This window comes from Chanodichthys erythropterus, chromosome 12 (genome assembly GCF_024489055.1).
Source record: "Chanodichthys erythropterus isolate Z2021 chromosome 12, ASM2448905v1, whole genome shotgun sequence".
Classification (NCBI taxonomy): domain Eukaryota; kingdom Metazoa; phylum Chordata; class Actinopteri; order Cypriniformes; family Xenocyprididae; genus Chanodichthys; species Chanodichthys erythropterus.
In genome coordinates, this window is record NC_090232.1 from 15,586,424 (window position 1) to 15,658,512 (window position 72,089).

Here is a 72,089-nt window from a genome sequence, read left to right on the forward strand (position 1 = left end):
AGAGAATGACAAAATAATTACAACTGAAACTTTTATTATGCAACCACATATACATTTATACAAGTTATCTTCTCAAACGAACTCAAATAAAATCCAAACAGTTACAAATAAACTCGATGGCTGTTTGCTCATTTCCATAATCACTACTAAATTATATCTCAGGTCACGACACAATGTAACCTACAAACTATTGAGCATACATAAACAGTTATTAATAAAAAAGAATCTTAACTTCATTCGATGCGGAAACACAATCACGTTACAGAAAACAGTTCTGTGATCCAAGGACAATCCACTAAAATTTTCAATGTCCATACTATCCATCCTAAATAGTATGCGAGATTAAAATAAGTGTGTCCCAAAGCATAGTATGTTGAAAAGAGTATGCCAGGATGGTCCCCGGATGGTCTACTATTTCCGGTAGATTTTTGAAGTGTGGATCCGTGCACACTATAAAGGCTAATATTGCCCACAACCCATTGCGCATTGGACGAGGATTCAGTTCAGAACTACAAACACGAGTAAAAAGTGTTAAACTACAAAACATGGCGTATACGCGCGATCGACGCTGAGAGATTTGAGTGACTAATAATCAGTTTAACCTGATAGAAAATATATATTTAATGTTACCAGTGTTATTTTTCATCTGCAAATACCAATGTGGACTTTTATAAAGATCCGAATGGCCATTAACTTTTAAATGCATCATTATGCATTAATATGAGGAGAGTTCTCCTCATGAAAGACCCGCGACTGCAGATCAACGTCCTGTATTTCTCTCCGATACGGTAGGAAATTAACTAAATGAAATGTGGAGGATGTAAGATGATTGACAGGGCAGTTTACGGTGACTGGATGCGACAGAGAGAATATACCTTTTTCACAAGAATCGGAAATCACGTGACGCAGGATAAAGTTAGTTCCGCTATGCGTCTACGGCTATTACGTTGATATGCTCTTTTCTCAAATATCGCTTACCTTCTGTTTTGTCTGTTTTCCAAATAGCTTTTGTATAATCTACAAATAAATTATTTTCTACTTGTTTGTAGCTTATACAGCCACTCAGACCGTTGATCGAATTTACCGGAAGATGGATTTATATCACCAGTTGTCATACAGCAAAGGCTACGCAGCTACGCATTCAGCAATTTCCCAGATCGTATTACGTACTACGAACATTTATATAATTTATTAATTAAAAAAATTTACTCCCAATATATACTTTAATGTGGGATATAAAGTCGTGAGATACATAATATTGTCGTGAGTTTAATAGTTTTAAAAAAATATATAGCATGTCTCATATGGCATCACATCCCACATTCAAGCATATGTTATCATTAATCCTGATCGATTAAAATGATTAAGACATAATTTCCAAAACCACACTGTACACAACTATCAGTCTTTGCATGTTGCAATAGCACAACAATGCTGCGCATAATACACACTTTAAGATGATGATGACAGGAAAATGAGTGAGAGATGACTGAAGTGTTTATATCCAGAAATATCATGGTGCGAGCAGTCCTGCTTCACGAATCAGAGGATCAGGCTTGTGTGATAAGGGATCTACCAGTCGATCATTTCCCCAGCACGTCGCTAAAAACACTCTATACATCTCATTATGTGCATACTATCCACCCTAAATAGTACTGAATATTAATAATGTCACATAGTATGCACGTTTAGACACAGACACTGTCTTTACAGCACATGGAGCGCGATAATGCACAGCCGCGCCAAACATACACGAAGAATATAACCAGTTTAACCGCCATCACTTCAAATTATTTATTAAATTTAGCTCTTAATGCGAGCTCTGTAGTCTCACCAATAATTCACCAAGGCCGTTCAAACATTTTCAAGACATTTAATTCGTAAAACGACTTTGATTCCCGAACTGGTTCTGATCGAGGCTATCTATCACTGTAACCGGAAAATCTTTTACACTGCGTGGCTCATTCCGGAAGCCAAAAACCCGGAAGTGTGAAAAAGGTCTATTGACGCGATTGTATGACGTGTTAGTATGTCCCAAAGCTTGTCTACTCTTTTGCTACACACTCAATAGTAAGTACTTTTTGTTCACAGAAAGAGTACATACTTTTAGGGCGTAGTATAAGTAGGCGAATTGGAACGCAGCATCAGACACCAAATATTTCATAACACCGGTGTTACAATATATTCCGTTCCTGAAATATTCTGTTCCACTGGGTGGCGCTTACGCGAATATTCATGATGTCCTCCTTTTGTGGGCGTGTCCTTGAGACAACGCGCAAGCGAATGGAACTGAAAATATTAGTAGACGTTTCTCAAATCGCATCGGTTTAATGGGTTATTTCGAAGGTAAAAAAATATTCCTTTGGAATATACCTTTGGAACTTAGTTTTGATGACAGTCTTCATGCCAGCAGCTACTTAAAGAATGTTATTTTTGTTCAAAATATTATAATTATGATAGGAAATTATAGTTTAGCTTCATTATATTTAAAGTTTGACAAGGCAGGATATTGCAATACAAAACCCTGAAATGTGTCAAATATGACACATAAGCTACTCAAACAACCTTATGTAGGCCTACTTGATTTAAAACAATTTAAAAAGCAGTCAAATAAAATAATTCTGATAATAATAATAATATATATATATATATATTTTTTTTTTCTGTGAGGTAATACAGCACAAATGAACAGAAAAAAATAAACAATTGGGTAGCTCTGGCAGTGTGTGATCTAGACATAATGAAGGCTGTTCCCGAGTTTTAATATTTACCTCAGTACCTCACATTTAGCATTTCCTCTTTTCACACATTGTTTTGAATGTCTTTTCAATTTGAGTTACATCAATTACTACTGTACTTGTTATAACATTTAATGTAATTAGTATTTATATGATTTGTTAAAAAAAAAAAAAACACCAAAAAAGAAAAGTCATTTTTCAGGATAATATTTTAAAGATAATTTTGTACAATCCAAATGAGCTTTACAGATCTTTAGAAAGGGTTTTAACAATGTCTGTCATGTTTTTCAATTATTGCACATGCACCTATAGGTCAATCAAGGTCAGTTACAATAACTTAGGACACTAAAGAGTCCTTTCTACTTACTCTGAAAAACACCAGAATAAAGAAGCCCAGGGTCTCTGATCACCTGTGTGAACGTGCCTTATTCCTGCTGCAGGAGACAAGAGGACTGCAGATGTGAACAGAGCAATAAACTGCAATGTCCGTAATGTAAGATGCCTGCAGACAGTGGTAAAGGGAGACAGAATGACAGCTGATTGCCCTTCCAGTGCCAAACCACATGTAACCATAAGCACCCCAGACATGTTTGAGAATGTGAAATGCCTTGGTGGAAGATTGGAGTAACATCTCACAGCAAGAGCTGCAAATCTGGTGCTGAGGAAGAGATGCTCTAAAGCAGCTGGTGCCACTTCAGACTTTCAAATACTCTGTTCATCGAATGTCTGTGAAATTTGTTCAGTTTGTCTCAGTTGTTGAATATTTTTGTTTGTACAAATACTTTAAGAAATTTGCTGGGGGAAAAAAAAATGCTGAAAGTGAAAAACTCAAATTTTTCGAAAAATTTTGTTGTTGCTTTGCAACAAAAATATGTGACAAATAACATCAAGTATTACTTGTTTGACTTTGTCATGATATCCAGTAAAATATGAGAAAACGGGAAATATTTGTAGTTTAGAGTTGATAAGGGTAGCCTTACTGTGGTGATAAACACTGAAAATATCCAAATAGTCAAGAAATTAAGGATGACAAAGTATATTCACACCAGGCTATAGCTTATACACTTTTTATTAGGTCACAGATACATTTGTAGAGGTTTATTTCAAGTTGTCAACACTATGCAGTAGATAGTCACAAAATGAAAACGAAGGAAGCAAACTATCAAACTATTCAAAAACTTTTTAAAGCCTCACGAATAAAAACGCTACACAGAAAACACATCGGTGTACAAGGTTATTCGCTCATGTTTGCTCTGCTGTATCCTTCTGTTTATCTGAATGCCTGTACTCAATCAGGCAAAATAGCTCAGATGATCATATTAAACAAACTGCATTGCTTTGAACATGTGAACTGTTGATTAACACTGAATATGTTATTACCTTTTCGAAATAATCCATTAAACCGATGCGATTTGAGGAGCGTGTACTAATATTTTCAGTTCCGTTGTCTCAAGGACACGCCCACAATAGGAGGCTATCATGAATATTCGCGTAAGCGCCACCCAGTGGAACAGAATATTTCAGGAACCGAATATAGCCAATTGTAACACCGGCAGAGCACAGCAGCTCATTTGCATTTAAAGGGACCACACTGAAATGGCTCGCTTTTGCTCAACCACTAAAAGTGGCAATTTTAACATGCTGTAAAAAATTATCTGAGGTATTTTGAGCTAAAACTTAACATACACACTCTGGGGACATCAGAGACTTATTTTACATCTTGTAAAATGGGGCATAATAGGTCCTTTTTAAAAGATTTTCTCAATTAAACTCTGAATGCTGTGTAACCTTTTTTTTTTAAGGGAGAGGGGAAGAAAAGGAAGAAAGCAACCTCATGTAGCATGTTTCAGCATAAGATTGATGTAAAAAAAAGTATACATCACACACTATGCACGATTTGTAAATTTACGCACCTCGTGATCATTTTTTTTCAACCATTTCCAAATACACCAGCACAAACTAGAGGACATATCCCTTGATGCACATTCAAAGGAAACAACATCTTCATGTACAGAGACCCATAGTGGATCCAGCAGCTGCAGGGTGAAGGCACAGCGCCTTTGTTGCCTAATTGACTGCATGTGGCGGAAATAGACATGAATGGGGTGTCAGACCGGAGCCAGAATGGAACATTTGGATGCGGAACTAAAGAAGCTGCCTTATCGGTGAACACATACACACAGACCGTTCGCTTTTACAAAGAGATAGAGGAGACATGCACACATACACACAGCCATGAAAAGACTGAATCCAGTGTCCTGTGACACTCTGATAACATTGGAGCAGTTTGAAATGTTTTCAAGAATGGTTTTTACTGCATCTCGAGACCCATCAGGACAATAAAACATTTTGGTTGAGTGTACAAATTTAGATTTATAGTGCTGTGCTTCTTTTGAACAAAATAAAAGGCTGATAAAACTTTGAACAGGCAAGATGGAAACCTACAAGATGGTAGAAATAGTGATTTATTTGTTCTTGTACGGTGCACATTAGATTGGAAAGATGTGCACACTATAGGGGGAATTGTGTCTGCTGATAACATTGTTTATATTGTTTTAGCATCTAAATTTTGGAAATTAGGAAATGGATCAATAAATTCATTTATTTTTTACAGAAATACATGCAAGAGTGGTACAACCGTTCAGTGAATTGGTGCCTTTGTGTACCAGCAAGCATATTGTTCATTAATGGAGCTTATCCATTCATTTTATGCTTTTCCTGCAAACCACTTTTGTGCTTTTCTTTCAGTCTAATGACATGCAGCTTGCAAAAGCAAAAGCAATTTCTGCTTATTCCCGTTTCCTCTCTTTATTGTAGCACATGATTGCAATAAACATTGTTACAGGACATTTTGCAAGAAAATATGTATTTCCAGGGGCTCGTCGAATTACCATGTGTATGGTTCATTAATTTTGTCCTACAGCCCCTGAGCTGCAAGCCACAATCCTTGAATTCCTTTCAGAAACCTCAATTATGCTAACGAGATCAAGGCATTTAGTCCTATTAAACCTGTTAAAGTTTGCTGCATATCGTTCTGGCTTGCTAACTTCAGAGAGGGAAAGTGAGAGAGAGAGAGAGAGAGAGAGAGAGAGAGAGAATGCATAAAAAATTAGTAAAACATACAAGCAAAATTGCATTAATGCGATTAAGAGATTACTGAGAGCTGCACACCTTTGCAACTGTTTTTAGCATGCATTATAAAGTCACCGGGTACTCATTATAATTGTCACAAGGGTAGCTCTTTGAAGAAGAGCGTTAACAACTGAATACATTATAAAACTGAAAGCTCTACAGACTCACTGCTTTTCTTAGAGACGTATGGTCCCCCTGGCTTAAAACACTCAAGTTCTTTATGACAAGGCCCAATAGAGACAAAAGCCCATTTCAATCCCATTATGTTTAATTTTAGTCTACTTAGACATACTCTGTGCTATGATTATACAAGATTGTTGCATATTAGATGACTATAAACGTCAAGAGTCCTTGTTTTTACCATTCCGTAGGTTATGATGACAAATATAGATACAAAAGTATGCCTGCCATGTGTTTGTTTGTTTCTATGTTGACTTGAATGTGTCCTTTTACATTTTTTTTAATCATTAGTGGTCTTGGCAAGCATCACTATTATTATTGCTCATACTTGCAGAAATGAACTCCATACTGCAAATAGAGTGACTCTGGAAACCGTACAATAATTCTGTGGGCTCAAAATCTTGTTTGAAAACATCCAAGTCTCTTTAAAAACATGGTATGTATTTGACATAATGGAACTGTAAAGTGCTGATCTGCTGCAAACTAATGAAATATTACCACAGATATTGATGTTCCAGGCCTTCAAGCAACATGTACGAGAGCCTGTCAAGGATAATATAACATGTTGTTATTCAGTAGTATTTTGTATCGTCTAACACGATTCTGCCCGTTGGAACATATCAACTGCACATTTTGAAAAATGACTTTGCTGGGTGAAAGTAATTATTGGTTGTAAGTGTGTCACCACAGGGCATGAACTGGACTCAGTTGAAAAATTCTCTTTGTGGAATTGGATTAGCAGTTGGATGCTCTCTGTGTTTCCTTCACTCTCTCATTTTCACCCTTACTTGCCTCTGGGTAGAAAAAGTGAGTGAATGCTTTCAGCTCTTTCTGGATCGGATTAGTTCAGGTTAGTCAGAGGATGTGCGTCACCTTTCTTGCCCCCTTCATTGCCATGTGTGCACTGTGATGTCAGGTTTTGGTTGTGAAAGAAACATTCTGCCAGGAATCATAAACAGGTACAAATCTAAATCTCATTTCTGCCACTATGGTTAAGCTGCCTAGAATCCACATTCTTTGATACGTGAATATCCACAACACAACAAATATGCATAATGTCTCTGCTTGGAGTAATAATAAGATGTATTTAAAAAAGAAAACCAGCTTGCATACACTAAAATAAAGGTCCTTCACTGGCATCTATGGTTCCATAAAGAACCTTCAACATCCATGGAACCTTTCCATTGCAAAAAAAGGCTCTTTATAGTGGAAAAACATCACATTATTAAAATGTTCTTTACCCTACGAATAAAATAATGGTTCGTTTAAAAGTTCTTTTGGGAACCTAAAATGGATCTTTCATTGTGAAAAAATGAACCTTTTAGAACCTTTAATTTTTAGAAGGGTCATGACATGGATTTTTATTTGAATATGATGTGATGTAAAATGATTTGTCTATGTCTTGCTGTAGATGTCGTTATATGCATATGTATTTGCCAGTTTTCCTCAGATTTGGAGCTTATTTAACCAAGCTCCAAAAACAGTAAAAGAAAAAAAAAAAATGTTTTTAATGAGTAAAATGTTTTAAGCTATCAAACAGACCTCCTATACGAGGTCAAGGAAAATTTAAAGGTCCCGTTCTTCGTGATCCCATGTTTCAAACTTTAGTTAGTGTGTAATGTTGTTGTTAGAGTATAAATAAAATCTGTAAGATTTTAAAGCTCAAAGTTCAATGCCAAGCGAGATATTTTATTTAACAGAAGTCGCCTACATCGAACGGCCAGTTTGGACTACATCCCTCTACTTCCTTCTTTAATGACGTCACTAAAACAGTTTCTTGACTAACCTCCGCCCACAGGAATACACAAAAAAGGGGGCGTGGTCTTGTTGCGCTCCCACGGAGAAGAGCAAGAGTTGCGTTTGTAGAGTGTGTTTGTCGCCATGTCGTCGAAACGCTGTTATTTTCATCCCACAGTCCAATCACCTTTGTTTGGCCTTCCCAGGGACGCTGTACTTAGAGATCAATGGTTACAATTTATGTTTCACTCGGTTCCCTGAAAATGATAATTGTGGTATCCTTACTGCAATAGTTAATGTTGGACTGCAGTGCACATAATGGCCACAAGAGGGGACTATGTTTATGTATATGGCTGTTTTCCGTATGAGGTACTCTTCTGAGTGAGTGCTAACGTTGTACATTTTCTGTAGCTGCTTGTGGAGATTAAAGAGTTCAGTCTCTCAGGAATTTTTGTCTTTTGTGTTCATTCGGCACAACACCACAATAATCCACATGTAAAACTATGTGCAGCACACGTTATGGTTAGAGGCGTGACCTTTCCGGGCAAGATGCGCTAAACTGCTGTCGAATCACAACACAGGAACCGCTGGCACAATCAGAACTCGTTACGTATTTCTGAAGGAGGGACTTCATAGAACAAGGAAGTCATCAGCCTGTTTTTATGACAGTGGAAACAGCGGTATACAGATAAGTAAATTATGTGAAAAATACTGTGTTTTTTCACACGCGAAACATGAACACATGTTATATTGCACACTATAAACACAATCAAAGCTTCAAAAAACCTCGAAAAACAGGACCTTTAATTTCTCCTGTCATGACCCCTTTAAGAGTGTACAATTGAAGATATGCAATTTTTTAGAAGAGTAGTACAATAAAGCTCTGCTGTGTTTTGTTTTAAATGTGATGTAAGTGAATATATATATATATATATATATATATATATATATATATATATATATATATATATATAAGCATACAGAAAAAGGTCCCTACAACCTGACAGATATCACTGAAATAGGTGTCATGAGATATCAGACCTGTCACTGTGCCAGCCCTAGGCTCTGTAAACAGCATAGAAGAATCTATTGTTTAACAACCCATTGTTTATCAGAAGTTCTGTCAGTCATTTTGAGACTTCTGTCTGTCAGTCTTAAGGGTCTTTGGTAAGGGCTTGCTGATATCAGGGCTCCTGATATGAGGCTTGTGTTTCCACACATTTAAGGGTGGACAGCAAGCTATTATACTACCAAAGGGCATTGAATTTCTTTTGTAACTCATTGGAACATGGAAATGTAAAACCTTGTTTGAAGTTAAATGATCATGGTCGCTCTTAGTGGCTGAAATCAGTGTTCATATAGCCGTGCTCATTATCATACAAATGAGCTTGGATCTAATTAAGGCCATCCTAAATCAAACAGAAATTACAAAATGACTTGAATCCAATCAAGCATATTTGCTGTTCCCTTCTCAGAGACGTGGAAACATGTCTATGTAATTTTTTCTCCCATCAAAACCTTTCACTCTTTAAAAAACTTTTTTAAAATCAAAACTCAAATTATGCTAAATGTCGACCTGTTGTGAGAATAGACTGCATACTTATAGTTAACAAATGATTTTAACAAGCATGTGTTTTAGGATGTTCAAAAACCCATACTACCATGTTACTGACATTATTTCTGCAGTATGCATAGTGTGCACACTCACAGTGAGCAAAGGTTCTGTATGCATGGGCTATCCAACCGGAATACTACATTTGTCAATGATTTGTGAACAATACAGTGCAATTGACCCTTCGCCGGGAGTTTGATTGACAATCAATTTTCTCACCTGGGCTGGTCAATTCAACTTGACCTTCCATTTCCTTTTTCACTCATGATTTGATTGGAAAGACATATGTACACAAAATTAAATAATAAAAAGAATGGATAGTTCACCAAAAAAGGAAAATTTAGTGATCATTTACATATAGCCTCATGTTGTCTCAACCATTTGACTTACTTTCTTCTGTAGAACGCATTTTGAAGATCATCTGGGGTCCAAACAACATCGGACCTCAATGACGGCTTCTTTATTTTTCATATCTTCTTTTGTGTTACACAGACGAAAAAAAGTCATACAGGTTTGAAATTACATGAGCATGAATAAATAATGACTAAATTTTCATTTTGGGTGACTTATTCCTTTAAAACAGGGGGTGTCCAAACTCGGTCCTGGAGGGCCACTGTCCTGCAGAGTTTAGCTCCAACTTGCCTTGACACACCTGCCTAGAAGTTTCTGGCCTACAGTAGGACCATGATAGCTGATTCAGGTGTTTAATTAGGGTTGGAGCTAAACTCTGCAGGACAGTGGCCCTCCAGGAGCAGGATTGGACACCCCTGCTTTAAGATTACAAGAGAGAGAGAGAGAGATTACAATTGGACCCCTGCTGGTAGATCCCATAATTACACCATTTCGTGAACTCCAGTGACAGCTTCATTATATTACAGTAGATGCTTTACCAGTGCCCAATTTTTCTGGAGTGTGAAATGGGTTTAGCTCTTTGCAGCCTTTGATGTCCCAGCTAGGTTTGCTTCAGTTGATTTTAAGGAAAATAAGGGTTACTCATCATTTTTTAATATTCCTTATGCTATTTGAGATTAAATAAACCATCAGTGGCAACTAACACGCTACTCATTGCCAGTGGAAAATCAGGTGGGTGACATTCCATGAATTCAGTTACCAATACAACCCCCTATACTGCAGTTAATAATAATGACTGTTATTCCACCTGTTCCTCAGGTCTGCGTCTAAGAGAGACACTATAAATGAATATAACTATAAAAGAATAATCAAACACTCATCTGATGATACACACAGAAATATATGCAAAAGAAATAAAGGCAAACTATCATTGATTGCAAACCTCAACTTCACTAATAGCAGCCAGCATATATCAAAAACCCAACAGACAGTTTAAAAGTCAGAATGTGTGTGTCTTACCAACTAACCAACTCCTGTATCTAACAAGCCCTGTCAAAAGTCTCCTGAAAGCATCGTCTCAATGGAAGACTTTGAACTAGGACACTTTTAGGAAACTATTCATTAACACTTCATATCTGACTTGGTTTACTTATAGTGAATCATAAGCAGTGTTGGGTAAAGTTACTTTTAAAAGTAATGCATTACAATATTGCGTTATTCCTTAAAAAATAATAAATTGCGTTACTTAGTTACCTGGGCTGGTCTTGCTTGTTTGTTTTATAATAACAACAAAAAAGTTCTATTTTTGGCAAATATTAAGGCCTTTTTACAACAAAAGTGAAATGAATAAGCCTCAAGATGAAGGAAATGCATATTTATGCCTGTATAGTAGAGGGCACAGCTCGGAAAAATCTTTCAGCTGTGCCGCCTGCCAATCTGGATTAAAGAAGAATACGATACAGGAGAAGAAAGTTCAACACTCTTATTTCTAAACCTAATCTAAAGTAATTTTTTTGCTTATTAGTATGGTTGAATTAGATCATTGAAAGTCAGCATGCAAATATATTGTTTAATAAAGTGAGATGAAATACATAAAGTATATTTGTGTAATTTAATATAGTTAATTATTACAGGTTTGCGTAAAATTCTGAGAGTGCATTTCACTGTCCTACTACAAGAGTTCAGGAAATGCTTCATAATGGATTTCCTGCCCAGTTCTCTCAATGGTCTATGAAATAGTGATCTTTTAATAGATGCTCTAATTTTGTCAATTAAGGCTCAACATGGCTGAACAATGGGTATTAGAATATCAAGAATATCGATCTTGACATTTCACAAAGCTAAGACATGATAATTTGATAAATTGCACCTAATATTTTATCATAGGAGGTGGTCAGTCCCACTTTCTCTATCTTACCATATATTTGCCTTTATACCGAGTTGAGGAACATTAGCACTGCTCTCTATTGGCTGCTCAAAGAGTAAGCTGCTAAACGTCTTTCAAAATGAAATGCACTGTTAAATCCGATGGACTGTCACAGACTTTACTGTTGGGGGTGGGGGTGGGGTGGTGAGATATTTGTTCTTTCTCATCCTCTCGCCCTCTTTCTCTCCTTTCATTGAAAAATAAACGTCAGTCTAGAGCCAGACAGTGTGAATAATGAAATTCTTGGGCAGGGACGTCTGGGCAAAGAGGAACTACACATTCACACAACACAGTATAAATAATGGGTATAAACACAATCTCTCTCTCTCTCTCTCTTACTTATTAGCTGTCTCAACATAAACAGAGAAATGCCATGTAACTTACAATTACTGCACACAATTGACTCAGTGTTTAGCTTACAGCAACTGACATTAATCCACGTGTTGTTGTTTTTTATCCTGCTAAAATGACACTGTTGCTATCACATAAAGGTTATTAGCCCACGCATGTAAATAAACAGACCTTATCTATCATTTAATGTAATATTATATAGAAAAATTTTTTATAAATAAGAGTAAATTCTCATTTTTTAAAATTCAGAAAGTCTGGCCAGGGGTCATGGTCAGCACATCCTGCAGACAGTCTCTGCCCTGCCAAGCAGACGACCACTTTGGATCAAAGCATGGCACTGTCAATCTGCCAGCCACATGCTGTTGCTTCCAAATGTCTTCAGAGCCAAGATGGAGACCTTGCGGTCAGACAGCAAATGCTTGTTTCCACTGTAGGTGTGGTCGACCTACCAAGAAGCTCTGAAATTCTAGCGGATGTGAACATGCAGTAAAACCAGACGACTGTTTGTGTTTTATTTCCAACTCAAAAGTGAAGTCATAGATCTCTCAGAGGAAGAGAACATCACCCACTGATAGACATCATACAGGAATAAACCGAGATCAAATGGACACATTTGCTTAAATCTCAACTCAGAACACAAATGAGAATTCCCCAGCAGTTTCCAATCTCTTCTTCAGTTTCAGAAGAGATCTAAACATTTTCTCAATCTGTACACAAATTTACTAAGAACAAAGTCTCTAATCAAAAATCACACTCTGAGTTACACTATCCAAATTCATTTTACAGCTCTATAATCTTACTATGTGTTAACAACTGCCTCATTTGGGCCTACTTTTATTTGTCCTTTTTAGGAGAAGTTTACTTTATTATAATTAATGAAGTCTCAGGAGCAATAAAGAGCAACCTCTTGAGGAAATTTTCCTTTGGGCTTTTATGTCAGAAATATTTATATCATTGAATGAATGATATCATAACCATATAGAATGCAGTTGTTATTAAACCAAAACTGCAGTTTTGCAAGCCGCATATCATGGAATTAAATTAATGCCAAATGTTTTTGAAATAAAAAGCTTGTTGAATTGCACTAATTGAAAAAAAAAAATGCATTACATTAGCTGTGCTTGCATTTAGATGCATTGTATTTTTAAGGCTTGCGTTTTTAGGGGCTGAAATTCAACGTCGATCTCCATCTGCTGTTGGTCGTCCTCACCAACAGGTGCCGCTAGCGGCTGTTTACGAAGACCAGAGCAATGGCTAGTAAGTCATCCTTCATTCATAAAAACGGATTTGCAGAAATAGAGCAAGCGGTAAGTGAATGTGTGATGATTATCAGGGCCAGTATAAATGCAGAAAAAAAAAAGCTGCATTTATGTTTAATTCAGTGTCTTTCCCTGTTTAAGCTACATGTAAGCAGCTTTCTCTCCAGTGAACGAGATTATAACGGTGTTGCCCGATGCTGGTGTACAGATCAAACGTTAAATCTGAGGTAGACATATATTTCTCTCTGTTGTTTAGGTTCCTTAAAGGATTAATTCACTTTCTAAATAAAATTTCCTGATAATTTACTCACCCCCATGTCATCCATGATGTTCATGTCTTTCTTTCTTCAGTCGAAAAGAAATTAAGGTTTTTGATGAAAACATTCCAGGATTTTTCTCCATATAGTGGATTTCAATGGAGCCCAAACGGTTGAAGGTCAAAATTACAGTTTACAGCGATCCCAGACAAGAAATAAGGGTTTTATCTAGAGAAACCATCGCTAATTTTCTAAAAAAAATATATTAAAATTTTATACGTTTTAACCATAAATGCTCATCTTGAACTAGCTCTCTTCTTTATTCTCTTCCTTATTCCTCGTCTGGGATCATGTAGAACGCTTTGAAGCTGCAATGAAACTTTGCACTTCTTGGCCACACCAATAGATGTGTATTACTTCTGTATTTTTACTGTTTTTTTTTTTTCTTTTACATTCAAGAAATATAGTTGAGAATGTCTATTTCATAAATATGTTTATTTGCACTACCGTTCACTTGCACTACTGTCATTGTAACTTATTTGCACTACCGTTAGCATTGTATACTGTGAGGGAGTGAATTTGCACGTTCACTCTGTGAAATGCCAGTGAAAATCGCTTGGGTATGAACACAAAAAACGCCTCGAAAAACGCAGGCAATAGCGCTTCAGGAAGCATCGTTGCATTATGAATCAGCGTATTGATTCAGCTGTTCGGAGCAAAGTCACGTGATTTCAGCAGTTTGCCCTGAGTTTGCCGGTTCATAACGCTCTGATGCTTCCTGAAGCAGTGCTTTGAAATCGGCCATCACTATATAAGTCATTATTTTTGTGCACAAAAAATATTCTCGTTGCTTTATAATATTAATATTGAACCACTGTACTTACATGAACTGATTTAAATATGTTTTTAGTACATTAATGGATCCTGAGAGAGGAAATGTCATTGCTCCCTATCCGGCCTCACGGAGCCATCGGAGTTCAACTAAAATATCTTAATTTGTGTTCCAAAGATTAACGAGGGTGTTATGGGTGTGGAACGGTATGAGGGTAAGTAATAAATGACAGAATTTTCATTTTTGGGTGAACTAACCCTTTAACAACAGAGAGAAATATATGTCTACCTCAGATTTAACATTTGATCTGTACACCAGCATCGGGCAATAACGTTATAATCTCGTTCACTGGAGAGAAAGCTGCTTACATGTAGCCTAAACAGGGAAAGTAACCATAAAGACACTGAATTAAACATAAATGCAGCTTTTTTTTGTCTTTATCAGCTTTTCTGCATTTATTCTGGCCCTGATAATCATCACACATTCACTTACCGCTTGCTCTATTTCTGCAAATCCGTTTTTATGACTGAAGAATGACTTACTAGCCATTGCTCTGGTCTTCGTAAACAGCCGCTAGCGGCACCTGCTGGTGAAGCAGACTAACAGCAGATGGAGATCATGCATCGGCACTCTACTGCTTTTCCTGCAGTTCATGGATGTAAAATGTTGAATTTTCTGCCGAATTTGAACCACTGAATTTGTGGAAGCGAATTTGTAAAGCGACTGAAAATTGTCAGTCGAATTTTATAGGTTGTATTTTTGAACAGAATGAAAATTTTGGAAGTGAAATCTGAAAGGTTAATATAAATTATTGAAGTTTTAAAAATGAAAATGTGTGTGAAATGTTTTGAATTGAAATATTCATAGCTTAAGTATACGACGTTGAATTTCAGCATGTTGAATTTCAGCCCATAAAAATGCAAGCCTTAAAAATACATTGCATCTAAATGCAAGCACAGTTAATGTAATGCATTTTTTTTTTTTCAATTAGTGCAATTCAACAAGCTTTGGCATTTAATTACTTCCATACATATATTATGCCTTTGAATGACTCTTAATTTTACAACCGCAAACTCAGAGGTCTCTTTTTGCAGCAGAAAGCTTGGATTTTGTGATGCAGTTCAGAGCAAACTATTATTTGTTTTACTCTCTAACACACAGATGGATTCACAGTTCAAAGATGGACACACAACGAAATTGGAAAATGTTTACATGCACTCACGCAGCTGAACGCACAGAGAGCAATGCTCATGGACACTGAAATGTCTTCCAAGAGATGCCTTTTACTGCTCCATTTAAAATCAATTTAAGATAAAAAAAAAAAGAAAGAAAAAAACATTTTACGCCTTTTTACAACATAAAACGTACTCTTTCAGATGGGACTAATGCTTGAGAGGAAGACAACAACTTTCTAACCACTGACTTCTCTTAAAAGCCCAACATAAGAGGCAATGTCCTTGACAGCCTTTTAGCATGCGCCGAGCACATCTGAGGAGGCTTGTAGAGGTTAGTTCACAAATAAGTAACAGTATAGTTCACATTAAATTAAATGTGTTGTCCATACAAGAAAAGGAGAAAAAAACAACAACTGAAGACTTGTGTGTCATTTCAAACAGTTTAATACTGTTTTGCTGCCTGACTTCCTCTATTGTGTTTGGGTTATAATCTGTATTATAAACTCAGCATAGATAATATAAATAAAAACATTTATCACAGGCTCCTCGTTGTCTGGTGCTGGTCCAAAAGTTATACATACCTCCGTTACTAAAACGTAATGTTATACCAAGCTATGCCGGCTTGTGCCATTTCAGATAAGATACTGGAATTGGCACAGAGCACTGTTTTCATTTTGTTTTTTACACAACTGTTAAATAAACAAGATGTAAATATTTAGTCATTTACATTTTTGACAAAATATTTGAAGTTTGTTTTTGCCCCTCCAAAAAAAAAAAAAAAAAATTCAAACAAAACCACAGCAGGTTTTTAAGTTACAGTTTTTTATTAATATTAAAGTAATATTAAACAGTAATTTATTAATATTAAATCACAATATTTCTGTCACAGTCTGTGTGTTTAGCTTCATTTTCAAGTACTTTTAAGACAAGTTTACACTACAGGACTTTAAACGTCGGCAGATCGCTGTGCTGTTCAGACTACGTGACTTGCTGTGGAGTCTTGAAGTCGTTGTGGTGTTCACACTACGTAACACAACCTACAGGAGGTTACACACTACACGAGCTGACGACAACTGTCACCCAACGACTTTATTTGAAAATGGATGTTGGGAGGAAATTAGATGAAATTTGAATTAATTTTAATTAAAATGAAACCCTTTCAAACATAAGTTTAAAACATTCTGGCAGAGTAAAGGCGGCTGTTATTTTAGAACGTTTCCTTTAATGTTTCCATGACGACGTGTTTGTCACATGACACGCCACAACCAGCTGGCCACACTGTATGACAGATGTATTGCTTTTCTCACCATGTCATCAACTATCTGATATTCCAATTCTCAAGTATGTGCAAGTGAGTGTTTTGTCATTTAAAACCTATATAATGACCTTGATCTTAATATATAAAGTGAATTCATCCATTTGTCCTGAAATACATGTGGCCAGTGAACTGGGAGAACAATAGAGTGAGTGAGCTTTATAGTTACTTACACAATGTGTACCTGATATGAATAAACGTTGGCAAATTATATTTGAATGCTGTTATCGCTGCTTCCATAGACATCAGTGTATTTCATTGGCTGTTGTGTTGCGACACGTGACACCACAGGATATCGAGTCAGCCGACAGCTCCAGATATTTAGAATGTTAGATATTTGTCTGGCGTCTGCGAGGTGTCGGCAATGCGTCAGCGAGCCTCTTTGATGTGTCATTGAGTAGTTCACACAAAGATTGGCAAGCGCCGATTATTTGCTGACTTTCCCCCGATCACAGCCTGATCTGTCGGCAAGCTCGTTAACTTGCAAATCGGGCTTAAAATCCTGTAGTGTAAACTTGGCATTAGTTGGTTTGTCTTCAGTCGCATGTTTCCTTTGTTCTAGTTTCCCGCAATTAATCTGTTACCATGGACACTCATTAATTACTACAGCTGTTTGTCATTGTCTCATCATCACTGTGTATTTAAGTTCCTCTTGAGTTCTCATTCTTTGTCTGGTATTGTTTGTGTGTAGACACGCTGTCATGTTGCCTGCTGACTATTGGATTACCTGAGTTTGTTTAATTAAAGAACTTTTTGTTTGTTGAAACCAGTTTGAACCTTCATCTTCTTCTGAACCATAGTGTTACAGACTACCGGACCTTTAAAATGAGAAGTAAGAAGATTGCTTCCATCAATGTTGCCCCTTGGAATGGCAACAAACTGATGGAAGGAGCTACAATTTGTATTTTCCAAAATGGAACAGACCTTGAGGAGTACATGGAGGAGTTTGTGAGCGTCTGCCATCTTGCCGTCTGCGATGACATCGCGCCCATGGAAGGGTTTTGGATTGGACTCGACGACGAGATCCGGCTGGTGATGCCCGGGGGAAACTCCTGCTGGACACTGGCTAAGTACATCAGCTTTGCCCTGTGGGTCGACGGATCTTCTTTTGCTGTGGGAGAAGCAGAAGAGGGTACAGCAACCAGTGTCCGATCCCACTCACCATCCATTAGAGCCCCAGAGACAGACCCAACGCCCATGCCCACCATGGATACAGAGCCAGAGCCCACCGCAGACCGAGAGACCTAGCCATTACCCGCCATGGAAATCAAGCCTGAGCCAAAGCACACCAAGGAGCCAGAGCCAACAGCCACATCCATCCCGGAAGAGAAGCCAGAGGTCCCAGCTGACCAGGTGTGTGAGCCAGCTGCTATATTTGTGCCAGTGGGGGTGTTAGTGGAACTGGATACAGATGGATGGCTGATAGACTGGGAGTCGGATGTAATGCTTCCCACCCTGCCTCTCCACGAACCTTCTCTGCTGTTGGACCCTTCCTGGACTTATGTATGTTCATCACCTCTGTCTTTATTGTCCCCGCTGGTACCACCCAGCTCAGAATTGTCAATACCTTCATCTCTGGTCCTGTCCAGGCCTTGTTTGCCATCACCATCAGTCCAGTCCTTCACAGAGGGTTCTCCACTGCCACCATCCCTGTCCATCACAGAGCCTTCATCCACACCCAGTCTGTCTATTCTGCACGCTACACCGAAACCAGCCATTCCCTCGGCTGTGCCTCCACTGACTCCCTTCAGCCCCTCACCATCAGCCATGCAGCCCTGATCTTCCCTGGAGCTTTCAATCCCCATCTCTGCCCTGGTGTGAGGAGTCCCAGGCTCCACCTCATCCCTTGGAGCCCTCAGTTCCATCTTGGACCGTTGACCAATCGGCGGCGCCATGGCTCCTTGAACCCTCGGCTCCACCTGGGACCTTCCCTCAATTACACTGGCATAACCTTGGTCCCTCGGCCCCCGTGGTTTCACCTCAGCCACTCGTCGCCTGGACTCCGCCTTGGTCTCCCTGTCCGTCCGTGTCACCGGGTCTCTCGGTCCATTGGACGTCACCTGGGTCTCACCATCTCCCTGCATCACCTCTGTGTTTTGTTTGTTTGTTTTCACAATTAAGAAATGATCAGTATATTATTGGCATCATTAAAATTGTAGCAAAAAAAAAAAACACACCAAGCCGACTGCGGTGAACTAGTGGAGACGAAAGCAGACTGCAGGGTTGGCTCACGTCAGCAGCATCTGGGTCCAAAGTTGCCCTTGCATACCAAACCGACGCTTCACAGCCGACGGCCAAGTAGAACGTCCGTTCTGCACCTGCGTAAGATGAAATGCCTTTCTGTACCAGCAGGTGGCAGTAGCTGAACGGCCAATCAGAATGATCAGATGGCCCATTTTTTTTCCATCGTTAAACAAGTGGATTCAGACACACCCTAAGTGCACTTGCGCCATGCGTTTTAAACCATGCACTTAGATCGTTAAAATAGGGCCCAATGACTCAGTCATGTTGTATTATTTATGCATCAGAAAGACAGTAAATGGACTGTGGTGTCATCTGATGCATAGTTTCACACTGGTGTCCAGGAGAGCTAAAGCCTTTTCAGGTCAGGGGTTCTCAAAGCCTTGTTCGTGTCCTAAGTGGGATCCTGCGTTTAATCCAATAATCTGGCAGAAAATAAAATGTTATTGCTATTGTCATGTAAAGCAGGTCATTCTTAATCTGCCTAGTATGTAGAAACATTCTCCGTCCCTGTTCCTATAATAATCCCTGATAATGACAGACCTAACAAAACCTACTATGCTTTTGTGTGCTGTATTTCTCAGTGCATCTGTATATGATTTTTTTTTTTTTTGTGATAAGACAGGCTAAAGTGGTGTTGAAAGCTTCAGCTGGTGCCCTTACCTCATCCTGCGTATTTGTGACGAGTATGACATTATTGCAAAATTATGTAGGATGTGTCTGTGTTTTAAGTGCTTGTATCACTTAGTGTTCTTTGTTAAAGTCGGCATGAAACAGAAGTTGCAATAGTCTTTTCTTCCCTATTGTGAAATATTTTTGAGTGAAACACTGAGGTTACACTTTATTTTGATAATCCACTTTAGACATTCTACTAACTGTAAGTAACAATGCAACTGCATGTCAACTAATTTTCATTAGAGACTGTTAGGTTAGGGTTAGAGTTAAGGTTAGAGTAAGATAACATATTTTAAAAGTTATTTATAGTCAGTAGAAAGTCTGTTGGGACCATCAAATATAGTGTTAGCACATAGCCTTCTAATACTTTAATGACTGGTACTAGACATGTAGTCGAAATAAAGTGTACCAAAAAACATAGGGCAGGACTTGAATTTGTTCACTGGAAATTGATTGGATTGTTGTCATTTACTATTGCTTTGCACTTGTGAGTGACAGGTTGTCCCGACTCTGTGCTGAAAAACACATCGTCAGAGAAGAGAAGATATGTTGCTGCAAGTAGGAAGGGAAGTAATTTTGATTAAAGATTAGATGAGCACATGAATTAAATATATATATAATATATGATGTGCAAGGATAAATCATTTGTAATAAATAATGCAATAGTCCTTAATTTTTTTTGGTGATGATTTTATGGTGACTTTCAGTTCAAATACCTTGGTAATAGACAGAAAAGAGAGGCCAAGATGAAGTTCTCCACAGACAGGTTGTCCTACTGACATGGTACAAATCCAACATTACACTGTTGGATTTCTGACAATTTTGTGGTGGCCAATTGGATAGATGGTCTCAGTCCCAGATGTGCAGACAGATGGTTTGCACTGTGAAGGGATTTGGGTTTGTGCACATGCATGTGTATCTGAGAGGAACAAAATGTAGAGTCCAGCACTGGTTTGGTTCATACTGTGCAGGTAAAGATATGATCAGCAGATGTTTAGCTAACAGTATGTGTGCGTGTGTTCAACTGATTTTTTTCCTCAAATGGTCTTTTACAGATGCTGTGAATACAGGTGACTGAATTGAGCTCTTAAGATTCTGACTCCATGGAAAATCTGTTTGGGTTCAGTCCAAGGGCACTGCAACAGAATCTGTCTTGAGGTTTACATACTGCACTTGTTAGAGTCATTGGCCAATTCAGTTATAGCAGTGTAATATTACTGATTATTAATTTTTAGATGAACTCCATTTAATGTATCCAAAGCCTGCAGCAAACATCTTGTATAATTCACATGCACGCACGCATATACATACATATCTATCTCTATAGTATATATATATATCTTAATCAGTATTATGCTATGTTATGTTATGTTATTATGTGAAACCCGAATAGTTTATTTATTTATTTATTTTAAGATTAATATATACTTAAAAACAAAGAAAATACCCATTAGCTGCAAACATATGACCTCAGCATATAAATGCATAATAGAAGTAAATAACATTTAACATTTGTTGGCACTTGCTTTTGGAAAGTCCATTAACTTATTCAGTGCTTTTAACAGTGAATGTCAATAAGGTCCTAATTAATTAATGTGTGCATGACATGAAGATAATTGTTCTAGGTGAAATTAAGGGCCATAATTTGAATAAACAAAAATAAATGTAACTCTTCTCTACGTAAGCCAGACAAACTGTACTAAGTGTACAGGCAAGCAATTAGACATAAACTTGAGGAAGCTTGCTAGCCATTAATGAGCAATTTAATGTGAGATTTTGTATTTTATTGTTTCAAATATAGTGCACATCATTAATCTGAATTAAATTTAGTTCAGTGAATTGAAAAGTTCAAGTTAATGTGAGTCACACTGATTCTATTCTGTACAATTCTGGATAAATTTCATGGGAAATCCACACTGCATCAGAAGTTGATGCTATGGCAACGTTAATACCCACTATGCCATACTGACTAGTGCCTGTCCTAGTGTGAATCATGTCCATGTTATAGAACCTCACAAATATATGCATAGAAGATCAGCCCACTGCATCACACACTTCTTGACAATAAGGCTGCATTTACACTGCAAGTCTTAATGCACAGATCCGATCTTTTGACCATATCCGATTTTTTTGGACGACGTGCTTACATTTCTTTTAAAAGTGACCTGTATCGGATGTCTCCTTTTTACACTGCACTTGGCGAAACGTACCAAAAATAGCCTATATGACACATATATCAATTTCACAATATATCCCATATCAATTTCAATGGTACATTGAGCTTAATTTATTGACATGAATTCATATAGAAACCCTTTTTAATGCAATAGTGACATCCCTACATCAAAATAATACAAATTCTTCACGACAGTATTCGTACGCAGCTCCGATGGAAGTGTGCGAGTTGAATAATACTTGAGTAGTAGGTAGATATTCACTGCTTTATGGGCTCGAATCCACAATCCTATACTATTTTTTTTTGTTTTTGTCATTAAAACCAGTGCTTTCATCAGTGATTGTATATCAAGGGCAGTTGCAAGTTTGTGTACTTTTTATTTTGTGGTTTCAATGGAGCGAATTGGGACTGAAGCGCACGTCTGTGCACGAGCCGTCGTCACTGACAACAGCGGCAACGAGCACTCAGTGTGATTTCATGGGCAACACATTTCAACGTCAGATTGCCTTTTATTTAACACAGACAAATTAAATTAATAATCTACCAGTCAACTAGTTATAAGTATGTCTGTACCGCGAAATGTTAAAAAACTCACTTTTCAATGATGCAGCTGGAGTGGCATTTACAGGGGAATATCTGATCTGTCCGCTTACACTGCAGTTGCAAACGCACGTAATTTATAACCACATATGAATGAGGCCTGAAACCGATCTGTATAAATCGGAATCCATGCGCTTTTTTCCTGCTTACACGGTCGTGACTCATATCCGATCTGTGCCACATGGGAGGAAAAAATCGAAATTGGGTCACTTGAACCATGCAGTGTAAATGGGGCCTAAGGGAGGCCACCATATATCAAATGTGCTCTGACAGCCATAGGCATAGGTTGTCCGCACGCCTCATAGGCAAGAGAGATAGCCCGTCTGGGTAACCCAAAGCAGACTAACGGTTAAACGGTATCCAGTGGTCTGACTGGAAACAGCAAGTTTAGCTTCTCCTGGACCGCCATCTGAAAAAGAGGTGGGCAAAATATCTACAAGATTATAGACCGTGCCACATTGGTGGGTACCTCTGGCACGTAACCCAGTCTAGGGTGAAAGGCCTTCATCATGCCAGCAGCAAACTCTTAAGTGCAACCATCTGCAGATCCGATTTGAGATTTGGATGTATATACATAATACAATGGAGATATATATAATATATACACACTCTTTACTAGGGGTGTGACAAGATCTCGCGACACTAAATTGTGACGAGATTTCTTGTCAAGGCGAAAAGCAGTCTCGTGATAGTGTGAGGGTGAAATTAGGAAATAATATGCCACAGCTATGTTTACATTATGCCTCCACTGTCATTTTGCTTTTTATAGAAATAAAAAAAAACATTTAATTCAGTTGGATAACGCTCCCTATTACAGTTTTTCTCCATTGGTTTGGCTCATTTTTTGAAACAGAAATTACATTCTCAAAACTCTAAGCTCATTTGGCAAAACAGTCTTACAGTTTAGTACAACACTATATCTCACTTGCAAAAGCTCATATCTCTCCCAAAACTGTTCACTCATGTTTCAAAACTAAATTCCTTTTCCATATAAATAGTCAGTGCCACAGAAATGGCAAAGATCCTTCTCAATTGCTTTGGCTCATTTCTCAAAACAGACCGGACATTCTCAACACACTTGGTGTTTTTGTCAAAATAATGTGGATGGTTCAGCACAACACCATGGTTTACCTGCAAAAGCTCATACCTCTCCCAAAACATTTCACTCATGTGTCAAAACTAAATTTCCTTCTCATTTAAACAGTCAGTGCCCCCAAAATGCTTCGTCCCTTTGGCATTGTGTAAGCACTGCAAGTCAAAATGTTTAGATGTTTTGTCACTATGGCACAATGGTAACTGTACTGTACTGTTTGTCTAGCTAACAGAATACAATGGTGTAAATAAAACTGAAAAAAAGAAATAGGATTTTAGTGTAAGAGTAGCCTCCAAGGTTTGACATCACACATTGCACCCATACTGTCAAGGAAATTGTAACCATTTTTATTCACACAAGAAAAAAGTAAAAAGAAAAAGTAAAAAGAAAATGTATACAGCATAATATACTGTAATATAAACACACAACAAAAAAACAATGAAAATTATATGCAGCCTACAGTGCTGTAAAGAAAGGTTCTTTACTGGTTGCTGTCCTCACCCTCCTGGCCATCCACACGCTGCTGTCTGTCTGGCCACAGATTCTCGTCCACATCACAGCGTATATTCTCCCTTGCGATGCAACGTGGGAAGAAACGATGTGAATGTCTCATCCATCCCTGATAAAAACTCACTTGCCTATAACTTTCTACTAATCCTGAAGACCTTGATTAGCTGGTTCAGGTGTGTTTGATTAGGGTTGGAGCTAAGCTCTGCTGGACACTGGCCCTCCAGGACCGGAGTTGTCCATCCCTGCCCTACAGTTATCACCTGTAATATCGTCACACGCTGCATCCATTGCATTGAGCAGGGACCTCTGATCTTGAGCCCTACGCTCATACACTCTCCACCTCCAAGCGGAGAAAAACTCCTCAATAGGATTGAGGAAAGGAGCGTAAGGTGGTAGGAAAACCATGACCATCCTTGGATGAGTCGTGAACCAGGCCCTGATGAGCGGGCCACGGTGGAAATTCACATTGTCCCATACAATAACATATTGTGGTAATTGAGGCCCTATGAGACCTCTCTCATTTTCAGGGACCAAATCAAGTTACAAGAAGATGAGGAGCTTCTGGGTATTGTATGGGCCAAGACTAGGGATGTGAGTGGCCACACCATTCTCAGATATGGCAGCACACATGGTTATATTGCCCCCTCGTTGGCCTGGAACATCCACCGTGGCCCGGTGACCAATAATATTACGGCCACGTCTTCGGCCCTTGGCCAGGTTGAAACCAGCTTCATCCACAAACACGAGGATGTGAGGGGTCTCGTTTCCTTCCAATGACATTATTCTCTAAAATGGTGTAAAAAAAGAAAACATCAAATCAGTCATTCAGAAGAGTCATACACTACAGTTACAGACAATTAAACAGGAATGTTCTGTTTTTTCCACAAGTTCAATATACTACTGGCCATAGGCGCCAATTTATGTTTTGCTGGTGGGTGCCCAGTGCCCCACATCATTCACACCCCACATCCCTCCCCCGCAATTACAGCCATATTATACTATAGACAAATCCGCGATCAAATTTTGAATTCCATGATAGTCTCGTGGTAGAATTTTTGTTAATAGAGTCAGAGATCCAGCCGTGCTCTAATTATCAGTGGTTCGAATCTGCCCTCATATAGTTTTTTTCCCTCACAAAGTTCAAAGAAGTTCATTAATGTTTGTATATCGAGAGCAGGGTCAAGCGATAGACTAACTTACATGATTTCAAAAACAACACGTTTTAGCACTAGTTAGCTTATTTAACTCAAATTAACATCAACTGGATGTTTCGTTTGCATTATATCCGTGCAGCGAGATGACAATTTCGACCCAAAAACACATTCTTTTCACAAGTGTTGTAGCGAGTCGTGCTCTCGCTGATATCTGATGCAAGGAGAGTTTGAGTTTGAGCGCACGCATGTATCTGATCTGATTGAGAACAGAGTCATTTGTGCTCGCGCATCACTTGGATGCGCTCTCGACGTTTGCCATTAAAATATCGCCATAGAGACAGCCTTAAATAAACTATAAAAAGGGTGAAGATCGTGTCTGAAAGCTCCAATCGATTTTTATTGGTTAAATCAATGGAGAATATCTCGTATTTTTCCGTGGGTGCTCGACCATTTCCGTGGGTCCTCCAGCCACGGGATCGGCGCCTATGCTACTGGCCACTACTCCAGTGGTTCCAAACCTGGGGTACATGTACCCCTATGCAGAGGTACTACAGGGGGTATTTGACAGAAAGGGGAGGGGGAAAATCATCAATGACTAGACTTACTGAAATGTTACAGTAAAACGTCTCGGGTTACGTCTGTAAACCTGGTTCCCTGAATAAGGGAACGAGACGCTGCGTAGTCGCTTTGGGAACACCTCTGCGCGTTTTGTCTTGAAGCACTCGTGAAATCGAACCAATAGTGTGACGGGACGTCAGTGCGGGTGACGTCACGGACCAGGAAGCTATAAAGCACTCCTGAGAACAAAGAACGCCAGCTTCTGATATGGATGAAGCAGACGCTCACAGGCGTGCAGGGAGTATGGCTAAGCTACGCAGCGTCTCGTTCCCTTATTCAGGGAACCAGGGTTACAGACGTAACCCGAGACGTTCCCTTTCATGGGAACATCGACGCTGCGTAGTCGCTTTTGGAACGCTATCCCAACTAGGCCATAAGACCAAGTGCCTGTCTGTTATCTTATGACGAGAGCACCAAGGACCCTGGAGTGGAGCCCAAATCAAGGTTATACAACCTAATGAATGTATGCTGAGATGACCACCCAGCCGCATCACATATCTCGTTAATGGGAACCCCCGAGATCAAAGCCTTTGAGGCAGCCATACCCCTAGTAGAGTGTGCCCGGACAGCCAAAGGTGAAAGCTGCCCGTATGACTCATGGGCAAGAGAGATGGCCTCGACCACCCACTTGCTCATTCTTCCTGATCCGGATTAATCAAAGGAGGAGGACAAAAGGCCTGCAGTACAATCGGTCCTGGGACGTTGGTGGGGACCTTGGATTTATAACCAGGTCTAAGATGAAGGAAAGCCCTGAACATACAAGGCGCAAATTCCAAACATGAGGGAGCAACCGAAAGTGCTTGAAGATCTCCAATTCTTTTGAGAGATGATATTGCCAACAGGTGGACAGTTTTAAGAGAGAGGAATCTTCCAGACACCTCCTCTAATGGTTCAAAGGGAGCCTCAGCTAACCCTTCCAACACAATAGCCCAGTCCCAGACCGGAGTTTTGTACGCACAGAAGGCCTCAGCCTCTGGGTACCACAGAGAAAGCGTATAAATGGGGAGTCTCTTCCACAGAAGAGTCCCCCAAAAAAGCATGATAAGTGGAAATAGCCACTGTATAAACCTTCAAGGTAGAAGGAGATAAACCATCCAAGTTTTATACTTTGTGAAATTGCAGCACAAGACTGATAGAAGAGCGGAACAGGTCCAGCTGACGTTGTCTACAGCAAGTAGAAAACAACTTCCATTTATTTGTCTGTATAGCTTTCTCGTGGAAGGAGCTCTGGAGTGGAGTATAGTCTCAACAACCTCAGTTGGGAGACCGGATTCTATGAGCCTAGCCCCCTCAGAGGCCAGGCTCAGAGTTTCCACAGCTCCAGGCGGGGGTAAATTATCATGCCGCCCGCTTGAGACAGAAAGTTCTGTCTGATAGGGATCTCCATGGGGGAGCAGTGTAGAAGAGACACTAGGTCTACAAATCAAACTCGGGTTGGCCGGAACGGGGCTATCAGTATGAGATAGACCATCTCTAGGCAAACCCTCTCCAGAACTCCTGGGAACAGAGCGATCAGGGAAATAGTGTGTACAGACGTAACCTCTGCCACGTCTGCACCATGGCATCCAACCCCAGAGGGGTGGATTAGTCAGAGAGCACCACAGTGGGCAAAGAGATGTTCTTTTGAAGCAAATAGGTCAATTTCTGCACAACCAAAGTTCTCAAATGAGCTCCACCACCTCAGGGTGGAGACTCCATTCCCCGGGCCTTGGCCCCTGCCTCAACAGGATGTCTGCCCCCACATTTTGATGCCCTGGGATAAGTGCTGCTCTCAGGGAGAGGAGCTTCCCTAGGGCCAACAAGAGGATCTGATGGGCTAATCTGCACAACTGGCAAGGCCTCAGACCCCCTGATGGTTGACCACTCATGATTGCCCCCTAGCCTGTGAGGGAAGCATCTGTCGTTAGCATTACACGACGACAAGGAGCCCCCAACACAGGTCCCTGGGACAGGAACCAAGGCTTCTTCCACATGACTAAGGCACGAAGGCATCACCGCGTGACCTTAATCATGCGAAAAGGATTTCTTCTCTGAGAAAACCCCTTGGTCCTGAGCCACCACTGTAAGGGTCTCATGTGCAGCAGGCCAAAAGGTATCACGTTGGATGCAGCTGCCGTAAGACCCAACAGTCTCTGAAACTGTTTTGCAGTGTGTGACTGGCCTAATTTCACCCCATTCACGGCCGAGAGAATGGAACGCATCAGAGCAGTAGACAGACGTGCCTGCATTGTGATGGAATCCCAGACCCAGGTGTGGGGTGAAAGAGCTAGGCAGAAAGGAAGAACCCTGTATTGATAAGTTTCGCCCCCGAAAGCAAATCTGAGGAACCTCCTGTGCTGAGGATGGATGGATACATGAAAGTACCCCCCAACCCTCTTTGGAACAAAGTACAGACTGTAAACCCTGACAACTTGCTGGGAGGAGAAACCCCTTCTATAGCTCTTTTTTGCGAGAGCGTCAGAACTATGTGTTCCAATACCAGAGACTGCAAGGGGTCCACCACTATAGGGAAGACCCTGTTAAATTGGGGCGGGCGAGACCCGAATTCTGTAACCCTTTTCTATTGTGAGCAGTACCCATTGAGAAATACTTGGAAGTTTCCATCTACCAGAAATCTACTAAGGGAACCAGTCTCTCAAGACTGGCCTCTGGAGTTTCTTTTTTTTTTTTTTTTTGAGCATTTGACTCAGCGCCCTGAAGCGGCGAATCGGCAGGGAACAACCGAATCAAATGTTGACCGGCCCTCCTCAGAGGGTCAGTGGAGACTGCTGCGCCCTGAAGCACACGAGGTGGCAGGGTTGGCAGAACGGCCCCCTGAGGGCACCGAGGAGGGGCGGATACCATATAGTGTGGTAAAGAACCCTCTTCAGAAGGGGGCTACCCTCGATTGTCCCATGCCACTGGCGTCAGGACCTTTTCGAAGCCTTTTTGGTGATAATAACAGTCCGCAGATTCCACAAAGACTTCAGCTGTGTTGCCTGTCCCGGTCCCCAAGCTTTCTGCGGGACACTTTTTTTTGAATGAACAGTCAGACCAGTGCCCTGAAATGGCGAACCGGCAGGTAACAACTGAACTGACCACTCTATGACCCTCCTTTCCTTGGAGGATCACTGGAAACCGCTGCGCCCTGAAGCACACGAGGTGGCAGGGTTGGCAGACCGGCCTCTTTTCTTTTTAAATTCCTCAGAATTTAATGTATTCAATATTTCATTTAATTCTCAAATTAAATGCAGCCAAAAACAAACAGTCAAAAATGACAGGCTGAATATATTAGAATACAAAAAGAATTATAGCTCGAAATAGTTTGCAATATTATAGGGAAAGAGAGAAAGGGAACTCCCGTCTACTCAGTTCCCTCCAAATATATATAAACGATATATATATATATATATATATATATATATATATATATATATATATATATATATATATATATATATAAACATATATATAAAATATATTACGGGCACGATATCTATGCGCAGCCTCGGCAAACGCGAGATCCGAGCCGTATATTTTTTATTGCGGACTTAATCTGCGCGCTGCCGCGGCAAACGCGAGATCCGAGCTATGTTCTTTATTGCAGGCTTAATCCACGCGCTGCCGCGGCAAACGCGAGATTCGAGCCTTGCGTTAGACATTTATTCCCTCGAGAATAAAACAGGGGTGGAGCTAAAAACTCTCGCTAGTGCATACTTCTCTTTACACTTCGGGACATTTTTATGAATGAACACTGTCAGCTGTGAACTGACGTGCATGCTCCACTCTCAGCAAACAAAACATCGTGTGCATCCTTACTCGCTTTGTAGTATAGCACTGGAAGGAACGCGACTCAAACTGCTGTTCACTTTCTTTATATATACAAATATATCTTCAATATTTGTAAGTTGACAAATTCAGAAAGATATTTAACTTCTCAGTTAAATCGAGAAAATAATCAGACAAGTATTTCACGGTCTGAATATTAAACAAAATAATCATGGCCTTCAAACACAACTGATTTGTTTTTGATGTTAGAATAAACGTGTGATTTTGAAACACGATATGTGTGTGAGGTGGCGAGTCCTCAAATCAATATCACAATATCCACCCTCAGAGCTGGACATGTGAAGTACCGGTGCCTCAACCAGGGGGAAGAAACCGCAGAGCGTGCTTCCACCTGGGAGACGGCACGGCACTGAAACTGGCAGGTTGTTGTTTTTTGTCACATTGTTTTAACCGCTTGAGGTCACTACTAAATGTCTCAGCCTCGACGACAAACTTACTGTTATCCACTGATGCAGCATCTAGTCAACAAATTACTTTATAGTGATATGAAAACATGTATACAGGGGCGTAAATTTCATCGGACAGTAGGGGGGGACAATAAACATAACATTTCTCAAGAGCAATTTTTGAAGGGGACACAAATAATACAGCCAAAATTTTACTTATAAAGGATATATGCAGGGGTTAAATTGGGCCGGGGCCGTCCGGGGCTCGACATTAACGCTTAATTTCTTGAAGGGGCAAGAGAAAGAGAGCTTTACTTGTCCTGATTAAAACAACAATAACAAAAATAGTTAGGGAGTCACCAAAACGCAAGCATGATTCTATTACGTGTAAGTGGCGATTGATAATGGATAATATAAATATTTAATAATAAATATTTTATTAATGAATGATTCAGCGTTTTGAACGAATCGGTTGAGTCAAGAATCAGTAATAGCCTATTCCAAAACACCTGCCTCATTCTTGAATGAATCAGCTGTTTGAATGAATGACTAGGACAGTCGTTTGCCACCACCTACTGCCAGTTCAGTTTCATGTTTAAATTTTCCCAACATTTCTTATTTGTATATTCAAAAATATTTAAAGAATATCATAACATTATTTAATGCAGTTGTAATTTTTCAGTGTAAATTATTTAATTTGATTCATAACAGTCCTGCTTTATTTTTCTTATTGAATTTATTGATCAAATGTAAAAAAAAAAAATGAAATAAAAGATGAAGCATGTAATAAGATTAGGGGAAAAAATGCCCTTGGGGTAAATATCACAAATATGCAGATATAAATATGCAAAAGCTGACGGAACACTGTTGAGAATATAGCTTCAGAATAAATTATATTTACACCAAAAAAACATCAAATTTTTTCCAGACAACTTTTTTGGTCGGACAAGTGACCAATTTACTTGTCCAAAGGACAATACCCTGTATTTTGTATTGATATGCTCTCCTTTAGGCCTACAGAAAGACTTTGTTATCAGATGTAAGTTAGCTTTGCACACTGCCAGCATCTAGAATGATTTTGATCTGCATTTTAGTGTTCATAGCAGAGGGCTCTGTCGACTTATTTTTAGTTTGTCAATTGATAAGATTTTGTAGGCTTTGCATACACATGTGCACTCCTCGAAAGCCTGAAACCAAATAGCGGACTCACGGAAAAAAAAAAAAATCATGTTATCATCTTGCTTTTTTTTGTTATGACTAATTACTCAGCGTCGTCAGCATTAAAGCAAAAATAACCACTTCATCCGATGTGTTTGAATAAAATAGCCTAAACAGCCTGCTTACTAGAGCTCCTCTCAACTACCGTCTGTCTTCTCTCCCGCCGGCGCCGCCGGATTTCTACACGCACGAGTGTGACGTGCGCGGTGGACCAAACCACTGTGAGGCAAGGGAGGGGTGACTCAAAATGTTTCTAAACTTAAAACGCCTGTTTGCGTTTGTATTGCTTTGCTTCTTACACAACTATTTTAAGGATATATCATTTATTTACAATACTTAGAGTGGTTTTTAATTATATTTTTTGGGGGGGACAGCACTCAGATAGGGGGGGGTCATGTCCCCCCCCGTCCCCCCCGCGATTTACGCCCCTGCATGTATACATTGTATAACATACCGTTTTGTTGTCCGTTTTAAATCGTTTTGAAGTGACCCGCTCTGTGCAGCGCGCAGCCTCACATCACGTGTCAAAAGAAACCATACGAGGCATCAGTGACAGTTTTTATTTCGCCTCTAGAGGCCGCTCTCGTAATGTCTCATAATCTATGCTCGTAATAACAGCGCACTTCTCAGCCGCTCCAGCAATGGACGCAACCCGGAAAATTAAATCAACCGCGGTTGTGCGAGCACTTGTTTGCACATGCTTGCTTGCAGTCTGTGTTCTTCCGACTTTATTTTGTAGTAAATAACGAAAATGCTTTGGGAAAATGTATCGGAGTAAAAGTATATAATTTATTTAGGAAATAGAGTAAAAGTAAAAGTTGACAGAAATATAAAAACGCAAGTAAAGTACAGATTCTCCCAAAAAATACTTAAGTACTGTAGCGAAGTATTATTACTTCGTTACATTAGCCTACACCACTGATCCCGCATTTTGAAAGCGGCTCCCTGATGCATGCAAATATCTTCTAATATGAAAGCTATCTTAGGCTGGGCTGTGTAGTTGTAAGCATCTTTCAGCTCTGTATCATGATTGAAAAAAAATTTGGTCTCTATTTGCACTTTGAATATTGAGAGAGTGCTTTGATTATGGTTGCACTTATTGTTTACACTTAAGACTGAAAGAAAACTGTTATTTATTTTTATGGTAACACTTTACAATAAGGTTTCATTAGATAACGTTAGTTAACTTTACATGAACTAAGGAAGAACAGTACTTCACTATTTTAGTTGATGTTAATTTCAATATTTACTAATACATTGTTAAAATCAAAAGTTGTATTTGTTAACATTACTTAATGCACTATCATGAACTAACCATGAATGACTATTTTTTATGTTTAACTAACATTAACAAAGATTAATAAATACTCCGAAATCATGAATTAATATTCATACTCCGAAAGTAGAACTGAAATGACATTAATTACAAGATGATTAGTTAAAATATTTCAAATGCACCTGCAGATTATTTTTCTAATCATCTTTGAGGATTTCTTAAAAATAGTGTGTAAAAATCTTGTCTCGTGAACTCAATCTCGTTTCTCGTCTTGTCTTGTGAGCTACCTGTCTCGTCACACCCCTACTCTTTACTCTTCTCTATAGTATAGTACCATAATATGTGTAGGCCTATACTATACTACATGTACTTGAAACATGAAACATGATGCATGCACCATTTCTATAAATTGTCCGGAAGCATCTAGCAAGCCCAGATTCTGATTTCACAAACCTCAAGTCAGCTTTTGCTGATCGCTCACATTAAGTATTTCAAGACATTGCAGCTAAATTTGTCAAGCAGCTGCTGAAGTCATTATCACAGTGTGAATTCTGGAGTGGCATTTCTGTTAAACATAGCATCCAAAACAACCGGTCAACATCAAACAGAAATGCCACAGTAGCCAGACATCGCCCTCACTCCTCTATTGAAATAGAAACTTCTGACAGTGAGAAATGTAAACCTAGAAACCCTGGTATTGGTAGATGTGTGCCAAGGTACTAGGTCATAAAAAAATAAAAAACAACCAAAAAAAACTTTTTTTTTTTTTTTTTACAGACATAGGCCTGTTGGGACAAAGCAATAAATCACTGACAGTGATTTGGGTGCAGTGTAGAGGTCTTCTCAAAAGAAGTCAAGATTAAGGACCAAGGATCAGAACACTTTAAACTTTTGCTTGTGGTTGAAAGGGTACTTCAGGAAAAAACAAGAAAAAAAAAAAAAAACAAGAGCCAAGCTGTATTTTAATGAGGATCTTGGGGTTACAGTCACAAACAGAAGAAAAAAGAGAGCAAGGATGATAAGCAGCATGTTATTTTGCAGCGTGGACGTGATACTTTAGCTCTGCATGCTATTATCTAAAATATGAAACATTTAGTAGATGAAAAAAAAACAAAAAAAAAAACTTTTGAACTAAAATGCACTATAATAAGTGTAACTGTAATATATATGGTGCATAACTGAAATGGACTCTTTATTTTGATAGGCCATTTAACTATAAGTAACTTTGCAACTACATGTGAACTATGTTACTTATAGTTACTTAAAAGTTACTTAAAAGTTACTTAAAAGTTACTTATAGTTAGTAGAATGTTTAAAATGGACTATCAAAATAAAGTGTTGGACATACTAGTACACATATCTGCACCAGTGTTATTTTAGTATTATTTTTATACTATTGTGGTATTAATTACAATTTAGAATTAGCTTATATATATATAAATTTTAGTTTAAGTTTCAGTAGTTTTGTTATGTATTTATGTCTTTTTTTTTTTTTAAATTCTACATTCAACAAACTAAATTCAAGTGAATATTTGTGTGGTAATGAAGCATGATGATGAAGATCCAATAGCTATTTCCCATAAAAAGTTTCTTGACCCATTTGGCGTATAGGCGGCAATCTTGTGAAAGTCTTTCTGCAGTTAATGCTGTTCATATCAATATATTTTATGCAAAATCAACATCTATTAGGGATTTGAATTGTTTTAAAAACTTCAGCATTTCCAACAGTTAGTATCAAAGTAATATAAGACTGCAGAACATTTTGTGTGCATGTTAAAATGACCTTGAATGTTTAACAATGGAAAGTTTTATTCTGAAAAGTCCATTCCAGGCATTTCTGAGTGGTCTTTGTTCAAAGAGGCTTTTAAGAAAACATATTTTACCACCTGGATGGAGCCACTGATTACCTCTTTCCATGCAGAGCTAACAGCTATATGTGCACTTACTAATGTGCACTTACAAACACACACTTTGTAGCATTTAGCAATCACTCAAAGTGTTCTGATAAAAGCCAAAAAAAAAAAAAAAACCATTCTCTTTATAGTTCTGACAATGTGTAAGTTTGTTAAATCTGAGAGGAGAGCATTATTACTTAAATTGTGAGTGAATAACAAAAAATATCTTGTATTTTACATTATATATATATATATATATATATATATATATATATATATATATATATATATATATATATATATATATATATATATAAATAAAATCAGAGATGGGGGACTCAAGTTACATGACTTGTCTCAAATCAGACTTTAAGGTGCGTTCACATGGCCTCGTAATTCCTGTAGTTAAGAGATTTTAGCTTGTAAAAAGCATTCACGTCCTCGTAGAGCTTGTAATTACAGCTTGTAAGCTGGGAGTTTTCTGAAAGCTCCCAGATGTACCACGTGGCCGCTGTACCACCTGACTGCAGTAGATTCATAGGCGTTGATAGTGCTAAATTAAAATTAGTACCGCTATGCGTCTACGGCTATTAGATTGATATGCTCTTTTCTCAAATATCGCTTCTTACCCTTTCTGCTTCCAAGTTGCTGTTGTATAATCTACAAAGAAATTATTTTCTACTTGTTTGTAGCTTATACGGCCACTCAGGTCATTGCTCAAATTGAGTGAGATATTTGGCATGCTAAATATCTGGACCTGTCGGCGATTCAAAATCCTGCAGTGTGAAAAGTGTTCTGACTGAAAACTACATCGGCGATGACCAACAGCCAATGAGAGAGCAAGATACAGAGCAGCTCAGGGAGTTCGGGGAGGAGTTATAGACCACATTAGAGTACCTCAGGGATGACGCATTTTTGTAGGCAAAACCTGGAAACGAGTTAGCATTTTAGGGCTTCCGGTTCCAACGCCGTGAAGTCAATGGGTACTTTGAATGGGTTTTTGCTAAAATACCTGAAATAAGGTCTGTGGTTAACAAAGCCTCTAAATATTTTCACGTTTTGATCTATGACATACCACACCAGTTATAACCCGCTTGTGATTTTTTTAAACATTTACTGTGTCTTAAAATCAGCGGTTGCTAACAAAGTGCTAAATTGGACGCATGACAAACAGACATTTGGACAGCATTTTTATATCTGACCACTTTATTTAGGCTTCAAAATGTAGAAATGTTGTTTTAACTTGTAAAGATTAACTTGATAGAAAAAACGTGTAAGTGTCATAACCCTTTGTTAAACACAGAGCTTATTTTCTGCGAATTTCCAAAAGTCTATGGGAAAAATGCATAGGCTTTCAATCGAGGGAACCTGTACGCCGCTAACTTCCGGGTTGGCCTACAAAAACACGTCATCCCTGAGGTAATCTATTTCAGAAAGCATGGCTTCGTACACATAAACATTACAATTCTATCAAACAGAACAAAGCACAAACATTTGCTTGACCATCCGCAACAGCAGCACACTGAAAAGTTATGTATTTTCCTCTAACTCTCGTTGCAGAACACACAATCCTTGTTCCTCGCGTCTCCCCAACCATTTCCTCCTCCATATTCTTCTTTTCTTTTTCTTGTTTTTGCTGCAGATGAGCGCACAGGCAATTCGTATTGCAAGCTTCTTGCGGGCTACCGTTATTAATAACAATACCAGTCTCATGTGAGAACTCCGGTCTTGCACGCGTTATATCGCGTTGTTTCCTTGTCACATCTCGCGTGTGTTTGGTTGTGAAATGTAGTTTGCGTGCCAGACAGAGTTGTCTGTAATTTTTTCTATTGTAAAGTCATGCAATGTGAAACCTTCTGTTGCCGATCCATCGTGCAGTTTGAACACAGCAGCGACTGAATGCTGGCCAAGATAGTCATGCAGTGTGAAAAATACAGTGACCCGACTTCTTTGAAAATCGTGCAGTCTGAACTCTGCTTAAGCGCGCCAAAAGAGAAAAAGGAAGTGCGCTGTCTGTGAATGTCCTGTCACACACGACGCACAGAAAGACGCGCGCCAGAATGTCAAGCTTGAACGAACATGCAAAAATGTCCATTTGTCGAGTATTCTCATTAGAGCAACCTTGAATGAGTTAAATAAAGCCTTAAACGAAAGTAAATAGTTGTGAGAAAGTGGGACGCGCGTGAGACAGACCAATGTCTGTCACTGAAGAACAAAGGTAACAGAGAAAATTAGCACATATAATTTTGTGCAAGTGCAATGCATTGTAAATGGTTATTCACTGTTTATGAGGAAATGTCAACTTTTTTTTTGCTATAGCACTTAGTATGTGTACAATGTCTAATAATCACACACATTCAATCACAAATATTAATGAATCACACTCAATCAAATCAACCCTCTCTCTCTCTCTCTCACACACACACACACACACACACACACACACACACACACACACACACACACACACACACACACACACACACACACACACACACACACACACACACACACACACACAAATAAAAAGAAAATAAAAACAATCAAATTTGCAAGCACAACCATGCATGCATCAAACAATATACTTTTCACTCATACACACGCACACACATTCATTTATTTATTTTTTATTTTTAGATTTTTATTGTATTGACAGCTCAGCTGTATGTGGACAACTTCTGACTAGAAATGCATATTGCAATTTTTTTGTTGCAAATAAAACTCCTTTAGCTTATGACTTAAAGGTTAAGACTTGAGACTTACTTGCGACTTGCACATGTGTATATATATATATATATATATATATATATATATATATATATATATATATATATATATATATGCAAGGCATAATTATATAGGCATAATTATAGGCCCAATTACAAATAATGCAAAAAAAAAGAAAAAAAAAAGAAAAAAAGGACTAGGAAATACACATACCACAGGTAAAAAAAAAATCATCAAACCTGTATTGATAGCTTAAAATTAATTTTGCCTCACACACCTATTGAGTAATTCACTCTCAATTCCTTGTGGACAGTCGTTTATATGATACCCCAATTTTTAGCACACTGTCACATTTATACCGAAACTTGGAGCTGCTTATTTAATTATTTTTTTTTATTTTTTTTATTTTTTTTCAGCTTTTTCCATTTATCAACTCCATAATTGAAGATTTAAAGTGTAAAAATGGACTGTACAAAGCGAGGATATACACACTGTATACAGGCTGCATGTGCATACACATCTCTACTGTCTCCCTTTAGAGCTGATAGTAGTTCAAGATGAATTCAAATCCTCCTAACAACTAAATTGTTTGAGTCTCTATTCAATAGAAAACCATTTATGAGAGTAAATATGATTATACAGCAAGGGAATGCCACATTTAGTTTTCAATAATGCTCTTAATCTTTGGGGTTTAATAAAAGAAAGCATTTGTTTGTGCAAGAATTGTAGGTGAAGGAGCAATAATGTACCAGAGTGTGTTCAAGGTTATCTTAGGTTAGAAGCTTCAGAGTTTATAACAGATGGCATTGTCTATGTACCAATATTAGCATCCTTGATCTGAAGCCAAGATTGAATAATAAGAGTACTACAAAAAAACAAGTATTTCAAAGTTATTGTTTTGTTAGATTTTTTTTTTCTTTTTTTTCACTATGTGTGTGATGAATGATAGAAGCATCCTCATACAGTGGCCAAAAAAAGTATTTAGACACTTTGAAATGCAGTTTAAATGTCCTTGCATTAGTCACTGAAATATTAACCCTCTGGTGCTACTCGCATGGCAGTCAAAAATTATCCATTTTATTTTTTCTTCAATTAAATGAATGTACTATATTTTAGTACTGTAATGTTTTTTTTTTATTATTATTTAATAGTTTGTATTTTTTAGGGGATTTTATGGTACTAAATTATATTTAAGGAATAGTAATAAAATTGAAAATTATCTCATGATTCACTCACACTGTAAAAAAATGACCGTGATTTTAACAGTAAAAGACTGTAAAAATGCTGCGGTGAAAAAACGTTAATTGGTTTCCAGAAAGTTTCCGTAATATATACGGTGAATAACTGTAATAGATCTAATGGTACATTTAATGTAATTTTACAGTAAAATACTGTTAAATTCACACAATTCATTGTAAAATTTACAGTGAAAAACCGTACATTGACATTCCCACAATTCCCTGCGTGACACTTCACATTTGATATATTTTCGTTGAAATAACTCTGTTTCTTCTAAGTTTTTCTCATTTTTTTTTCTAATCAGTTATGTACATTAGGGTTTTATGTTACATCTAATGTTGTTAAATTAATGTTTATTGCATTTTTAAAATTTCATGCATGTTACCATGATGGTGTTTAGTGTGTGTGTGAATGACACTGTGTGCACCTTCTATATATTAGTATTGTCCTCCTCAGCTTGTGGAAAAGCTGCTTGTGATGAACTTTGATTCATCATGTGACTCTTATCACCACTGTGTTTGGTGACTGTCAGTGTATTATAAAGGTACAAAACAGATATTAGTACTTCATTAGATTGGTAAATTAACATTATATCAGTTAATGAAATACGTTATTTTACCGTAAATTTAACAGATTTTTTTTTACGTTGCTACTGTATTTTTTACGGTAAAGTTCTGGCAACCACAGCTGCCGTTTTTTTACCGTAAATTTTACTGGGATTTTTTTTACAGTGCACCCTCAAGCCGTCCTAGGTGTATACGACTATCTTTTTTCAGACACAATCAGAGATTTATTTAAAAATATCCTGTCCTCCAAGGTTTATAACGGTTGTTAATGGGGGGCCACGTTTTGAAGTAAAAAATAATGCATCCATCCATAAAAAAAAAGTAATCCATACAACTCCAGTGGGTTAATAAATGCCTTCTAAAGCGAAGCAGTGCAATTTTGTAAGAAATATATCCATATTTATAACTTTATAAATTCAATGTATGACGCAGGGTGTAGGAGTACTGTAAGCTTAGAGGCCTCTCGAGGTTCAAACAAATAGGGCTGTGCAACTAGGGCTGTCTTCTCTTATATGAAATCCTCCAACATTTCTCTTTAAAAAATATTGTTTAGACTTATAATCCATTACTGGTGATTTGTTGGTAAAGAGTATTAGGGATACAGCTACGGACACTGGGCATTAATTTTGGGCTCTTCCGCCACAAATCAACTTGCGCATTTTGCATACGGTCATCTGCTGGGAGCTAGTTTTTTTTTAAATTTAAATATGGATATTTTTCTTACAAAAACACATCACTTCGCTTTAGAATTCTTTTATTAACCCACTGGAGTCGTATGGATTACTTTTTTATAGATGGATGCATTGTTTTTTACTTCAAAACGCAGCCCCCCGTTCACTGCCATTATAAACTTTGGAGGACTAAGGATATTTTTAAATATATCTCTGATTGTGTTCATCTGAAAGCAGATAGTCATATACACCTAAGATGGCTTGAGGGTGAGTAAATCATGGGATAATTTTCATTTTTGGGTGAACTATCACTTTAAGTTTGGTCTCTTTAAAGAAGTTTATAATTATGAAAAAGGAATAAAAATAATATTTGAAAGGTTATATGAAATATATATTTTCCAAAATATTACTCTAAAACCGTGAGAAAATTACTAGAATATATTAAAAAATTCCACACTGTGGAATGGATACCTGTCAGTAGTAACAAGACAATGAGCATTACTTTAGGACAAAAGCCTCTGATTGGTCTGGGTTATCGTGTCTCCATGTGATTGGTTTGTTATTGTGATGTCTCCCTAGTGTTCTGGTCCATCTGCACAGACTTGGAAGAAGACCAAGAACCCCCAGTATGTGTTACATCAGAGATTTTGCTACCTCACACTTCCTGCATGGAAGTGCATCTGTTCCCTCTCCCCAAAGATCAGGCAGGCAAAACAAACAAATATGCAGTACTATAACACTGTCACTGTCCCACTGTTTGCTTGTCATTAACTGATTTTTTTTTCTGTTTTTTTTTTTTTCTGTCATCAAGTGTCCAAATAATGTGAGGTTCAGATACTCTGGAGTCCCAAAAGCTTTATACAGAACTATGCAATACCAACCTTTTGCAAGTGGAGGACCCTTATATTTGTCTATACATCCCAATAAAAGATGTTGCCATTGTGCAATGCCAAACTAAAAATGACTGAATATAAATCTATAGCTACTGTAACATTTCAAGCCATAGCAGATCTCGACTCTGCCAAACACACACACACACACACACAAATGCAGAGATGCCTTGAGCAGGATCACAGTTTCATTGATGTTGCAGCTGCTTCTTGCTGATATCACACACACATACATACACTGCTCTTCTGGGGCATTGTGCCTGCCTGTACAATTCAGTACTTTCAGCAATACAAATGACCATCTAGTTCTTCTTTTGTGAGGCAATAGAACATCTTTTGTCACAATAGTATTCAATATGTGGTCGTATATTGTGCACTGAATCAATAATCAGACAGACAGAATGCAGACAAAATGGCAGTTACTTTATTGTCTCATGAAATAATGGATATATATATTTTTTGTACTTTTCTTGCTTTCTTTTATTTGTTGATAATCTGCTTTGATGGAACATGTGGTGTCCAATTGAACTGATAATAAATAAACTGCATTTATGGAGACCGTTAGTATTATTACCGTTAGTAACTAAATCCACAAGACATTTTGGAGCATGTCATGGCAAAAGCCATGTATTTTAATGTTATCAAGATTAAAAGATGATAACATAATTACAATAAGTCTTTGTGCAGCGCACACAATTATCAGATGACTGAGAGAATATGTTCTAACTTAATAACAAGAGCTCCCTTCAGCTATGTTCAGTCAGTCAACAAAACCTGCCATGACAGAGATATATGAGCTCCTTGACAAACAATCACACATCTTAATTTGTATTTCAGCTACACTCCAAATAACAGTTCAGGCAGTTTCTATTGAATGTTTCCTTACGTGCTGGCATGCAGTAATATCCTTTTTACTTTTAACAGACAAGACAAAGCAAAGTTACACAAGCTAGAACAGGTAAGTGTAAACTAAGCACAAAAGACTTTATTTATTAAAAAATTTAAAAGAGAGAGAAGTAGCTTTAGCTATTGTGGGGCAAATTTACAAAAAGGTTGCACCACTTTTGTATGATGCAAAAATCAGTGTCTTATTCACTAACCACCTGCACTCACATTTAATGAGTATGTCAATTCATTTTCATTCATTTCACTACATACACACCTTTCTATTTAAATTAGGCTCATTATATTCTGCTTTTATTCAAATCTCATTAGTCTGCCGTAATTAAAGGATTAGTTCACTTCAGAATTAAAATTTCCTGATTTACTCAACCCCATGTCATCCAAGATGTTTATGTCTTTCATTTTTCAGTCAAAAAGAAATTAAGGTGTTTGAAGAAAACATTGTAGGATTTTTCTCCATATAGTGGAGCAGCTTCAAAGGGCTCCACAAGATCCCAGCCAAGGAATAAGGGTCTTGGCTAGTGAAACGATTGGTCATTTTCCAAAAAAAAAAAAAAAATCATATACTTTTTTTAACCACAATTGCACATCATTTAGTACAAAGCTACATTGAGTTAGAGGAACTTAATAATTTGTAGCATAAACACAATTTTTTAAGCTGATTACTCAAAAAAATTAAGTCGCTCCAGCTACCAGAGATTTAGCCCCGGAATCAATTATGCTGCCTCCATGTGCTCTTGGAAGTTTCCTAGGTAAAAAATTGCACATGAACACCCTCTCATGTCGAAACTTAAATGTGATAAGCTCGTAATCAGGACTTCAGAAGTAGGAATTATCAAATTTCCTACAGCACATGAAGGCAGCATTAATCTTAACTATTTCAGTTCAAATCAACAGCAATCATAGCACATAGCTAACATAACTTATTTAAAATGTATATTTAATGAACAAGTAAGATATTACTTATCACTGGCTTTAGCGCAGTCATTGCTTATAGAGACAATGTAGTGTTTACCTTCATGAATCTACTCTTCAGCACAATGGCAACCACAAAAAACTTTTTTAACTAAAAAATGTTTTAACTTGCAACCGTGCATTTAGTTAAGTTGTGGTAACAGGTCCCCTGAATTACTTTTAGAGTGTACAAGTAGTAGTATCTATTGAGACCATTACAAATATTAGTTTTGCATTGCCATCAGGAAAAAAATCCACTGTAGAAAAACAATATAACGAGAAAGATCCAATTTACAGTCCCGCAGCAGCAGTAAAGGAAACCTGTGGTTACCTGGTTTTGTAATTTAATGCCAATGTATAATGTATAATGTTGCAATACAAATATAGAAAATAAATGTAAAAAAAAAAAAAAAAAAAAATCTATACTTGTAATGTAAATTAATGCGTAAATGCATCACTGGGCCCATTACCACCCATGGAAAGAAGACAGTAAACATACATTTATTAAAATGTAAAAAAGCCAGTTCAGGTACATCCATGGAAAAACATGGAGGAAACTATGCAGGAACATCACAGCTCAACAGAGGGAGGAAACTGAGCCACCAACATCCTGTGGGCTCATTACACTGATGGTGGGTGGTAAGACCCTGGTGATGGAAGTCGAGAGAGTTTGTAATTTAGTCAGACCAGATGAAAGAGCAACATAAAGAAAATGGAAACACCAAAAAGGTAAACACCACCATCTCACTCGCTCGCTCCCTCTTTCGCGCTCTGTTTGTTTGTCATTACTGGCATTTCACATTCAGATGTTGCAGCATTAACATCAAAAAGCAGCTCAGAATCTGTACTTTGTTTCTGGCAAATCATGAAAGGACACACAAAAATGTATATAGCAGGCAGACATTACTACTCAAACACAATAGATGCTGTTCCATTGCCTGGTGATCACAGCCTGAAGCTACAGAGCTCCACCGATCCATTCTCCTGAGCTAAATAGAAGCTCTCAGAAAAGAAAGAAGAACAGAGGAAATTTACAATTTCCCTTATTCATGTTATAGAGTGTAGAGCCAATATTACATTTATTTTAAAATCAGTCCTTTTCTCAGTCCTTTAATCTAAAATAATACACCACTGTAATATCTGTTGGAAATTCAGGAGGACAAAGAAGGTTGAGAAAAACATCTCTTTTACCACTGATCTAGGATCAGGTATCTGATATACCAGCTACTTTGCTGCTTTGTCTGTCAGTTATTGATCAGGCAATGTTTTGCTTATTTCTAAGTAGACAGAAAGCTCTCAAATTTCATCAAAAGGATTTTCATTTGTGTTGCGAATAAAGATTGAAAGTCTTACGTGTTTGTTACGACATGAGGGTGAGTAATTAATGACAGAATTTTCATTTTTGGGTGAACTAACACTTTAAGTATAATTTAGGCCATGCACACTGCCACAGCATACTTGTGAGAGTGATTTTCTAGTTCAAAAGATGTGTTTACGCTCATATTAGTAATATAATTAAACTAGCAATGATGGCTTGGGCTGTTTCTGAGAAGTTAAGGAGGCATTGCTGTTGCCTTTAAAAGTTCAATTAACAAGAAGTTAATGTTGAGTAAACTGCATTTTTGATGCAATATGGACAGTTCGTCTGTTTTGGAAAAATGATTTCCAAACAAAGCCAAAGCAAGTGGTGTTTCATTCCTGAATGATTTAGTGTTTTTAAACAAATCGGTTTAGTGAATTAGTCAATGACTCATTCATGAAGCCAATTACTTGTTTTGCTCCTGAACGAATCAGCATTTTTGAATGAATTGGTTGGAAGTATGAGTCAATGACTTACTCGTAAAGACAGTTATTAGTCGCTACCTATTGGCATAATGATGTACTGTAACTTGTAGAAAGAGTAGCTTTGTCCTTTATAATCAATTAAATTTCAGTTGCCATATTAATTTATCATGAAGCACTGTTAAAATTTACATTTTTCTGCAGGCCCAAGAGCCTCTCCAATGATTCATTTCTTTCTGATGTATTAACTCTTGCAAAATGAATTCCATAAAACTCAAAGGATCTGGGTGAAATTTCCCTTAGAAAACAAATGGGAGAGGAAAATAAAGAATGACGGGAAAGAGAAGCAGGGTCTGTATTTGTTCTGTCTCTTTTTAAGATGTTAGCAGTTTTCTTCAGCCACACATGAATAAAAATGCTCAGCCAATGTAAACTGTTGCATCGGATTCTAAAGTATTTTGACTGCTTGTTGACCCTCCTCCACATACCTTGATATTAAAATATGAAATCATTAACACTTTACCTTATGAAGTTAACACAAATGTTTTAGTCATTCCAAACGTTTGCACTGACTTGTTCCTAGATGATGTTAGTCTTCTCAGCTAGATTCTGTTTAATCTGGCTGGGGTATGAATTAACTGCCAAGATCTTCATGGGAAAATGAAAGAGGAAAGAAAAGCATGGCATATTGTCTTTCAAAAAAAAAAAAAAAATAAAAAAAAAAAAAATATATATATATATATATATATATATATATATATATATAAACAACCACAGTATATGCATAAAATAATAAATCATAAAATAACTTCATTAAAGGCAGAGCAAAATCTGGGGTTTTGTCTCAGATTCAAGCACAAAGTTTGAACTTTTCAGACGCATTGGCTTCCCAAAAATGTCCCTTTTACCACAGCCTCCTTTGAACATCTAGAATCGGGCCATTTATGACATCCTGTTGTATGATCTTTAAAGGTTCTGTAAAGCCTTGAAAAGCTTAGCACACTTTATCACGCATGCTGTGGTCTGGCTTAAAAACTGAGACCAGCTTGAGGAAAAGTAAGCTCCAAATTTATGACACCAGTTGGAGTGACTCAAGTGACTGAAATAAATATATCAGGGTGTTAACCAAGAGTTTCATATTATACTCGCTTCAAAATTATTCACTATCTATTAATCTACTACAGATTTCAGTAATACGATTGTTAAAGTGCTTTTAATGTGTTGTGGTTTCACCTCTACTTGACAACTGTTTGGACTATCACTAACCTCTTTGTGTGGGCCCACTTAAAAACATTAGTGAGACAAATGGTAAAACACAAGAGCAAAGGCCTCATAATGAGAGTTCATCAGTTTTAGATGTTTGAGAATTACTCTTCCCACCAACTCTTTTAATCACTACTTACAATAGAGGTCAATATCCCTCATTGATATGCATTTTACATGTACATTCACATTTATTCGTTTAGCAGATTATTGACCACAGCAATAAACAAATCCTCACATTTTCTTTAGAAAATAATATCTCTTTATAAAAAAAATGTGTGTTTCCATTTGGTTAATCATTTTTCCAATACAGCCAGTTAGTTGTATCGTTGTAATTTTATGAACTTTTGTGTTATGACGGTTATGAACTTTATAGGTTAATGTTAAATATTAATTCTGAGCCTATCACAAGTGCCCCAGTTTGGCTGATCATATCTATGCATGACCTTATGAGTCAAACTGCAGTGTGCAAGGTTTATTTATGCCTACTTAATGTCAATTATTAGATTGTGAAATCTCATTGTTAAGCTGTATTTTAATTTGTTCTGTATGGTTACAGTATAAATTTGAATATCAGCCTTTACAGGGTCATTTACCATGTCATGCTAATAACAATATTGATTAAGCAATATTGGAGAGGCATATACGTTAATCACAATGCAGTGCTCTAACCTCAGTGCCCTAAATTTACTTTAGTCTCATGTATGTTTGTGTTATTGAGAATCTTTTAGAGCAGCAGTTTTGCTTCAGGACTCAGATATAGTTTATAAAATTTTTTGCACAAAAAAATTCTCTAACACTTTAGTGTGGGAAACAGTCGCTCAGGCACATCATTAACCCTCTGGAGTCAGAGGCTGTTTCGGGGCTTGGAGAAGCCCTGACATTTGTGCTTATTTCAGTTGTTCATAAACATAAATGACAAACGTGTCATTACACTGTATTCAGCACAAACTAGGCTACAATAATATGTGAGGAACTTGTATGTACAAGACAAAAGAATCACATACTAATTACCTGAAATGACTTGCATATTAATGAGGCCTTTCAGTCAGGTAGGCTGTGAAAAAAACCCTCTGTAATAATGTCTCAGCTCATCATAAACAGCAATACTGTGAAATATTATTACAATTTACAATAATGGTATTCTATTATATTCTTTAAAATATAATGTATTTCTGTGATGCAAAGTGTCTGAACAATTATGTTACCTCTATGGCATTTCATATAGGCTTTTAGCTTAAAAGCATGCACATTTGGAGAAATATTGATGTATTCTTATATATTTATGTCAATTTTCTATACTGAGAAGTAATTTTTGTTGTCATCACTATGAGTGCTGGATACTGTGTTTTCTATTCATACTTGCAGCCGGAGGGTGCTCTGTACACCTTTAGGCCACAAATTCATATGAAGAAGAAAAGGAACTAGGAACTAACGGCATGTCTTCTAGAGATCGCTAACCATGGCTTTAACATCCAGATAAACACTTTTCAAGACAATAAATACACGATTGAGACAATTCATACAAGTATTGCCTCAGAATTTGCCTCTGAATAGCACTGGCTCCGTGGGCGTGGCCACATTAGCGGGTAATGAGCTGAATCTCGGACTTCTGACATGGCTCTCTTTTCATACAGATTACATAAACACAGAATGTTTGTTTTTGATTTGACTTGCACGATTTAAAACCTGACATTTCAACGTTTCTTTAGACATAAGTGTCATTTTTTTGTCATTAGTATTCATAAGTTACAGTTCATTTTCTGAGAACTATCAGATTTGACTTCGTTCAGAGGTAGAGGAGAGATCACGCATCATGTTAGTTTTCTTTATTTTACAAAAAGCACAACATTTTGTTTTTACTCTGAGTGTACACAAATAAAAGAAGATATTCTATAGTTTCAATTGATATATTACTTATGTCTGTATGACAAGAAATGACAGAGTATTTTAAGTCTGTTTTGCTGCAATGTGAAAAAAATCCTGCAAAACGCACCGGCGCGTTTTCAGACCTCAGGGAGTTAAAAATAAACTTCAGCCATGCATTTGTAATGCTCCGATATTTAGGAAGGCTACACTGTAAAAAAAAATAAAAATAAAAATCCCATTAAAATTTACGGTAAAAAAAAAACGTCAGCTTTGGTTGCCAGAACTTTACCGTAAAAAATACGGTAGCAAATTTTCAGCATTTAGTTTACTGACTATTTTAGAGCTAAAAAAAATGTTTAATTTAAAGGTTTATATTGCAATAATTATGTTTCTTAAATGTTTATTTTACACTGAAACTGAAACTTGTATTATGTTTTTTAATGTAGAGTAACCTCTTACATGTGTAAATATCAATAACATTCTGGTTAGTTAATTACATTTTATTGTCCCCCACCCCCCTCCCCTTCCCTCCCCTCTTCTGTCTGCAAGAACAGACCTGAGACCTGTTAAGAACCTCAACCGTATTGTGCTATCATCACTGAGAACCTTCCTCCTCCACGTGTTCTGACTGATGCCCCTGGTGAGTATTACATCCTCTTAAGCACCTGTGGTCATTCCTGCTTCACATACACACACACACACACACACACACACACACACACACACACACACACACACACACACACACACACCCCTTTGTGCTATACTTGATCACACATTAATCTAGCTTTGAATAGGAGCCCAATTTCCTTTCTAAATGTCAGATCATATTCACTGGCCCTTTTTCAGCGTCCGAGCACATCTGATTTCCAAGTAACCATTGAGGTAAATGTCGGTGCATAATAAAGCCCTCCCTTGGAAACAGAATTGTAATCTGCAGTTCCTGAACTCTATTGTAGTTCCCGAGTGCATTAGCCCAGCAGTGAAGGCAATCAGTTGAGCAATCAAAAGCTTTGATTGACAGAGCGAGAGGTGGGGAAGTCAAGCCATGTTAAACGCGGAGCCAAAATCATTGTCGACACTGGAGGAAAGAGCGGAGAGGCTGAATGTGTGTACATGGACACTCAGATTAGACTCACAGATCTGCTCATAGATTCCGCTATGAACCACCAGTGAGCACATGGGACAAAAGAGTCTATTCAGCTGTACGTAATAATTGAGAAAGCTGGTTGAGAGAAACTCCAGCTGTTGACCTCTGATCTCAGGCTCAGAATGGAATGTAATCAAGCTGCCACTTCATTGTCTGGACTCCAACATTTAAAGGAATAGTTCTTTCATGTCATCATTTACTCACACTCATGTTGTTCCAAACCTGTGTGACTTTCTTCTGAGGAATACAAAAGAAGATATTTTGAAGAATTTCCAAGTTTCTTTTATTCTATACAGTTAATGTTAGATGACAAGGACCTATGAAGCTCCAAAATGAAAGTCAAAGGGGCCCATCAACTGTTTGCTTACCGACATTCTTCAAAATATCTTCTTTTGTTTTCAGCAGAAGAAAGAATTCATACAGGTTTGGATCAACTTGAGGGTGAGTAAATGATGACAGAATTTTCATTTTAGGGTGAACTATCCCTTTTAATATGTGCAACTGTGAAAATAAAACAGGAAACAAGGCAAACACATATTAAAACAAGAGTCTTGAGAAAAAAACAAAAAACAATATTATCCACCTGTTTCCGCGGGGCGCTACTGTAAAAGAGAACGTGGGTACAACTTCCGGTGAGGCGGCGGAAGTAGCATACCAATGGTATTTTGTGTTCTAATTAGCGAAGAGGCTAAGTGTTTTTTGGATCATTGTTTACTTTGTAAAGTTGCAAATCTTTATGAGAGATGTCGTTACGGCGCTCAGGGACAACATCTCAGTTTACTACATTAATATCACAATACAATAAACAGTTTTCGTGCCCTTAATTGCTCTTTACTTTACTGACCTTCCACAAAAGTGCTGCTGCATGACCAGAGCATCCAGACCCTGCAATACATGAACAACCCGCGGTCTGTACTTCCCGTCAATGATGCTAGCACCAAAGCCTTATGATGTTATATTGACTCCTAACGTGTCGTGCGCACCAGAGCCAGTCTCGTTTCCACTGTATGCGATGCTAAAGGCTACTTGTGTTAACCACTGCGATAATACACTTATGGAAAATATCAGAGACTGCTTGAGGAATGAAGACAGTTCTTATGTGATTATAATCGTGTATTTATATGGTTTAATGTTTTATCTGTCTCTTCCCTGGGCCTGTTGATTCCTGCCAAATGCATATTTCACAGATTCACACTCCGGTTAACTCGTATAACTCATAACTCTTGTTGTCTTCTCATGAGCTCCCTCTGTTGCTCTGGCTGAAAGGATCAGGATAGATAGACGGAGAGATCGCGCAAACATCCTCGGATATCAATCATCGCATAATTTAGAGGAAAATCAATAGAAAGTCTCAGAAAAGTGACGTAAACATAGGGTATGTTATCAATATATTTCTAAATGTGTAAGCCTTTAGATTTAAAAGCCTTAGTGGAATTGTTTTTTGCATTCTTGTGATCGCAAATAAATGGAAGCAGGCCTAACTGAATAGGTCTGTGTTTTCTTTTTGTCAATATAAATATCAGTTAGATTTAGCATGATTGATGTGCACTCCTGACATAAATTAATACATTACTATTACTGTAACATTTTTTTTTATTGTAAAACATTGTTCAAATATTGATGCCGGAATCTTAAATCTTTAAGTAAAAAACAAACGTTCGCAAGTTTGGATCGTTAAATCTTGAATCACTGTCAACTGTTGAATGAATGAGTGTCACGTCCAGCTTGTTTACTTCGAACCGGAAGACGCTCCCACGTTTGACGCAAGGCCTGTTACAGATCCCTTGTCTTCCTGGACTCCATATCCCATGATCCTCCTGTTTCATCACCTGCACTCACTTCCCTCGTCAGCTCCTCATCATCACAGATCACCTGCACCTGGACTCTATTATCTGCACTCCCTTTATAATGCACTCACTCCCTGCACTCCTTGTCCGTTCTCTGTTGTGTTAAGGTTATGTTTGGTGTTCCTGTCTCTGTTTATTAAAGTACTCAACTTAATTGTGGAAATCCGTATCAGCCTCATCTCTACACCAGCGAACCGTAACAAGGCCTCATGGGGCGTAGGAAACTTGTGGATACAGTATTTGTACTATAGTATATAATATAGCAAAACTATAATATACTACCTTGGACAAGTTTAGGGTGCAATTTTTTTTAGGGTAAGAAGTCTCTTATGCTCACCAAGGCTGCATTTATTTGATTAAATATACAATAAAATCAGTAATATTAAATATTACAAGAATAGAAAATGACTATTTTCTGTTTTAATGCATTTTAAAATGTAATTTATTCTTGTGATGGCAAAACCAAATTTTCAGCATCATACTCTTCAGCATCACATGATCCTTCAGAAATCATTCTATGGATTTGGTGCTCAAGAAACATTTATTTATTATTATTATCAATGTTGAAAACTGCTACTGCATATTTTTTTCAGGATTATTTGGTGAACAAAGTACAAAAAATAAAAAATAAATTGTATATTATATACAAATGTTTGGGTATGGAGTCAGTACACACACACACACACACACACACACACACACACAAGTTTAACTCCACCGAGGTTAATCTTCTAACTCCTATCTTTGTCGGACAAAATGGCGGATTACTTTTAGTCATTTGCTGCGTCCCAATTCGCCTGCTTATATTACGCCGTAAAAGTATGCACTCTTTCTGTGAACAAAAAGTACTTACTTTTGAGTGTGTAGCAAAAGAGTAGACAAGCTTTGAGACATACTATCACGTCATACAATTGCGTCTTTGCTCTCTGTCGCATCCAGTCACCGTAAACTGCCCTGTCAATCATCTTACATCCTCCACATTTCATTTAGCTAATTTCCCACCGTATCAGAGAGAAATGCAGCACGTTGATCTGCAGTCGCGAGTCTTTCATGTGGAGAACTCTCCTCATATTAATGCATAATGATGCATTTAAAAGTTAATGGCCAATCAGATCTTTATAAAAGTCCACATTGGTATTTGCAGATGAAAAATAACACATATAACATTAAATAAATATTTTCTATCAGTTTGAACTGATTATTAATCACTCAAACAACCTCTCAGTGTCGATCGTGCATATTTGCCATGTTTTGTAGTTTTTTAACACTTTTTACTTGTGTGTGTAGTTCTGAACTGAATCCTCGTACAATGCGCAATGGGTTGTGGGCAATATTAGCCTTTATAGTGTGCACAGATCCACACTTTGAAAATCTACCGGAAATAGACCATCCAGGGACTTTTGGCATACTCTTTTCAACATACTTTGGGACACACTTATTTTAATCTCACATACTATTTAGGATGGATAGTACGGACATTGGGACGCAGGGGCAATTTGGGTATCTCACATATTCTGAATGTCTTCGGCAGAATTCAAATGAGCCATTTTAATCTAGATTAATCTATATCAATTCCAAAATTAATCTAGATTAAAAAAAAAATTATCTATGCCCACCACTAATATACAGCTACGGAAAAAATTTATAGACCACTCCAAGTTCAGATATCAATGTTAAGTGGTCTCTTAATTTTTTCCATAGCTGTATATATATATATATATATATATATATATATATATCTCAGTACATCACATTTAAATATGAACACATTCAAATGAGACTGTATGACTTGGAGTATCTTGCTATGAATCTTACAGAAAATAACAGCTTGAACCTGCCTAACATGCCTTTTGTGTTTAAAATAAAGAAAGAAAATGCTTTGGAGCAACATGAGGGTGAATATATGATGCCAAAATGTTGATGTTTGGGTGAACTATTCCTCCACATAACAGCTGTTTCCTGATATCACAAGATCTCGAGAGAACTGCCACCAGCAAAATTGCATAGTTGAGAGTTTGGAGTAATTGGGATTTCTGTCTGTCTTGTAACAGTTTGGATGTGTGTGCTTGCATTGTTAACATTTGGACTTAACTTGAGCAACGATGACTCATTGCCTCCAAACTCTTTGAAATGAGTTAGGAAGATGTGTTAAAAGGTTTCCCCATACATATCTAAATTTGTGTACATGTCAGCTGTTTTTGCTAGCACGATCTGATCTTTTGATGTGGCTGCGGTTGAAACCCAAACTACCCAGAGTTCCATAGTGCTGTTGTCTTAATTAGCCTATTGAGCCATGCTGTCATAAAGCACTCAACAACACTTTGGCTTGCATAGCGGCACTGAAGAACATCAAAAGAATATGAATTTTGAATGTGTGTGTGTGTTTATAAATGATTTCACTGCATAGACTGCTTAAAATCAAGTTCTAGAGATGTTGTTAAAAATAAGCACTGTAAAAAAAAAAAAAAAAAAAAAAAATATATATATATATATATATATATATATATATATATATATATATATATATATATATATATATATATATATATATATATGCAGTGAAATATATATATATATAGACTCATTCGGAAATAAGGGACTAAGTCATGACAATAGTTTACTTTGAAATACACATGAAGGGGAAAATGTGTTCAGACTGAGGCTGACAGTAGCTGCAACACCTGATGCAACAGTTTATTTTGGCCAGTAAATTCAAGTGCATATAACAGAAATTCGGATCTGCCTGATTGCGCACTCATTGACTTTTTCTGTGATGGAGTTAATCAGCCACTCAAAGAACTATTAATTCGCAATGGACCCCGTTCCACCCTCAGTCACTTTTTGGATTATGCTTTGTTGACTGTTGGCTCTCCGTTTACTGTGGGTGTCGCGGAGGAATGCGATTCCTCGGCTGGCTGTGTAATGGCCGCCGCGCCAAATGACACTCACAAAATGGCGGTCACCTCAATAACACCCAGAGCAACGTCACGTCTCGAAGCGGCTGGTGGATGCTTGAGAATACCAGCCACTCGTGCAGAAATCAGCGGTGGATCAGCCACATTGGAACGCAAACCTGGCCGCTCTCTGACTGATCCACCGCTGATTTCTGCACGAGTGGCTGGTATTCTCAAGCATCCACCAGCCGCTTCGCTCTCAAGCCAGCCGGCCGCCTTGCTCTCCAGCCCACCGACCATCACGCTCTCCAGCCCGCCGGCCGTCACGCTCTCAAGTTCGCCAGCCGCAACGCTCTCAAGTTCGCCGGTTGCTATGGACTCAGGCGCCCTGGACACTCTGGACAAGATGGCTGCTTTGCCAGTGCCCACGGGTAAGATGGCCGCCCCTGCAGTGCTCAAGGATGTGGGGGGCGTTCCAGCCATTGAGTCCGCTCCAGAACCCGCTTCAGCCAGTGAGTCCGCTCCAGCCAGTAAGTCCGCTCCAGAATCCACTCCAGCCAGTGAGTCTGGTGGGGGTTAGTATACCTAGGGGTGGGGAGCTGGTGGGTGGGGACCCTGCCCAGCCACTGCTGTCATGGCCATTTATGGAGTGTAGGCCACTAGGGCCATTTATGGACTCATTGCTGCGGTTGTCCAAGCCGCCTGACCCGCCGTGGTTGCCCGAGCCGCCTGACCCGCCGTGGCCGCCCGAGGCTCCTGACCCGCCGTGGCCGCCCGAGGCTCCTGACCCGCCGTGGCTGCTTGAGTTCCTGGACCTGCCCTGGAGACCTCCATACCCGCCTGCACATCCAGTATCTCCTGCCTGTAGGTCTCCAGGGCACCCACCCCCCCTCCTCAGTTGTGCCATCTACGGCGCGAGGACGCGCCTTCCGGGAGGGGGACATTCTGTCACGAATCCTGTCAGTTCTGGACTACATTTCCCATCATCCCCCCTGTCAATCACATGCACTCACTCCACCTATCACCTGTTGCCACATCCACCCTACACTGATCACCACACCCAGCTGTAGCTCATTATCAGGACTATAAAGGACTCACACTCACACCACCAGTTTGCGAAGTATTGATTACCCAGTGTGTCATTTCTGAGCATTTCCTTGTTTCCTGTCTGCCTGTGTTTGATTTTGCCTGTTCCTGTTTATTGACCCGTTGCTGCCTGTCCTGACTCCTGCCTTGTATACTGTTCTATGAATGATATCCGCCTGCCTCGATCTACTGCCTGTACCCTGACTACGTTTCTGCCTGTTCCTTGCTGTTCCTGTTTGCCCCTGATCGACCCAGCCTGTACGACTATGCTCACTGTAAATAAAAGCTTGCATATGGATCTCTACCTCAGTCCCGCTTCGCTACAATGGCAGTAAGTTGACTATGTTTAAGAACTTTGACAGTGGGTGGTAATGTGACAGGATTCATCCATCCATCCATCCATCCATGCGAAAACTGAAAAATGCTGCCTTCAGAGGACGCACTCGAAGGTAGGAAGTCATCAAGGCACGTCCAAATCCAAAGCTACACTTCTTGTCTCATGAGATGCCTTCATCTGATCGATTTTTGAAGGCAGCATAGATGTATCCTTCACTGGCTTTGATATCCTACAATCCTGTGCTTTCATTTCTGTGACAGTTGAGCTAGAAAATAAAGATGGCATCTGAAAGTTATGATTGGTGGTCAGTTTGTGTGTAAATGTACATTTTTGACCATTGTTTTCCACTTTTGATGTCATTTCTAGCGAGAAATTACTACTGTAGTAACTAAATATTCGCTTATTGTCCCCAAAGCTCATGCTATTTTTCTGTAGATCATTAAACCGTTACACTGCCTTCCACTTTCTTGTGCAAACGCTGCCTGCAAAGTCATTGCCTGATAGGGCAGGGAGGCAACAAGTCAGCTGCCTAATTTTTTGGTTGCAGTCATTCATTCAACAGATTCACTTATAATGTTAATTCATTAAGGAACGAATTCAGATGAAGTTTGACTGAATGTCTATTATTAACTTGTTTATTTATAACTGTTATATATAAAAGCAGTACCATTCCTGCAATAGTGCTGTTTTTCAGAATATCAGCTTGTTTACTTTTTGTTTCAATCATAGGAATGAAAAGCTGAACAATTTTGGATAGTATATTAAGCAATTTAAATAATTTTTATGTAAATACCTTCAATTACTACAGTCAAAACTGCATGTCAGCACAACCCTCCTTCAAAAGTTGAGTCTTATTTTAGTTTTTTAGTTTTTTTTTATGTGTGTGTTTGTTTTTTTTTTTTTTGTTTTTTGTTTTTTTTTCTTTCAGGAAAAGCACATGAAATAGAAGAAATTAGAAAAGTAAGATATTTTCATCATTATGATAAGGCTCATCTCCACCTCCAGGTTTTTATCTTCTATTCCTCTACTTGCCTTTGTAGTGTCTGATTTAAGTGGCAAGCGACGCTTTTACATAATCTCAAAAGAATTCTTCCATCTGGATTTTCTTTTCCCCCTATAAAAGCTGGCCAAAGTGTTCCTTCTGGTCAAAACATGAGAGAAAAGAATGAATAAAAGAAGACGGCAGCCTTGCATTCACTTAGAGAGCAACTCCAGCAAGAGAGAAGCTAAAGGTTGAATTTGAATTAAATGTAATAGCAATTTTACACTCTATGCCCTGAAGGAGAAAGATAATGCATAATTTTGTTTATTCTGCTCTCCCCTCTCTGAATGAGTTTCAGTTGAGATGGGGATCGCTGGATGTGTGTTTCCCATAGATTCTCTCTGCTATACCTAAAAGCATCTCTATACACTACAGTTGTACTGAAACACACATACAGTAGGATCTATTTATGGGACAAGCAGAGCTGTCAAACCCAGGGTGCTGCAGAGTTCTCTCCTTTTTGTAATCTTTAATCTTTAAACTTTAAACTTTAAATGTTAATATGTAGATACAGCATCAGCAACTGCTGCTGATTATTGCTGAATTGATTATCAAAAGGTCATGATCCACCTGTAAACACAAGAAATTGACAAATGCAGTATGGAACAGGCAGCAACAGTTTTCACAAGATTTAGTTAAGCAATAATGTCATACAGCATATTGCAAAATTAAACATGAACGTATTCATAAAACATTCTTACAAATGGCATTATATAATCAGAGCAGCATGATTGAAATTACAGAGGTAAGAGCAGGGCTTGACATTAACTTTTTTGCTCAAAGTTACTAGCCACTTAGCATCTTCACTGGCCACAATTTTGAAATTGATACCATGGGGAAAATCATAATTTGGAAGCAAGTAAATTAGGCTGCTTTCACTTTAAGTCCTGATGCACGGATCCATTATACTGTTACACGTTTTATTTCTCAGCTGTTTACATTCACTTAAAACATAACTGACAGAGTTTACTGGAATACTCACCAAGAACGGCATATTGACATTATTTAGTGTGCATTTTACTGTTTAAGCGCGATAAGCAGCAAAAAAGAACTCAGTTTAGTACCGAAAGGTGGTTTTAGGTGCACGCACTTTGGGTGGGAGCACAAAATCTGGAGGAATGAGTAAAATTTTGCACAATACATGCAATGCATGCCAAAATTCAAGCCCTGTAGCACCAACAATATTCATCCGGAGCAAATGAAACGAGTGAGTGAGCGGAAGCGGGCTTGTGTGTCAACTCACTGTCGGAGAGATGAGAGAGCGAAAAAGCACAGCTGGTATCGTGTATCTATTCTGTGGTAAATGAGTATTGGAAGCATTTCAGGTATTTCAGTATGGATACAGTATGTATCAAAAAAATCAATTAAAAGACTACAATTGAAAAATGTACATATTATATATAAAATTCAATGCGCCAAAGTGGCTAGTAGGAGTGACTGCATTACACACTACTGGTGAAATCCATTTGGTTAATGTATAGAAAGAGTATCATCATGAATACAAATTATGGACAGAAAAGTTCATAAATGAATTTATTGCAATCCAAAAAACTATATATATAAGTGGTGGGCATAGATTTTTTTTTTAATCTAGATTAATCTCACTGTAATCTTGGAATTAATCTAGATTAATCTAGATTAAAATGGCTCATTTGAATTCTGCCGAAAACATTCAGAATATGTGTGCTACCCAAATAATGACTAAAAGTAAACTGCCATTTTGTCCGACAAAGCAGTAATGAGTTAGAAGATTAACATTAGTGGAGTTAAACTTGAAAAATTGTGTATATTGACATCTTTCCGCGTTTGAAACAACATTGATTCTCATATTCATTGATGTTTATTTGATGCTATAAATGGACTCGTAGTAAGAGATGATCGGTTTGCGAGTCACTTGAGCTGAGACGCTACAGCAATCTGTCATGACCATGGTCACGACATATTAAAGAGCAACAAAACGGTTTTATTGTTTGAATTTCTTAAAAAAAACTACAGTTTTAAAGCTGGGTCTTTTTTTTAAATCATAAGTAACCTGCTCTGTCTTGTCTGTCGACGTGTTGTCAGTGTCCTCTTTGCTCCGCGATGTATTTATCACTGTGTGACGTGACAGTGCCACGGCTTGTCGGACAAAGCAACAGTAACAAAGGGTGGCGGGTCTTTGCGAAGGGTCAATATGGCTAGGTATACATCCGCGCTAAAATATCAAGGTGAAAGTCATCATAGCTTGCGTAGTATAGACCCTGCTCCCAACCCAAATTTGAGAATAGATTAACGGCGATATGTTTTTTAATCGCCCGATAAGAGTCTCTAACGCCGATAACGGCCCACCACTAATATATATATATATATATATATATATATATATATATATATATATATATATATATATATATATAAATATATATAATAAAATCAAATAAACTTGTATTAACAGATTGCTGAAAAAGTATAATCCAATATACTGTATATAATGTGCATATACAGTTATAATTACAATGTAGTGTTAATGATTTCAGGGTTTCCAATCTGATTATTTAATTATTTATGAGTTCAACCACACATATTAAAGTTTTACAACTGTCAGTTATGTCATGTTCCTGTCACTTCCCGGACTCCAATTTCCATAATCCTCCCTGCCAGTCACCTGCACACACTCCACACTAATCACTAATCACCACACCCAGCTACAGCATATTAACCGGACTATATAAGATTCTCATTCACCACACATCATTGTGAGGTCTTGTTTACTCTGTAGCAATTCTAAGCGTTATTGTCTGTCTGTCTCTGTCTGTCTGTGTCTGTCTGTGTCTGTGTCTGTCTGTGTCTCTCTGTGAGTGAGTGAGAGAGAGTGAGAGAGAGTGATCCTGTTTGTTCCCGTGTACGATACTCTGCTGCCTGCCCTTTGGACTGTTTATTGTTTCCTGGATTTGTGATTGTTATCTGCCAGCCCTGACCCAGTGCCTGTATCCTGACCACGATTCTGCCTGCTCTCTGCCATACTGGTTTGCCACTGTTTGACCCCTGCCTGTCTTACTACGAACTCTGTTTAATAAAAGCCTGCAGGATCTTACCTTGAGTCCCGCCTCGTTACACAATAATTGTTGGAGACTACAGAAGTGAGTGAGTAAAGTGTCATAAATAAATCTTAATTATCACCCATGTCGTAAATTTATTAAAATGTGTTTAAAAAAGCAGATGGCATTTTTGTCATTTTCATTAACATACCTGGTGCAGATGAATGCAACATTTAATATGTAAGTTACATATGCACGTTCCTGAAGACCTTCATATGCTGGTTCAGGTGTGTGTAATAAGGGTTAGAGCTTATTTGTTACTGAAATTAGCCTATCTTATTTGGAAGTATTTCTTATTTACAAGGATTCAAGAGTACAAAATACAAAATGATCTTGTTACAATCCCTTTAAAACAAATTGCATCAATTTTGTGTGTATATGAGTAATGTTTACTTACTCTATTCTTTGGCATTTTTATTAGTATAACAGCAAAGAGATGACAGGAAATGATAGGGAGAAAATGTGGGAACAGGATGCTGCAACCCAGATTCAAACACAGCACACTATACGTGTTAGAACAGATGCACTAACCACCAGGCAGCAGCTCAGACGTTGTTTTAGTAATACTGAGGACATGTTTGGACCATATGTTCACCAGAAGTCCAGCAGAAAATCTTAAGTCATTCTTGTGCTGTTAGCCTGAGTCATATGACATCACCTCAGATGCTCCAGGATTCCGTTATGATCTGACTTAACAGTTAAACACCAACAGTTGAACCCTTCAGCCAAGCCATATCAGCCAATTTTAGTGTCGGCCATTTTGAATTTTGTAGTAAAATGCTGTATTTTATGAACACATGAGTGTATCATTACAAAACTTGGTACGTGTCATTGGCATGATGCCATGAAGGAGTCTGAGACGTTTCTGACCAGCGCCATCTAGTGGTGAAAAATGTTTATAACTTTGGATGTGGTTGACTTAACAAGAGTCATGACATTAGATTCCTGAATCCTTGCCAAGTCCAACGATGCCAAACATGCTAGGTTTTGCGAGAAGAAACCACTGTGGGAAAATCAGAAACACGGGACGCTGACTATATGCTAACACACGTTCGTTTTTGTGAAATGTGGGGATATTCCATAGGCGTAATGGTTTTTATACTGTATAAACCGTATTTTCTATCCCCCTACACTACCCCTACCCCTAAACCTACCCATCACAGGAAATTGTGCACACTTTTACTTTCTCACAAAAACTCATTCTGTATGATATATAAGTGGGGACATGGGGTAATGTCCTCATAAGTCACCTCTTTTTGTAATACCTATGTCATACCCATGTCATTATACACATTTGTGTCCTGATATGTCACAAAAATGCGCGCGCACACACACACAATTTGTTTCACTTCAGAAGACACTGATTCATCAGGTGTGGTCATGTGGATTGTGTTCTCTTTGTGTGGTCTTTGAAGTGTCAACTTGGGAGGTCCCGTACACTTGACTAATATGGACTCACACAGATTGATTATTCTTTCTAAAAATCCTCCTTTGTGTTAATCTACGGTGTACGGAAGAGGATTAGGGCCAAGCAATAATAAAAATATAAAACCATCTCAAAATTAAAGTTGTTAAATTTCGAGAAAAAATCAAAATAAAATGTTGAGAATAAACTCATTAAATTACGAGAAACTCGATAAATTTCAAGAAAAAAGTTGAGATAAAATATTGAGAATAAATTCATTAAATTACAAGAAAAAAGTCGTTAGATTATGAGAAAAAATTCATTAAATTATGAGAAAAAAAGTTGTTACGTTTTGAGAAAAAAAGTCGAGATAAAATGTTGAGAATAAACTTGTTAAATTATAAGAAAAATGACGTTAAATTTCGGGTCATTAAATTATGAGAATTTTTAACAAATTTGTTCTCGTAATTTAACGACTTTTTTCTCATAATTTAATGAGTTTATTCTCAACATTTTATCTCGACTTTTTTCTCGAAATTTAACGTCATTTTTCTTATAATTTAACGAATTTGTTCTCGTAATTTAATAACTTTAATCTCGAGATGGTTTTATTTTTTTTATTATTGCTTGGCCCTAATCCTCTTCCGTAACGGTGGCGTAAGTAAATAATGAGAGAATTTTCATTTTTGAATAAAATATCCCTTTAAAATATGAGGATATTTAAAATAAGGGGCCTGTGCTACAAACACCCCTGGTTAGGAAATGTTATTTTGACCAGGTTTCAACTAAAAACAACACCACATCTAACAGAGATTTATCTGTGGGATATTCCTCTTTACATCATAACAATACTGGAGACGCTGATTTCCGACTAAGAAGGTTTTAGACTTTCTGGTTTTGGTCCAATGACTATCTGATGCAATATGTTAAATGTCAGTTTCCAAACATGACTCAGGTTTCTCTTTTAATAGATGGGCATGTTTGCAACTATTTTTGTCGTCTCTAGCGCACATAGGACTCCACGTTAGCAGCCAAGGCCTGTTGAGGGATTGAATAAGATAAAGCTCTTTGATCCTCGCAGTAAAATTACCATTGACACATTCACACAATATGTCAGAATATAAGGTTTCACGATCAGGGTAAATGATGAAGACATATAGCTGAAATTTTACAGGTTGCAATTGTCTGCAACACACCACAGAAGACTAGGTTAGATGCATGTCATGTATGTGTGTGTGTGGAGAGGAAAGGAACAGATGCATTTCCGTGTAGGTGGTGTTTATGAGTAGGAAGGGGGTCTCTGAGGTAACACGCACTGCGGCACCTTTGATTGTGCTCCAGGTCTGCACAGATGGAGCAGAGCCCCAGGAAGCAGTCACACTTAGAGACCAGTGTGAGGTGAACTGCAACAGTCACTGAGTAATCAATGTGGCTTGTCACAGTGACTAACCAGTCAGAAGACAGGGTGACTAGATGTGTCTGTTTGGTGCGGTCAAGTAAAAACAGTCAGTAAGAAACTAATTGAACTGTAGCCAATCAATTTGACCTCTGTGTTGGAAAGTATTTAAAGCTTTTAGCTGTTCATAATAGGGACAAAACAATGTTATATACACGTTTTTTTTTATTATTAGCAATGTTGAAAACAGCTGTGTAGCTTAATATTTTTGTGGAATGTTTTTTTTTTCAGCTTTCTTCTTCAGGATTGATTTGAAATAGCTTTTCTGTATCAATGTGTCTTTACTGTCACATTTTATCAATCTAATGCATCCTTGTTGAATAAAAGTTTTAATTTCATTTCATTGTTTTGGATGTGCACTGGTGTCATTGTGAGGTGAACAGTTGTCTTTACAGTTCACAAGTGTTTATGGATAGATATAATTTAAATTAGTAAGAGCGAGTGTTACTGTCATGATTACCTTACCTATTACCTTACCTATCTCTATTTTCATGGACTCTTTTGTTTTTTTGTGCCTATGTTCAGTTCCTGTGTTTTAAATTCTTGTCTCCCTTGACTCTATTGTTATCTTGTTAGTTTCCATAGTTACCCTTGTTTGTTACCTTGTCAATTAATCACCTGCACGGGTCTATCATTAGTCCCTTTTCATCTAGTGTATTTAAACCTTCAGTCAGCCCCCGTTAATGGTCCTGTGTTAACATTTCGTGCTAGAGTTTCCCGTTATTGTTCCTTGTGTTTATTAAATGTGATTTTGCCGTTCAACTGCGTCAAGCCTCTTGAATCTGGATTTTCAAATCAAGCCAGTACATAACAATTATATACTTCATCAAAGAAAATGTTTTTGAAATTACTGAATGAATAAACTTTCCATTGATATATGGTTGGATAGGACAATATTTGGCCGAAATAAAACTATCTGAAAATCTGGAATCTGAGGGTGCAAAAAATATATATTTTTTTAGAAAATCGCCTTTAAAGTTGTCCAAATGAAGTCCTTAGCAATGTATATCCACTCACAAAAATAAATTTTTAATATATTTACGGTAGGGAATTTACAAAATATCTACATGGAACATGATCTTTACTTAAAGGTGCAATATGTAATATTTTTGCAGTAAAATATCCAAAAACCACTAGGCCAGTGTTATATATTTTGTACACTTAAGTGCTTACAATATCCCAAATGTTTCCAACTATTTGTAAATCATGAGAAAATTGCAATTTTAACCAAGGCTCCGGGATGTGTGAGGAGTCGCTTGTCAATTGCGTCATACCCTCGTTAACCCTCGGTCTGCCTCGGTTTCCGGTTTTATCTTGTAGAAACTATGGAAACACCAAAGATGCTTTAATACATTACATGTTTTAATAGACACGGGAACATCTGTTTTGATATATTTATAAACAGAAAATGAATTGTTGTTATATAGCTCAACACATTTAGTCTTATTGTTTAAATCAATTTTCTTGATTTTTTCCGAGTACCATGCTTTACCATGCCTCAGAGAAAAACACTATTTTGTAAAGTAGCTAACAGCTGCAATCTTTATTTTTATTAACAGTAATACATCATTTTCTCCATCATACAATACGTATTAAAATTAATTGTATGCCGTTTATCAACACAAGCCATCCAGCATTTAGTATGATATTCTAAAATCGATCTAGCTTACTGCAGTGCGAAACAGTGTCTCACAGAAGCTGTCGAGCGAACCCACAGAGTAACATTATAACATTTTCAACACTGTCAAATGTATCTAATATAATAAACAGAGCTGCATTACCTCATACTCATGACTGGGAAAGCGGAAGCGGTGCCGGTGACTGTGACATAATAAAAGTCCCGCTGCTCGTGAGGTGTGTGTTGCGCAATCGCTCCAGCTCCTCGTTCAGCTCCCACAACACTCGGTCCTGCTTTGCTTCATATTACAGTAATGTTAATAATCACATCCATGAACATGATTTCTTCCCAACTCCAATCCCTATTCTTTTGCACCGTCCGTTGAGATGGAAACCACATGTCCCAAGATTCCACTCTCAAACATGCCGTCATCAAGCTACGCCTTTGTTTTGAATAGACTTCTAGCGACCTCTAGCGGACAAAATTGTTACATATTGCACCTTTAATATCCTAATGATTTTTGGCATAAAAAAAAAAAATGGATAATTTTGCCCCATACAATGTATTGTTGGCTATTTCTACAAATATACCCGTGTGACTTATGACTGGTTTTGTGGTCCAGGGTCACATATATCTGGTCACACAACCAGATCTGTCAGCTTTTTTAATTCATAGACGTTAATATTGGAAATTTCAATTATATATTGGCAGATTAACTTTCAACTATTGGCCAATGAACTACAAATATCCCACATGATGAATTTTATCATCTTACAAGAAAATGGAAGATTATGAAAAAAATCATTCTATCATAAGTTACTCGTATACCTTATCCTTATTTTGATTACCTTATACCTTATCCTGTTTTTGCTCCAAACTTCACATGGATGGTGAAAAAATCCATTAAAGTGTTTTACGGAAGCAGCAGTGTGCTGACATTTTTTCTCAGTTACTCTTACCACCATATAAGTGGTATTACAATCACAATACATCCAATAAAAAGCATAAGGATGCATTTGATTGTCAAATTAATTCACAAAGGTACAAATTTATGTTGACATATACAAGTATAGCGTAAAGAGGATTTTTTTTTTCCTCTTCAGTATGCAAAGCAGAAATTATTCAATTTCTTCCTCAGTACCTAATTATCAATCCATCCACATGCCACAGAGACAAATGAAAGCTGTTTCTTGCCTGCAACAAATAGAAAACGACCTCTATATGGTTCCATTCAGAAACAAATGCTCCAATCACATTTATCAAGCGCCTTGTGCATTTACATATTTATATTGGCTGCGTTTGCTAGCGCTGGGATGCCATAACTCAACGTGTAAGCGGCGAATTGTTTAATAACAAAGAAACATGGCCCAGCATATTGCAGGAGTGTGAACAGGAATATCACAGCAAATCATATTTTACTTTCCAAGGAGAAAAATGAGAATCAACACGATGAATCTGCCGAAATGATCATTCAACAGTGCAACCATGCCCTTTATAAGAGCTGGCAGAAAATTGAGCTATGCTCAATGGATAATCTCAGAAAACCTAAGTATCCATGCTGTTCTGATAGCACACACCATATTTCTAACAGCCTAAAGAGAAACACAGAGAAACAGAGGCAATCTTATTTTGATTGCTTTTTTGCAGTTGATTGCGGTCAATTTATGGTACAGGCTCAATCTATTTTCACCTGTAATGTACTTTGATCTTCTTCACGGTCAGGATTCCACAAATCATCTGGGAATGGCTGGAGACACATTACAATAAAGGTGCATGATTCAACCTACCTTGCTAATGCCTAATTTTAATTGGAAATAAAGCTAAATGAACCATTTGTCCTGAGTCAGTACACTCAAAGCATATATGATTTTATTTTAGCTGTTTCTGTTGTTTGATGTCATTTGTGTAAGGACACTTAAAGAAAAAGAGATGATTCAACTGTTTACGCCCTTAAATTTAATTTTAAAGAGTTCAAAACAGTGGAGTTCAAAAAAAAAAAAAAAAATTGAATAAAGTCGTTATTTTTTTTTTTTTTTTTTTTTGGCGCACAAAAAGTATTCTTTTCGCTTCATAACATTAAGGTTGAACCAATGTAGTCACATCAACTGTTGTCAAAATATGTCTTTAGTACCTTTCTAGGCATCTGAAAGTGTTAATTATCTTGCTGGCAATGGAGGCCTCACTAAACCAACAGATTTTAATAAAAAAACAAAAAAACAAACAAAAAAAACAATTTGTGTTCTGAAGATGAACAAAGGTCTTACAGGTGTGGAACGACATGAGGGTGAATAATTAATGGCATCTATCTATCTATCTATCTATCTATCTATCTATCTATCTATCTATCTATCTATCTATCTATCTATCTATCTATCTATCTATCTATCTATCTATCTATCTATCTATCTCTCTCTCTCTCTCTCTCTCTCTATCTATCTATCTATCTATCTATCTATCTATCTATCTATCTATCTATCTATCTATCTATCTATCTATCTATCTATCTATCTATCTATCTATCTCTATATATATATATATATATATATATATATATATTCCCAGTCATTTTATATATATATATATATTCCCTTTTTTACACAGTTTATACCAGATCACAACAGTGTTATAATAGTTAACTGAAATAAAATGAAATAAAAATTGTAGCTAGTTGCCAAGGTATCATCTCATTTTCATTTAGTTTAACTTTACTGAAAGAACTAAAACTAAAACTGAAATATAAATTAATAAAAACTATATATTATGTCACAATTATGCCTAGTTTAGTCTGTTTTGGTTTCATTTTCAAGGACTTTTAGTTTGCTCATCTTTGTTTCCTTGTTCTTATGTTTCCGTTTGCCATTTGTTTCCTATTCATTTTAAAATATATTATTGCACACCTGTTTGTATTTGGGTTCATTATCATTGTGTATTTAAGTTCCTCATTTCCTTCCATTCTTTGTCTGATATTATTAGTGCTAAGCATGCTGTTTTCTGTTTAATAAACTATGCTTCAATTTTGAACCCTGTTGCCTATCTTCATCATCTTTAGATTAAAGGGTGACATTAGACATGCAAAAAAAAAGAAGAAGAAGAAGAAGAAGAAGAAGACAAAAACGACAAAATTACTAAAATGTTTACTAAAATGAAAATGAAAATGGAAATTATAAAAATAAAAACAAATTCAAAATAACTATAATAGTATCTCAATGATACTAAAATAAGTTTGTCTTTGTATGATGTTTAGAAAAAATACTATAGTGCACTTTTGTATGTCACTGAACTTACATCATCTCCTACCTGTTGTATCCAGTTACAAGTAGAATCTCAGGTGCATACAGCTCTTGACGTGGGACTTCCAGAAGATGTCAACCTACTTAAAGACAGCAGTGTTACAGACCTGACTACAATCAAACAAAAACCCCTAAGCACTCAGGCAAAAAACACATGCACATGCAGCAAACGAAACAGCACAGGTGGCTTGTTAGGATGTATTAGACTCAAATTGACAAGTGTGAGAGACCCCTGTAACCCAGTCAGAAGTCACTTACACATACACACAAAGTGAACTGGAACAGTACTGCACAGGAAAAGCTTAATTAATCCTCTGCAGGGTTGTTTTCTTGTGTGTGGATGTTTAACAGGGTGTGCAGTCAGTCTACTGTCACAATCTGGGTTTTCATCGGGTAACGTTTAGTTTATTATCTTCGGAAGACACCTGGAATGATTCAAAAGTTTTGGGGGACAATTACAAAAGAGTTGACAATGCGTCCCAAATGAAGAAAATGGTCCCCACACAGAACATCTGTGGCTCATCAAATATTATTTATTAATATCTTAAATTAAACTGCCAAAAAACACCCCAGGCATTTTGTGTGTGTGTGTGTGCATCAAAAAACATTTGGAAATTAGGCCATTATTCAGTACTCAAAATACTCTTTTGATTCAGTTCATAAAACTGGTTAATTGTTCATGAATCGGGCTGATCTTGTTCTGAAGATCAGTGACTCAGTCACTCAATTATCTGATCCTAGGTGAAAATGATTTATTAAATGAAAATTCTGTCATCATTTACTCACCTTCATGATGTGTGAAACCTGTAAGACTTTCGTTCATCTTCAAAACACAGATGCAGATATTTTAATTAAATCTGAGAGATTTCTGTCCATTGTCAGTCCATGCAACTACCACTTTGACGCTTCAAAAAGTTCATAAATACATTGTAAAGTATTCCATAAGAATTGAGTGGTTTAGTCCAAATTTTCTGAAGAGACACAATCGCTTTATATATGATGAACATTTGAATTTAGGCTTTTATTCACATATAAACATTCATCAAAGACCACATCAGTTATGGTAAACAGAAGCTCAGGCATGTTTGCTTGACGTGCGAGGACCAATGAGATTCATTTTCATGTATTAGGCAGCACATTTGAGCTTCTGCAAGAACAAGTGAGGTTTGTTCTCGCGCATCAAGCAAGTACAGTTGAGCTTCTGTTTATGTTCGCTGACCAATGTTTATAAAGCCTAAATTCAATCTGTTCATCATATAAAGCATTCCAGTCTCTTCAGAAAATTTGGACTAAACCGCTTAATTCATATGGATTAGTTTATGATTTCTTTACTTTATGAAGCAACAAAGAGCTAGCTGCATTGACTGTCAATGGAGGAACAGAAAAAGCTCAGATTTAAAATATTTAAAATATCTTCATTTGTCTTTCAAAGATAAACAAAAGTCTTTTGGAACGACATGAGAGGGTGAGTAATTGATGATTTTTTTATTTATTTTTTTGGATGAACTAACCCTTTAAATAAATTTTATTCTTATATAAATCCTGCTCTATCCATTTTATGTGTGTAAAAACTGTTTATTTACTCCCTGATAGTGATGAGATTACTAACTGATATTGAGCTGTGTTGCATCATACACATTGCCATGTTATGCTGCTTATTTAAGTTTTAATTTTGTCATTTATTATTGCCCTAACATTCTTTATACAGATAAAAACAACCAATACATGTCCTGAATAAGATGGTTGTAAAACGTATGCATACTATTTGCTATTGCTATATTTGGTTTGCATATCTCACTGTGTTAACAATAATGAGGATGTTCCTTTTCTATTCGGACTACCTTGCTCAGGAATTTCATTGTTCACAATGTCTGGCTGGGAGGGTTTATTTTCTTGCTGACAATGTTTCTTTTTACATAACGCCAACAGCAAGACAGACAGAGAGAGGGAGAATGAGACAGACAAACACCCCTTGGTATTTCAATTTCAGTGTAACTATCGTTTAGACAAAAAAAAAAGTGGTTAAAATAGTTTTTGTTTAAACCAAACAATGGAATTATGCCCAAAATAAACTTGCTTCAATGAAAATGGAACTGTTTTTGGAGAGTTGTGGTGTGGCAATAATATCCATTTCAGCACACTTCATTAAAAGGGTTGTTTTTGTTCATATTCTCTTTTTATATGGTACAGCCCAGGTCTTTTTATATAACCCATATGATGTGTCAGGAAATATTTTTTTACGTACTGTAAAGTACAATATACAGGTGCTGGTCATATAATTAGAATATCATGAAAAAGTTCCTTTTTTCATTGTAAATTATTTAAAAAAATGAAACTTTCATTTATACTAGATTCCCTACATGTAAAGTAAAACATTTCAAAAGTTTTTTTTTTGTTTTTTTTGATTAGAGCATACAGCTCATGAAAGTCCAAAATCCAGTATCTCAAAATATTAGAATATTTACATTTGAGTTTCATTAAATGACCATCCCTACAGTTCTTTGAAACCACACTAATGGGGAAGACTGCTGACTTGGCAATAGTCCAGGAGACAATAATTGACACCCTCCACAAAGAGAGTAAGTCACAGATGGTCATTACTGAATGTGGTGGCTGTTTACAGAGTGATGTATCAAAGCATATTAAATGCAAAGTTGACTAGAAGGAAGAAATTGGGTAGGCAAAGGTGCACAAGCAACAGGGATGACCACAAGCTTGAGAATACTGTCAAGTAAAGCCGATTCAAACACTTGGGAGAGCTTCACAATGAGTCAAATGAAGCCGGAGTCAGCGCATCAAGAGTCACCACACTCAGACATCTTCAGGAAAAGGACTACCAAGCCACTTCTGAAACAGAAACAACGTCAGAAGCATCTTACCTGGGCTAAGGAGAAAAAGAACTGGACAGTGAACAGTGGTCGAAAGTCCTCTTTTCAGATAAAAGTAAATTTTGCATTTCATGTTTAAATCAATGTCCCAGAGTCTGAAGGAAGACTGGAGAGGCACAGAATCCAAGCTGCTTGAAGTCTAGTGGGAACTTTCTGAAGTTAGTAATGATTTGGGGGGCCGTGACGTCTGCTGGTGTTCGTCAATTGTGTTTTATCAAGTGCAAAGTCAATGCAGCCATCTTCCAGGAGATTTTGGAGCACTTTATGCATCCATCTGCTGACAAGCTTTATGGAGATGCTGATTTCCTTTTCCAGCAGGACTTTAGCACCTGCCCACAGTGCAAAAACCACTTCCAAGTGGTTTGCTGACCATGATATTACTGTGTTTTATTGGCCAACCAACATGCTTGACCCTTAATCTATGGGATATTTTCAAGAAAAAGATGAGAAACAGTCGATCCAACAATATACAGATGATCTGAAGGCTCAAATAGTGCCTCAGCAGTGCCACAGGCTGGTCACTTCCATGCCACACTTCACTGATGCTGTAATTTGTGCTAGTAGCAAGCCATTTGCTGTAATATGTGCTGCTGACCAAGTATTGAGTGTACAAATGAACATACTTTAAAGAACTTGAACTTTTCTGTTTTGAAAATCCATTTTTTGATTGATCTTAGGAAATATTCTAATATTTTGAGATACTGGATTTTGGACTTTCATGAGCTGTACGCTCTAATCATCAAAATAAAATAAAAAAATAAAAAATAAAAAACTTTTGAAATGTTTTACTTTACATGTAGGGAATCTAGAATATATGAAAGTTTCATTTTTTCAACTTTTTCATGATATTCTAATTATATGACCAGCACCTGTATATGTATTTGGATCATATATACACATATATCATATTTTTGGATCATATAGCCTATACAAATACATGGATTCAGTTTTGCCGCTTCCTTCTTTTTCAGCACACATAAAAACTACAAATGCCAAAGTGTGATTCATAATGGTCTTTTTGTTTACCACTAGCACATGCTGATGACGTTTTATTATAGAAACTTGTATCGTAGCCTACGAGTCAATAGGTGTCATCATCGTGCATGTCATACCCAAGTTTAATAGATCCATGTCGCACAGTGATTGCTAAAATCGTGCAGTGTATCCCCAGGCTTTAGCCAAATAACATTGCAAGTTCCGTCTTTACTAACATAGTTCAATGATTTGGTGTTTTGTCTGTTTGTCGTTTTTCTGTCTGCCTGTTTAGTTCTAGTCTGTGCATCTTAAGCCGGGTTCACACTGCGATTTTGGTTGTCTGAGACACATTTTGAGAATCCTAAAAGATTCCTATAATCCTAGGCTAAAATCTGTAGTCTTTGATCGCTAGTTTGACATGTTCACAGACAGCTGATTAATGACTGTGTGACTTCTCCTATGACAAACGTCAAATTGTTTTCATTTTTCAAGTCAAGCCATGATCAAAATTAACGCTAGAGATGTCATTGTTAGCCACCATTTCAGTCCCGTGTGTAATGCAGCTCACAGTCACCGAATGTGTATGGGTTGATGATGTAAAACTCCGGACGAGTTGTCATGCACGTGTCCGTTTTTAATGTGTCTTGAATGTCATACAGTCTGACATAAATGACAGCCGAGATCCCACAGTGTGACATGAGGATCATGAAGGTACAGGCTGACAAACAACAATCCTAAAGGACTATTATAAATCGCACAGTGTGCTATTAGTCCTGTCCTCGTTAGTATCCTTGGTTACTCATTAGTGTCCTTAGTTCAGGTGTGTCTTGTTAATTAGTCTTGTTTGCTGCGTCTTTGTCGGTTCTCATTTGTGTTGGGAGTATGTTGTTTTCTTCCTGTTCCTATGATTAAAGTTTGTTTTTTGGATTCTCCTTCGTTGTTTGATTTATCTACAACCATGTACTGTTACAGTCGGACACATGACAGTAATTAATATGATTAGCCTTTTGTTTGATAATGTTATCAAACGGCTAATAATGTGTTGCTGATGGTCGAACAGCTGTCTTCTAAAAATCAGTATCCTTAGAAACGCTTTGAACATCTTAGAACATCAGTGGAGAAAGGCATATAGTTCATCATAACATTGTTATAAGCATTATACACCCGCCATATTACTTTACCCAATTTTTTTATAACTGATATAATATCCCACCGGCATGCTGATGTGATTGGTTACAAGGTAGTTTGTGATGTCATAAACTACCTAACTAAATTGCCACCACAGAAATAAATTACATTTTAAAATATATTCAAATAGAAAAATTATATATTTTAATGCTTTTGCATTCTTTCGCAAAACTGTTGTATTCATTCGCAAATAACTATTACAGTGTTTGTTCCTGAAATCCAGCCTTCTGCTGGGATCAAGATAATCCTGATTCTTTGTATCAAAAGTTTTCCAATCTTCCCAAAAAAATTTTGAACAACACAAACTGACGATTTGATCCAGATCCAAACCAAAACTGGATTTTGTGATCTAATCCGTTTTCAGAATCTTTTATTTATTTATTTTTTTCCCCCTTTTGAACAACCCATTTTCAAGATTTGATCCAATCCGATCAGA